Here is a 67,054-nt window from a genome sequence, read left to right as displayed (position 1 = left end):
CGCAGTGCATAATGGTCAGACGCCTGTCGCAACATGACATGACATTTCGACGCTCCACCTCCACTTCATGCCACACCACGTCCCTGGATTCTGGCCATCGTGGGTCTCACTTCGCGAAGGGCATAATTACTTTGTAATGACACCCGTATTACTTTCAACCTGCGAAAAATACAAAATAAATGGTCGCATCAGTCCTGCTTACCTCGCCCATTCCATCGAAAAGGCTGCGCTCGCATTTCGAAACCTATCAAGAGTTCAGGGATCGTAAAGTGATGCACATTATATAAACACCTCAATGCACACGTGTTTTCTTGGAGTGACTCGACCAAAATCCTTTTATTCTTTAAGTTTTCGACTTAACACTTACGTTAGAAAAACTTCCGAATAATCACTTTACTTTTTAAGATTATTAATTACTAGTAAAATTAATCATCGGTGGCTGCTACAGAGCTTACAAGAACTCGAGGTAAAATGAGAAGTACGAAAGCTCTTCAAAATGTACCGAATCTTACCTGAAATGGTGGACAACTTGCTGCAAATTTTAGCGTAGTATAATTGTTATTAGCGGCGGGACAAAAAAAGGCAATGAGTTGAGCTAAATATCTAGCCTTGTTAAGAGCTTTTTGGATGCAAAAAGTCTTCCTGCCTAATATATCATATAACATCCATAGGAACAATCGGGGAAAAGGGGAAATAAAATTAAGACTTCGTTGTTCCTTAACAGATGTCCTTGTACTATGAAATAAAGTCATTGTGAACGATTTCGAAATTAATGTTTTACTTTTATAAAAATTGGACGACTATATCATATAGCAGCCAAAAGGAACGATCGAAAATTGAGCTGCATTGCTTTCAAGCATCCAAATTGAAAATAGAGTATTACATTTTTGTAACAGCTTCAAGGGTATATAAGTTTCGGCTTGCGTAAGTCTGCTACCTTTCCTGTTTTTATATTAATATTCAAGTATACATAAAAAGGATTTCAATTTTATTTATTGTTTTTATACCCTTGCAGAGGATATTATAATTTTGGTCAAAAGTGTGCAACGCAGTGAAGGAGACATCTCCGACCCTATAAAGTATATATATTCTTGATCAGGATCGCGTCCTGAGTCGATATAAGCATGTCCGTCTGTCTGTCTGTCCGTCTGTCTGTTTCTACGCAAACTAGTCTCTCAGTTTTAAAGATATCGAATTGAAACTTTGCACACACCCTTCGTTCCTTTGCACGCAGTATATAAGTCGGAATGGCCGGGATCGGCCAACTATATCCTATAGCTGCCATATAACTGTACGATTGGAAATGCCATAACTTTGGTGTTTTTAAAGTTAGGAAGATGGGATATTTTATGAGTATTAAGAATGCATCATATGATCAATTTTGGAGAATATAATTTACAGAATATTCTGCAAGGGTATATCAACTTCGGCTCGGCCCGAAGTTAGCTTCCCTTTCTTGTTAATTATTTAATTCGTTTACTTGATTGCCAATTGGTTGTTTCGCCAAAAAAAAGCGGAACCTAACGAATTCACAATTATGACCACAATTCGATGACGTGATTTTGCTGATGGATGGACCGATGGACCGCGATTTAAAATCTCGCGATTATAGACTAAATTTCCAAAAATTGTAAGGCAACAAAAGAATAAGTGCTAATAATAATTTAATTGTATTTTTGAGATTTCCTATAAAAGATATTTATATATTCTTGATAACCATCACTTGACGAGTTATTATGGCCATGTGCTTTTATTTCTATACTGTTTGGGAGTTCAGTTTTAAAGCTAGGCCCTTAAACTCGCAATCGGACGAAATCTAATAATCTATCAAAATTGTATGACTATATCCTACAGCCTTCAAATATCTACCATATAAGCCGTAAGGTTTTATGTAGTTTATTCACGCACTCTAAAAGCTTTTAACATAAAACTGTGAAATTTGGCCGATAGGACATCTACATCCTATAGCTGTCATATTGCTACAGTTTGTAGTTTTCAAGCAACTGGGCGAAAGTATCGTTGTAATGATGGTGTTTTGCCATTTCGGATCTATCCTGATTATATCCTCTAGCTGTCATAAAACTGTCAAATGTACAGTTATACATTTATCATACAATTTTCAGTATGTTTTCAAGAGTATTACAACTTTGGCTTGTCCAAATTTGCTTGCGTTTGTGGTTTGGTTTAATGAAGTGAAATGATCCCTTTTCCTCACCACCATTTTTAAGTAAAAACACCCAACACTTTTGAACAATACTGAATATTCTCGCGCAACAGGACAAATCGCGAAATAAGTCTTATAGCAATTTAAAACAAGAAAGGAAAGCTAACTTCGGACGGAGCCGAAGTTGATATACCCTTGCAGAATATTCTGTAAATTATATTCTTCAAAATTATTCATATATTCATATATTCTTAATACTCATAAAAAGTCCTAACTTCCTAACTTTAAAAACACCAAAGTTATGGCATTTCCAATCGTTCAGTTATATGGCAGCTATAGGATATAGTCGGCCGATCCTTATGAAATTTGGTAGGTCGGATTGATTGGCCAAAAATAAAACCCATAGAAAATCCCAACTTGATAACTTTACAAATACCAAAGTTATGGCATTTCCGATCAATCAATTATATGGCGGCTATAGGATATAGTCGTCCGATCCTTATGAAATTCGGTAGGTCGGATTAATTGGCCAAAAATAAAACTCATAGGAAATCCCAACTTCCTAACTTTAAAAACACCAAAGTTATGGCATTTCCGATCGTTCAGTTATATGGCAGCTATATGATATAGTGGCCCGATCCGGCTCGTTCCGACTTATATACTACCTGCAATAGAAAGACAACTTTTGGGAAAGTTTCAAGCAGATAGCTTTAAAACTGAGGGACTAGTTTGCGTAGAAACGGACGGACGGACAGACGGACAGACGGACAGACGGACAGACGGACGGACAGACGGACATGGCTAGATCGACTCTCCTGGTGATGCTGATCAAGAATATATATACTTTATAGGGTCGGAAATGTCTCCTTCACTGCGTTGCAAACTTTTGACTGAAATTATAATACCCTCTGCAAGGGTATAAAAAATACGCAGTTTCGCTAACTCTATACACGGATATTTGCATGATTAAAATATAATTGCTGCAATTGCTATAAGGACTTAAGGCATCAAGTCTATCAACATCAGCGACAGGCAATGTTTAATTTTTGATTTAATTAACTAGTGCAGCTGGAGGCAAAAAGCTGAAAAAGTGGAAAAGCTGACCTTGTCTACATAATTAATTGTTGACTAAATGTTTAATAACAAGAAAGGAAAGCTAACTTCGGGCGGAGCCGAAGTTGATATACCCTTGCAGAATACTCTGTAAATTATATTCTCCAAAATTATTCATATGATGCATTCTTAATACTCATAAAAATCCCAACATCCTAACTTTAAAAACACCAAAGTTATAGCATTTCCAATCGTTCAGTTATATGGCAGCTATAAGATATAGTCGGCCGATCCTTATGAACTTTGGTAGGTCGGATTGATTGGCTAAAAATAAAACCCATAGAAAATCCCAACTTCCTAACTTTACAAACACCAAAGTTATGGCATTTCCGATCGTTCAGTTATATGGCAGCTATAAGATATAGTCGGCCGATTCTCATGAAATTCGGTAGGTCAGATTGATTGGCCAAAAATAAAACCTATAGAAAATCTCAACTTCCTAACTTTACAAACACCAAAGTTATGGCATTTCCGATCGTTCAGTTATATGACAGCTATAGGATATAGTCGTCCGATCCCGGCCGTTCCGACTTATATACTGCGTGCAAAGGAAAGAAGGGTGTGTGCAAAGTTTCAATTCGATATCTTTAAAACTGAGAGACTAGTTCGCGTAGAAACAGACAGACGGACAGACGGACAGACAGACGGACAGACGGACAGACGGACAGACGGACATGGCTATATCAACTCAGGAGGTGATCCTGATCAAGAATATATATACTTTATAGGGTCGGAGATGTCTCCTTCACTGCGTTGCACACTTTTGACCAAAATTATAATACCCTCTGCAAGGGTATAAAAATCAAAGTAAATACAATTTATTTGTGGACTGCATAACGAGAGGAAATGCAACAATTTGAGAGACTTCTTCCAGAGATCGTTAGTTATTTCAGACGCGATGATATCATCGGTTAACATAACGATGCGTGTCCAAGTATAACACAATTTAAATGAATTTTAGATGAAAATTCAGATTGGGTCGTCACAATGTTAAGGTGTTTTTCACATTATGTATGTGTTTAAGTGCAACAGGATGCCTAGGGGTAGTAATTCTGTTCATAATATGACGATATCTCAATGGTGGAGCGATGCCCAGACACGAATTTAAGCTCACGGACACAAGTGCATGCACAATTGAGCCAACTGACACACACGCAAACAAACAGGCGAAAAGCGAACACCGAAAATCTCAAAATGTAATGACAGGCTAATTATGCGTGCAAATGGTTTATAAATATTTTATAATGCCCGTGTGACCCTGACTTCAAGTTGGGCGGTGGGTCGCGGGGTGGGCCGCTGCACAGGAATTCAAACGCGTTCCCGAACTCCAATCCCAATACCAATCCCCTTTGGCGGCTCGTGCATTGTGTGCGATTCGGCCTTTCGACTGTTTGTTTGGACGGGTGTGTGCAGCTGTGTGTTTTGCGCATCGCTGATTGCATTGCGGTTTTACGACTTCATTATTGTTAATTATACGCCGCGATGCCAGCCTCCTCCACAACTCTGCACCACATCGAATTTTCTGTGAGCTGGCCCATTCCTCTTCAGGCAACTGTCAAAAAAGGTAAGCGAGCAAATTCAAAAATATGACAATGCGGAAACCACAAACTTAATTGGGCTTATGGCAACGGGTCGACACTGAGCCAACTAATTTCTCACTGTAGTGTGCAGATTATGGATTGAGTGTGGCAACTAAAATAAATATGTGCGAGGGTTTTAAATTGGTCACCAAACGAGAAATGACGTACATACGAGCAGTATATATTAATGTTGTAGTATTTCTGAGCAAAAATTTCTCTATTAACATTATTTTAATTGAAAAATTCGTATTTAAACAATAGACAAATGCAAAAAAAAATCGTTAAAAACCAGAATGTTACAATATTTCATTTAATGTTTTTCTGGCTCAAGGTTAAGGGTTAGGTTTTTATTTCCAATATTTTTCTACACCACAAATAAAAACAAATTTTTTTGAAAAATATACTTTTTTTTATTAAATATTAAATTGTATGTATCAATAAAAATTAAACCGAGGCTGGAAGGAGTGACCTTTTAAATTGCGGTGTAAGCAGGGACGCAGTTGACAGGACCAGAACTAAAGTTCTATAGAACCACGTCCCAACCAAATAACATTTTTGGATGACTCCTTATAATGTATACCCTTAAATGATACATTGACAACTACGCATTCCTCTTTTAAGTCAACGATATCCTTTGTAGTATAGCTAAGGAAATAGATTTCTTAATTTGAGCAAATACTTGTTTCTGAGTGAATGTTGTGCCTTTCAAAACTGACTGAATGATATGAATTGAAAATATGAAAATCCGACAGCCGATAGCCCTAAAACATTCCTCACACACTTCGCCTTATCTATTGTCTTAGCTATCATTAAGTGTCGTAAGCCGAAATGATAATGCATAAATGTTAACAAATTTCACAGCATGCCGAGCACACTTAACAGAGTGCCACCCCGCCCCCCGACCGCCCATGCCTTCAGCTTCGAATTCATTTCACATGCATGGCAATAGACAGACAGGGGCACGCCCCTTTATCCTTCGTCTGCCAAGGTTTGATTTGAAAATTGTGAATGCGGTCACGTATGTTATTATATCAAATATCTTTCATGGTTATGTTTATATGCTTACATTTCTAGCAGCCATCTCGCTCACGCTTTCCCTCTGTTTTCAGCCTTCAATAAATTGACTTTTGTATTCTCATTTTGAAATTGTCGCACATGGAGCACTTATATAATAAATACATATTTTGCATCTTGTGTGCGTGGAATGGGGGAACTGTAAAATTTGAATTTATATTGAGCTTTTCGTGTTTCTCGGGCTCACTGTATAATTAAATCATTTGACGACATGCTAAATCCTTTACGGATTATCATAACCGGAAAGCTTTTTAAGGTTTTGACCCACAGGTAAATTTTATTTCTATTGCAATCGTATTTACCTGACAATGGGAACCTTTAATCTGGGTCACTTATACAGACATTATCTTCAAAGCGGTCTACATAAAACAGTAACATTCCCCTCTTCTACATATTTAACTTTGGTTAAATAGTGTCAGTCAAAAGGCCAGAATTACCGATAATTACGGTTAGTAGAGATCGTAAAATGCTAGCAGGAAATGCAATAATCGGGACAGAAGTAAGATTCCCGAAATAGTTGTTTTTACTTTTGTTAGATACTTGGAAAGGGATTACGAAAAATACTTATTTCTAATACTTAGATCCGAACTTAAGTGCACCCTCTAAAGGGGAATCACTCGACTATGTGATTATTAGCAACAAGAAAAAAAGCAAACTGAAACTAAGCAGAAGTTCATAAGCTCTTGCAGCTCTTACCAAAATTAGATATTCCATAAAACGACTATATTTCTACATGTACGTTTGAAAACAATGAAATCATGCCAATTTTCCGATAATGTTTTCGATCTTTCCTTTTGAAGCTTTATGATATAGTCGTCCGGTGCATCCCGTTCCAAATGATATACCTCCTGCAATAAAAACAAGAAGTTGGTAAAGTTTCAGACAAATATCCTTAAAACTGACAGACGAACAAGTTGACATGGTTAGATTAAGAATTTGTACAAAAAACTTTCTTCTTTTTGCTTTACGGCGCCTAAACTGGGATGCAAATCTTAACTTACCTTCTTATTCTAGTAGACTTCTGTTGATTAATTTACCATCCCTAGCCAACCGTAGAACGATGCTTGGTACTGTCTTCATTTATAACCTTATACATGGTGATATTGACTCCCCCGACTTGGTAAGTCGGCTATACTTTTCTGTGCCAAGTAGATTAACTAGAAATTATATTCCCCTAATATTAAATCATTGTAGATCTTACTATGCCTTGCATGAGCCTTTCAGACTATTGTGTTCTGACTATAATAGATTTGTTCCTATAATCTCAAGTCTTGACTCTCTGCCGCTCTTAAAATGATTAATACTAGCTTCATTGGCACAAAATTGATCTTAATATTACTTTTTTCCCCGGACTTTTACCTATATTTCCTTATCTCGCGTCTATCTTCTCGCGAATCGTGCCGTACGATACACGGCTGCGCCCCTCGGTAAAAAATATATATCACAGTGGACGGCCCTACACGTGGTAACAACTCGCACTTAATAATTATTTAGCACTTTATAGGGTCGGAAAAGTCTTCTTCTCTGCGTTGCAAACTTTTGACTGAAATTATAATACCCTTTGCAGGGTATAAAAAGGAAGTTTAGGACTCAGCTAACTAATAATTAAATAAATTTATGAATCAAGCAACTTACTCTTTTTAGAAACTAAACAAGAGTTTAATGATGTCTAAGGTTAATTCCCAAATAACACTAGCATACAAATGTAAATCAACAATTTACTTCAGAGATGAAAGTTTATTTTTTCGGTGCAGTTTGACTTCCAGATAAAGAAAATGACACTCAACATTTTTATACCCTTGCAGAGGGTATTATAATTTTGGTCAAAAGTGTGCAACGCAGTGAAGGAGACATCTCCGACCCTATAAAGTATATATATTCTTGATCAGGATCACCTCCTGAGTTGATATAGCCATGTCCGTCTGTCCGTCTGTCTGTCCGTCTGTCTGTCCGTCTGTCTGTCCGTCTGTCTGTCCGTCTGTCTGTTTCTACGCGAACTAGTCTCTCAGTTTTATAGATATCGAATTGAAACTTTGCACACACCCTTCTTTCCTTTGCACGCAGTATATAAGTCGGAACGGCCGGGATCGGCCGACTATATCCTATAGCTGCCATATAACTGATTGATCGGAAATGCCATAACTCTGCTGTTTGTTAAGTTAGGAAGTTGGGATTTTCTATGGGTTTTATTTTTGGCCAATCAATCCGACCTACCAAAGTTCATAAGGATCGGCCGACTATATCTTATAGCTGCCATATAACTGAACGATTGGAAATGCTATAACTTTGGTGTTTTTAAAGTTAGGAAGTTGGGATTTTTTATGAGTATTAAGAATGCATCATATCAATAATTTTTGGAGAATATAATTTACAGAGTATTCTGCAAGGGTATATCAACTTCGGCTCCGCCCGAAGTTAGCTTTCCTTTCTTGTTTAAGGTCTAATTTGTATGCTTAAATTTAAGGTACGATTTTGGCTTGTTTTTATTTCTATTTTATTTTTCTCGAATTCTGGTATTTAACCTTATTCAACCTTCCCATAATAGCTATAAAGAATGGTTCGTTATTAGAGATGCAGGAGCTTGACAAAATTTGAAAAACTTGGAGCTGGTCCCATAAATTTCCCTTAAAAAAATACACTCATAAAAACAAAATTTAATTGTATCTCATACTCAAAGATGAAACTTTTAAAAGTTTACAGGCTATTAAATCAAAAATCAGTAAATCGATTTTATAAGCGTGTAAAAACTGTGAATTTAACGGAGATAACGGTGGAAAAATACCCTTTTTTACTCAGCTTTTGGTTTAATTAATTGCTTGTTTTTTCAGGTTCCATCTTAAAGTATATATATATCATATATATAATATGATAAAATTAAACTCGGATTTTATCCGTGTTTCATCCGTTTTTAAAAGGGCCATTAATGGGGAATTTTAATATTAACCACCTTTTCTTAATTTCAAGCTTAAGCATCAATAAGAAACCATTCTCTATAGATTCAGAAAAAGGTGGAAGAAGGTGAATTATTTATAGTTAACTTAACTTACTTAGTTAAAGAAAATAACTTCTTTTAATAGTAAAAAATCTTTTCCCAGTCAGCGAAATATTCACTCAGATATAGGCAGGTTATTTTAAAGTTAAATAAGACCAGTCAGAAGCTCGCGTTCTCGCCTTGAGGAATCTCCAGAGAGTCTAGGAAAATGTGCCTATCATTGCGGCATGTCAATTCTGGCGAAATGTATCTTTCACGCTCAATTTATTTGTAATGATGTCGACAGCAGAGCCTCTGTGGGAAAAGCCAACGGTGGCATGAAATTCTGTGGAAGTAGGCGGGTAAAAAAAGCAAAAAAATAAGAGAAAAAACGTGAGGCAGGAATGGCACATTAGTGGCGCCACGAAAAATTCCCCAATCATAAAGTGAGCGGACTCTTGGCAACTTTTCGCGAACGCATTTTTCATGTCGGAATCGTTGGGTCTAGGGGCAAATGATATCCCTAGGGGCGTGGCAGGGGCAGGGGTCGGATGAAATAGCCGCATGTGTAGCTCTAATGAAATAAACATGTTTATTAGATACAAATGCGAGTCGGAGGGCCATGCTTTTTTACGGTTGCGGTCCTTATAGCCTTTTTTTCCGGGATTCACGGTGCGTATGATTAATATTAAGTGTAGCTGCCTTGCACCTGTCCGCTTTGTAATTAATTGAATTATTTTTCTCAGGACGTGCCCAGTGAAAGAAGCGAAAGGCGGAGAAGCAGAAGGCACAGCCAGTCCGATGGAATTATAAATTCAAGAGGCATCAAAAATAGCGGAAATGCAATTAAAATTGTGCAAGGTTCACGTCACCCCGGCGAAGTGTCGGTCTGTGAGTGTGGCTTAGAAAAAATTACCAACAGCTACTTAGGCAGCAGCATAAAAAACTGCAGAACTTGTCGGAATGCTCTAGGCGAGAAAAGAGCCATATTATGCTTAATTAAGCTGCTTTTTTCCTCCCTGCTGCAACTTCGACGCAGAAAGGAAAGTTGCCAGGTACAGCCAACACCAGGTAAGGATTAGTCGAGGGCCATTGCTTAAAGTGTGCTGAAGTAAGGAGTCACTGGGGTGCAAGTGGAGCTTTTGATAGTTTAACATTCTGAGTGCTGCCTCAATTGAGATATCGTAATTTCAGAGTTTCGAAGGTCTTGTTTTAACCAAGGAACTTAATCCCAAATCTTCTTTACCCTTTAAATTATTACAGTCGATTATTTGTTTTGCTAAATCAGTTATGGCATATTGTGACTAATTTTTTTAATATTCTGATTACCTTAGCTTACTTGAAATTGATTCCCAGCCGCTGATAGTAATTTGTGCAGCAAAACTGCTACTATGGGTTACTAAATATTATCTCGAGGAATGTCCACCCAACTGAGCAATTTTTGAATTCCTGTGCTTTGGCTTAAGGTTTAGCAAAGAGTTTATAAAAATAATAAAAATACCGTTTGTTAGCACTAATGGTAAATCTAATTCTAACCATTTCTTACTATAGTTTTAAAATATGACGGCAACCACAGATCAGGCAATAGCCTATTTATTCAACTTCAATTAATTTAACGCAGTCTTGTTCGAATATCGTTATATTTGAAAGGAATCATTTGGGATTTCTCTTTACAAGGAAAGTAACAAGATAAATGACAGTAATAATAGCGTTATATCTAAGCTTTTTAAAAATATTATTGCTTCTCTTTTGCAGCACTCTGTAAACTCTGTAAATCACTTACTTCGAAAACTAGACTAGATCCTAAGTTATCTGAGTGGTAATTCTCCGTGTTAAAGTAAGAGGAGTGCTTGGTTTTATTAAAAGGTAACTGTCCGGTTATTGAGTATGGGCTCTCTGTCAGGAGTCCACAATATGGAAGACATATTGACCTTATTGAATAGTAAAAAAAAGTTTTACAAGCCCGAACTGGGATGCAATTCTTATCTTATCTTTTTATTCTAGTAGACTACTGTTAATAAACTTACGCTTTCTAGCCAACTGTATAACGATTATTGGTACTGTCTTCTTTCTTAACCTTTTTCGTGGATTAGATAGATTAGATTAACTATTTCTAGTTTCACAAACATTAAAATTTTTGTAGATCTAATTATGACTAGCATGAAGCTTTCACAGTTTTATTTTCTAACTATAATACAATTTTTCCTAAAATCTCTCTAACGTTCTTAAAACGTCTAATACATACATCTATATTCTTTTTAATTGTAATTGTATTTTACCACCTCATATGATTAAGTCTACCGTCGAGCCCTTTATTTAATTAGTAAAAACTGTTAAAGCGATTGCCACAAATGGCACTTACTGGTCAATTGAAAACAAACAAATCGGATTGAACTATTAAAATTAATCCATTAAAAATAAAAAGGAGCAATGTAAGTGAGCCCGAAGAGAAGAAGGGAAGCGACCATCCATCGTATCCATTCACGGTGGAATGCTAATGAGGTTAATGTTTGCATTGAACCCAAAAAACGGCGAATGCAAAGCGGTGCTGGCCAAAAGCCCAGCCTCAACATCAGGTCCTGCCACTCCGTCCTTATCCTGCGCTGAATGCCATCATAAGCGAATCGTGGCATTTCAAAATGTGTGTGCGGAAAAAGTCGGGCAAACAAACGGACAAATAGCAGGGAAAGACTTGAAGAGACCAACTAATCAAGGTAATGAAATCAGTTTTATTTCAGCTTATTTTTCTCTTTCCTGGCTAACAAAAAAAAAAGGAGAGGGAATGCAGTTAAAAGTGTTCACCAGGGGGTTAAGGCCTTTAACCCATTCCGTTGTCGTCTGGCCCGAGACACTCTACTCACCTCACTTTGTCTGCTTGGGGCTGTTTATATTAGAATTACACATATAGCAAATTATAAGGGAAATAAGAAAAAGCTGATGGGTAGGCCATTTAAATGATTAAACCTAATCCAATATTACTAAATCCATCAAATAAACTTAATCTTTACATCAACAGGGCAATCGATTTGTATGTAAGGTCTAGGCTAGATAGCTCTTCAATATTCCTCTTTATTTGGTATACAACACATATCTGTGAAAATTTCTATTTATTTGTTGCAATTAAATCTAATACTATTGAATCAAAAATTAAATATCAAATTTCAATACTAAATACAATTCATATTAATTCTATGTTTTCTTTTTATATATACACTATGCATTAATCTTAAATTAATATGGCATAAATTTAGATTAAATATTTGATATATTCAAATCTATTCCGAATATTCAAATAAAATATTTTAAAAAATGTAATATTTCCATATTTGAAATATCTAAACACGGCAAAAGATGAAAATCGAAGCGAAATAATTTGATTTGAGTATGAAATACATAGACTTATTCTTTTTATAATAGTGTAGCGATTGGTTGTAATACTAATTTGCCTGGTTAAGAAACAAACAATGCCTCCCAATTTTGGTGTCAAAAATGTTTGACCCAAGGAAAAGAAAACAAAATAATTTTAGGATTACAATTAAATAAAATATATGTATTATTTTTTAGCCCTTAATTAATAAAAATCTTTACAAAGAGTCTTGCTTTAAATCAAAAAGTATAGAACTAACTTGCAAAGATTCTCTTTTTTTATGCCTTTGTAGAGGGTATTGTAAATTCATTCAAAAGTTTGCAACGTATATTATATGTATTTATTTATATATATCTATGCAAACTAACCCACTTATTAAAGCATTTTGAATAAAACTTAGAAAAAAGTCTTTTTTTTATTTCATAAGTTGGACCGGGATGAATTGACCTACTATATCAACCTTTAGTAACAATCTGGAAAAAGGGAAATAAAATTATAAAATGATATAGTTATTTTTAACGACTACGGTTTAAATTTAACTAAAATCGGACGACTATATCAAATATCTCCATTAGGAACGATGAAAAAATGTGTCGAAAAATCAGCTTGTTTTGAAGCTTGAAATCTATGGATGATATGGAATGGATATCTTTTGTAATAGCTATAAGGATGTATAAACTTCGGGTTGCGGACGTTTAAATGTTTAAGTTATTAAAAATAAAATTTTTGTTTTATTATATCTTAATACCTTTTCCCAATAGCCGTCTCCCAAACCATGTTTATAAATGGGTTTCTTTAATAATTAAGATTTCCAAGTTTATTTCAAGGCCATAAAGTCTTGGCTTCCCCATACTGACTTCTTCTTTTTAAGAGAACGGATAGTTTAAAGCATCCCGTCATCTCTGCTGAGTCTATTGCCAAAACTGCACTTGTCACACACGTGTTTTATTCACTCCCACTTTTTCGCTCATGAACTGCTTATGGCTAAACAAACTTGCAACCACTAGAAACTTTAAGCCACTGACACACAGTCTGAACTCAATTTCGCCCGACAACAATCAGATAGAGCCTGTTGAGCAAACTTGCTCCTGTTGCGATGCCAGCTGCTCCTGCTGATCCTGATACGGTCTTCATGCTTGTTTCACATTTCCGCTTACGTGAAATTATTAATTACCGAAATTCCGAGAGACGACAACAATCTGGACGGGTTTGCCAGGTTGTGGGTGGGTGCTGGGGAATCTTGTCAGCAATTCAATTAGTGGTCGCCTGCATTTATCTTATTTAAATACTGCATACTTTCCAACTGGCGCATGCAGTGTGGGTGTCTGTGATTGCGACTGTGTGGGCTCGGAGGACTCGGAGGACTCGAAGGACTCGAAGACTAGAGGCGAACTCGTGACTTATGCAGTGACGCAACCAATTACGGCTTAGGGGCAACTGTAACTGCAACGTCTCGCCAGTATCTCCTCACACCATCTCGTCCTTTATTCCATCCTTCGATGTGGATTTGTGCATGTGTGTGTGCTGCGGTTGACTGTGTCTGCTCGGAGTCTGCCTTCCAAGCCGACATTCTCTCAAAAACTATGTCAAACGAGATTTCAAGCGACACTCAAATTTACGCTGCTGAGTTTGCGAGCAGGAGGATACGATTTTTTGGCTCTACTACCGCCGATAAGTCGTCGGCAATATTTCAACGGCGATTGTTTAAAAGTTTCTTAATTAAATATGAAAAGTTACCTGCCAGCCAATCAGCTCGCCGTGCCCAGAGATAATTGAAGTCGAGAACTGGCGCTGCCGCTGTTGTTGACATCGAGAGCGCAAAGTGTCAGCGGGGTAAAAATTTGATAGTAATAAATCAAGAAACAAGAAAATCCCTTGCTTGAAAACTGATTTAGAAATCGCACATTCAAAATTGTAAGTTTAAAAGTGATGAGGATAAAGAACAAGAAGAAACACCGCAGTCCAAAGCCACGACTACCAAATAGCCGTTATTTTCTTAACCAATTTTAAAAGAACATGCCTCTAACATAAGGCACCACATACAATTATGTCCGATGTCTCTGACTTTGTAAAACTCAATTTTTGATAACTTCTAAAATAATGGTTCGAATTTTATAATGCTGTAGGTGTTAAAAGATGTTGCCCTGTGTTCTGCAACGCACTTGTGAAATAAACATGGTTATGGCAAAGTAAGCTCAAATTCCATATTAAAACATATAAATATTTTTTTTAACTTTTTTAAATATATCCCCGAATATATTTTTTCCCCAAATTCGGATTTGCATTTCCGAATAAAATACCTCAACTCCTTTTCGTGCGTGGTCGAATGGTTACAATGGTTAATCCCTACTTGACATTTTTACAAATTATGGGTATGTAATAATGAAAGTATGTAAGTTTAAAAAAAGTTATCTGCATGAAAATTTTCAAAATATATTTTATTTATAAAAATTTTCATTCGCTACGCAGCAGTAAAACTTTTTTGCTTCTTGCCTTTACAGATGTTTTACCTTACAGCTAAAAAATGAAAAATTTGTATACCATTTTGGTTTAATTTGTACCATTATGTTTTGTCACAAAAGTTGATATTAAACACTTTTCAAAGATGCTATCGTTACGATTTTCTAAACTCGTTAAGAGGTGCGTTTGTTTATTGTTAAAAAATAATAGAAAAACTGGCTTTGTCTTCGGTTTGCCGTTGGTTGCTTTTCTACGTTTTCTTAAATTAGGTTACAAATTTTCTAGTAAAGAAAATTTTCAAGGCTTGCGTGAGATTTTTCTGCAATTAGGCTGACTAAAGTATTTACTGTCGAAACTTGTTCGCTGGGCATAAGTCACTTAAGTAAATTGGCCCGGTAGCTTCGTTTTCCAAAGGTTGTCTGGTTTTGTTTTCCCACCTCACGGATTCTCTTTTCGTTTCATGGAGTTACTTATCTGATTTGTTTGCGGTTTGAAAGACAGTTTAGCCTTCATATCGTGTTGTGCGTGAGCTGCCAAAGAATTGAAGACGTCGATGAACAGACTGAGATTGGGGTGGAAAGATTGTCAATGACTTTTTAGTTCTGTCTGGCAGCTACACTCATTTTAATTAGGTTAAATCATCACAGATCGCAGAGGGCATTTGCTTTTTGGAGCTGTCGGATTTAACACATATTTACTCTTACATTTTCAAAAACAGCAAGAAATAATTATATTTTCTTTTCACTTTAATACGCACAGCCTCGAGTGAGAAACTGGATATACAAACAACTCTCCTCGTGGCGCTCTTTACAAACCATCTGTATTTTTGGTAAGTCGCATTGAGATGTCACAATCGGCTAAGTGTCGTTAAGTCGATTATATTTAAACATGTAGAAGTCGTAAATCCGTGCATTTCAAAACCTTTTTGTGTACTCATGGACAAAGTGTAAAAAAAGTTTCATTTGACAAGCAGACCAAATTAATCAGTTCAATTTGACGCTTCATTGATTAAAAAACAATCCCCTGTGGCCTCGTTCTCCACCGCCGTCATATTCATACACTTAATTAAATTTGTGGCTGGCGAAAGTGAAATGTAACGACATTCGACGGCGAAACGCGAAATGTTTGTTATGAATGTAAACAACATTTTATATATTTTCAAATGGAAGTAGTCTCGCTTGGCTCCAACAGCGGCAGTCGGGGAGTCGGTCGGTGGTCACACATGGCGTATGAAATATGCGCCGCATTGGCCACAGGTAAAATTGTCACGTTTTTAATTAAACGAGCGCCCGAAGACCAACAACCTGCGAACAATCGCCCAATATTCAATGGATTTGTCCGTGACAAAAACACGGTTAAAAACTATAATTATAATTAAAAATAAAAGTTTTATTGGTTGCGTGCCCGAAATATGTAACTGAAGCATTTGATAATGACTTGACCACTTGTTGAAATTTCTTTAGTCAATCCAACAGTTTATTTATTTAAATGTATGCTATAACATTTTAGGACATTTACTATTGGTGGTAGTATTTAATTTAAGGAAATATTTTCATCCAACGTTATTAAATACAATGAATTACAATAATAATAATTGGAGCCGATGCAGCCAAATTGTCGTAGTTTCTTAAACGTAAGCATCTAATGACATCTCATTTGTTAGAATTCGTTAGTCTTTTGCCCCGAAGTATATTTTTCGGTGTGTTTTATTCAAATCGGTGTTTAATACAATAGATATGAATTTAGCACAGTATTAAACCACATCTATTGTATTAAACAGCTCGAAGTAAAAAATGTTTGTTTTGTCACTTACGGATAAAATAATAAAAAATAATAAATTAACAAAAACAAAGGAACTATGAAAAATATTACACCAAACATTAGCCTAGTCCATATTTGACCTATGCTTATTACACTCTTTTAGTGAAAGGTTTGCAATGCACTGAAGGACACGTTACCCTTTAAAGTATACAGATACTTAATAATTATCGCTAGACCAGTTGATATAACCTTGTCCGTCTCAGTCTCTTAGTTTTAAAGTTCTCTGGTTGAAAGTTCGACTGTATCTGCTATACGAACGATAGAAAAATTGATTGGCAAGTCGACATAGTTTCATTGTTTTTAAACATATACACATAAAATCATATTTGTGAAGTCGCTTTAAGGTATATTACATTTTTGTTAAAGCTTTATATAAACCTCGGATATGCATCGGATTGTATTCGTTGAGAAGTATGTATCCCTATTAAGTATATATATTCTTGATCAGGATCCATAGCTAACTTCATTAGGCCTTGAAGTTTGTCTACGTTTGTCCGTCCGTATGAACGTCGAGATCTCGGTAAATACACGAGCTAAGGCTTTGAGACTTGCGCTATACTAGTTTAAAAATGTTGCCACGCCCATTCTAACGCCCACTCTGAGACCACAAAAGCTCTGTAGAAACATGGTATAAATCAAAACCGCACTAAAAAAACTTATTACACCGCACCATTAAGAAAACTGTTATCGGGGGTTACGGTGCTGATTGCTCTTAGCTTGCGGTGTTGGCACTGCAGTTCGGGAGATGGCGCCACCTAAAATTTTCGAAGTGCGCCATTAGCTGGGAGCGGACTTATTTAGAGCTTGGTTAGCTAAGTAACGGGTATTTTCTAGTCGCATTCAACTAAAGCGTTGAAAGAGAATCATAATTTCAATTCCGGAGCAAATTGGCGATGTTATTTTGTAAGCTTATGACATGTTCGAAAGTAATGACATAATTGATACACAACAATTTCCAAACAAAAGCTTTTCAGTGATATTTTATATTGTACGATTGTCTAATGGCTTTCAAACATACTGTCATTTGACCTTATTCCCGAAATAGAACATTGAGCCTATAATAGAAGGCACACGCAAACCACATACCCAGCCACGCCCACTTTTTGACAAGTCATTTGGCAGCTCGTTGAAAAAAGGTCCAACTTAATTGTGTCACCCACCATCCCGTTTTAATTTGAGGGCCAAGACGAAGCTAAACGACGATACAACAATTAACGACCCACAAAATCATTTCCTTTGTGTTTGTCAAACGCTGCGACCGAAAGCGCCTAACAGCCAGCTGCGATAAGTTTTTTATTACACCTGAGTGCCGCATGTGCCCTGTATCTCCGTGTGTGCCGGGGCTCATTAAAAGCGAAAGAGCCGCTCATTACCTGGCCAAGAGCAGAAAAAGGAATAACCAACACGCCGGGCCACAGGATAATAAACGATTTTTGAGCCGGCGACTTTGCGCTCAAACACCCGCACATGTGTGTGGATATGTGTGTGGTCTAGGGTTTTAATTACCTGTGTGAAACCACAACCATCTCGTTGTCGTTCGACTCGTTGTTTTAGTGATTGTTTGTCATTAGTTAAAATGTTTTCATTTTGTTTCGGACTCGAGCTCGGTCTGGACGTGCGAGTAGTCTGGCGCAGTCACAAAAATATCAAATTCGCAAAATGTCAGCCCAGAAATTTGATAACAATTTGTTTGTTTATGGTTTCGAAATGATATTCATAAATTCAGAGCGAGTTGCATGAGTTAAAAGCCTCCGTTCTTTTTTTTGAGGAAGCAAAATTTTAAAAATGACATTTTGGATTTTCCCCAAATGTCTGAATTAGACATTTGTTTCATAAAAATTTAACTATCAGAAAATTCAGCAATTCAAAAACCTACACTAAGCCATGGCAACTCTTTTGTATACAGTATTGAAATTAAATCAAATTAGAGGGCAACCTTACTTTTGAAGGTTACAAATAACTTTAAACAGTAATTGGCAAAGAAAAATACATTTAAAAATTTTTTAAGGTCAAAGAATTTTTAATGTGATCAATTTGAGAACATTTTACCAAATACTACAAATGTTCATTGCATTTTCATAGATTTGATTCAGTAGTTAATTTATTCTTTAATTGTGTGTAAATATTTTGATTTTGAAGTTTAAAGTAATCTGGAAATATTCTTACTTCTTTTATTGATCAGAAAAATTGTTTCTTTAAAATTAGATTTCGACTTAAAGCTCAAAAAAAGGATTTTTTTTGATACGCTCATTTTGAGAACGCGAATACTGAAATTTAGAACGTAGGAATTAGTAACAAGAAAGGAAAGCTAACTTCGGGCGGAGCCGAAGTTGATATACCCTTGCAGAATACTCTGTAAATTATATTCTCCAAAATTATTCATATAATGCATTCTTAATACTCATAAAAAATCCCAACTTCCTAACTTTACAAACACGAAAGTTATGGCATTTCCGATCAATCAGTTATATGGCAGCTATAGAATATAGTCGGCCGATCCTTATGAAATTTGGTAGGTCGGACTGATTGGCCAAATATAAAACCCATAGAAAATCCCAACTTCCTAACTTTACAAACACGAAAGTTATGGCATTTCCGATCAATCAGTTATATGGCAGCTATAGAATATAGTCGGCCGATCCTTATGAAATTTGGTAGGTCGGACTGATTGGCCAAATATAAAACCCATAGAAAATCCCAACTTCCTAACTTTACAAACACGAAAGTTATGGCATTTCCGATCAATCAGTTATATGGCAGCTATAGGATATAGTCGGCCGATCCTTATGAAATTTGGTGAGTCGGATTGATTGGCCAAATATAAAACCCATAGAAAATCTCAACCTCCTAACTTTACAAACACAAAAGTTATAGCATTTCCGATCAATCAGTTATATGGCAGCTATAGGATATAGTCGGCCGATCCTTATGAAATTCGGCATGTCGGATTGATTAGCCAAATACAAAACCCATAGAAAATCCCAACTTCCTAACTTTACAAACACGAAAGTTATGGCATTTCCGATCAATCAGTTATATGGCAGCTATAGGATATAGTCGGCCGATCCCGGCCGTTCCGACTTATATACTGCGTGCAAAGGAAAGAAGGGTGTGTGCAAAGTTTCAATTCGATAGCTTTAAAACTGAGAGACTAGTTTGCGTAGAAACAGACAGACGGACAGACAGACGGACAGACGGACAGACGGACAGACGGACATGGCTATATCAACTCAGGAGGTGATCCTGATCAAGAATATATATACTTTATAGGGTCGGAGACGTCTCCTTCACTGCGTTGCACACTTTTGACCAAAATTATAATACCCTCTGCAAGGGTATAAAAATATCCTCAATATGAGCTTAAATGATGCTTAAATTGATCATAAGAATCTCAAAATGAGGAAATTGTTCTCAAATTGAGATATATGTACAATCAATGTAAGTGGTCCAGCGGTCTGTGAAGTCCGGACCTGTGAACCGGCTTCCAAGTTAATTCAAGTCGTTTTTTTTCGTGCTTTCGTTTGTTGCCAATATATTTGTATTATAAACAATTCAGATCTTTACGTTCACCATTTCTAAACATTATCTAAAATATTTTGATCCAACTTGAACTTGTATTACCCATGAAGAAATATGTTGCGTGGATAAGTAGTGAAGGCGTCAGTAAATATCAAAAATTCTTAAGTTCTACGTATAAAGTAAAGTTATTAGGGACTATTTTTATAAACGAACAATCCTTTTAGCACTATGTTGAATAAAAAATCAGGGGAATATGTGTATCTCAGCTGAAAAGAGTTTTAAAATTATATATAAATATTAATATTGAACTTATAAAAATGAAATACAATTTAATACGATTGTACTCAATTTCTCTAGTTTTCATTTTGAGTAGAAGGGATATTTATTCACGACAAATACGTTGAAATTGATCTTGAATTGAGAGCAGTTGGTTCTCATTCTGGTTTACTTGATTATTTCTCTCTGTGTAGACCCAATTTTAAGTCTAATGTTTTCTTATAATTAGTTCAGAAAATAATTTTCATAACATAGATTTTGTTTCCTACTTTAAAGGTTATCTGTAGATTACGTTCTAAGAAATTGAAATTAGAATTAAACTTTTAGGTTAGGTGTATAAAAATGTATACTTTCTTTATCAGAATTTAAAATAAATCACGCAGATTTATCATCATACATTCTCCAAATTATACAATTTTAGAAATATTTTGTAATTTTTATACGATTTTTTACCCTTACATGCTGATTTCAAAACGATTTAACTGATTTTAATGGGAGGGTATTATAATATCAGTGAAAATGCAGTGAAAGAGATATTTCCGACCCCATAAAATCGATATATACCTGATCAGCATCGCCAGGAGAAATGATATATCCAAGTCCGTCCCTCAGTATCAATTTTAAAAGCCCATGGGCATTGTTCTCCAATCCATAAAATAGCTAATTTAATAAAAAGAATAAAATTGAAACATTGAATATTTATTTTGTAACGAAATTTATATAATTAGTGATAAAATGGTGTTCATGTATTAGGAAAACACTTTAAAGAATCTGATGAATCGCATGTAGATCCCCAATCGTGGATGTTACCCAGTCTGTGTTCCCAGAGTTACCAGTTTCCTCTGCTCTAGCTTAAACCAGTCAGCCTAAGCAATCCGAGCTGGAACCCTCAGCTGGGCTGCTTTCAGATTTCATCTATAGACACTCAGTCAACACAACAAGGCAGTTCATCTCGACAACTCGAGAGAAATCCTTCCTGAATTCACTCACTCTCGTCGATCTTCGCAGACTGCCCGGAATGGCCTTCGTAGCGCGTCGGAGCAGCGATGGCACGGTGGTGGATCGCCAGCAGGTGTCTGGGCGGCACACCCTCCGCCCACTCTCCTCGTCCGACATCAGTGACGAGGACTCGGAGTCGGTGCTGGGCTACACGAACCGCACCTACGGAGCTCCCACCGTGAGGTTCGTGGGTCAGACAGACGGGGAAACCGATGGCCTTGGCGGGGAGACCGAGCGCGGGGACAAGGGAGAGGCGGGGGACCACTGTGAGGAGGCGGACACGGATGCGGGCATCACATTCAACGACTCTTTAGAGGATCGCGCCGACGACTCGGGCAGCGAATCGGACTCGATCCTGAGCTTCTGCAATCAACTGGACGAGGAGGAGGCCAACGACGCCTTGCACAGCGGCATGCTGAACTTCACAGACGAGGACTCGGAGGACCCGGGTGAAGTGGATGGAGAGGAGGAGGTGGAGCGCAAGAGCCAGATGGCCAGAGCGGACGACGCAACTGCCACGGACACGGAGACCGTGATGAACTTCGACCAGGACGTGCAGAGCCTCAGCTCCTTCGACAGCTGCACGCCCACGGTGACGCAGCGCGCCGAGGAGCTGGACAACTTGGACAGCCTCAGCGGCAGGACCTTCTTCAAGCAGGACTCTCTGGACAACATCAGCAGCAGGACCTTCTTCAAGCAGGACAAGGCGGATGGCCTCAGCGGCAGGACCTTCCTCAAGCAGGCGGCCTCCAAGGACCAGAGGCGGGGCTTCCCGTCGGACCTTGGCAGGGAATTGGACCATGGCCAGTTGTCCAGTCGCACCTACGACCTGGGCAGCCGAAGCAGCACCAGGGGCAGCACTCGGGGTAGCAACCGGGTCGGCAGCCGACTCCACGACGGCTCCTCGGTGTCCACCTGCAGCTGGACGGAGATGTACGGCGGAGCACTGCAGCCCGCGGACGGGCGCAGCAACGTGGTGCCCTCGCTGAGCCTGGCCAGCGTCACCTCGGACACGTCCACCTTCTACAAGAACCTGGAGGAGAGCAAGGAGCGGCAGGGGCAGGCGGCCTACGAGGACTGGAAGGCGCGCAAGGCGGCCCAGAAGCAGAAGAACCTGCTGGCCGCCAAGCAGGAGCGCGAGAAGCGGGAGGCGGAGGCGGCCCTGCGTCAACAGCTCTCGCAGGAGCGCTTCCAGGAGTGGTGTCGCCGCAAGGAGCAGCAGCAGCAGCTCCTCCGCAAGAAGCCCTCATCCTGCAGCCAGTCAAGCTCGGGCAATTCCTCGGCCTCCAGCTCGATTTCCGGTTCGGGATCGGGATCGGGATCCGCATCCGGTTCCAGCTCCTGCTCGAGCAGCGGTCCCATGAGGAAGGTGGCGCCCGAGCTGACCAAGACGCGGATCAAGGAGTGGGAGCGCAACAAGAAGGAGCAGCAGCAGGGCGAGCGGGAGCGCCTGCGCAGGCTGCAGGATAACAAGGCGAAGCTGGAGGAGGACCGCAAGCAGCGCTCGCAGGGCGCCTGGAAGAACTGGATGAAGCAGGTGGACAAGCGGGCCAAGCCGGTGCCCCTCAACCAGGGATTCGACACCCTGCGCGGCACCATTTCCAACATCTACGTCAACCCCGTGCAGTGGGTGTCCAACATCGATCCGCAGGAGTCTGGCCGCAGTCGTTAGACCAATGTTCAATGGGTCGGAAGGAAAGCGAATGAGTTGCTGGGCCAGCAAAAAATGTAAAATTAGTTAAGGACCTATATTTGTTTTTTGGATAGTGGCGGTCGATCCCATACTATTTTAGCTTCGCAAGTTGTCCAATAAACCACAGTTCAGATCAGCACTTTTAATTTGGCTGTATAGTTGTGTCATGTGTGCGGTTTTTCAGGTTTCCGAAGCGAAAGGAAGTGTGGAATTATAATATTTATTTTTTGTTCGAAAACAACAATTATTATATATATAATAATAAACGTTTCGTACTTAACTAAAGAATAATGGTAGAAGAAATCTTATGACCATAGCAAGTAAAAAGTTACAATAAATTAAACAATTATTTTCGGAAATTCAACTACAAAAATTATAAAGTCGAGTTTAGTTGTATTTAATTTGTACCGAGTTTAGGTATTTTTAATTAATTTAAGTTACATTTTTTTGTGAATAAAACTACCAAATTGAAAAACATACTTATTTAAGAAACTAGAAAGGTCGTATGTATAGAAGAATGTATATTTTATTATATTTCTTATCTGTCGATGCATTGTGCTGAAAAATACAGTTGCTGTCATTATCCGCAGTTATTGTCCGTTTCAAAACCTACTTTTTCAATTTCCGTAAAATATTAAATTAAAACGAAATACTATAAAATCACAATTACGAAAATTCAAAATCAATGAACTTGTCTTCTGTTAAAACAAGAATTTTATAAATTACAAATTAAAATAAATCTTGAGTTCTGGTCATTGAGTGCTCACTGGACAAGCAAATATAACATTCTTTTACCATCCCATAAAGGCTATTAAGATTGGGTTGTTAATTTAGATGGTAACGAAATTTGAATAAATTGGTAAATTTCAATAGCGGCACCCATAAGTTTCACTAAATACACTCGTAAAATTTCTGCAAGCTTACAAGCCATCTACCTTAACCATTTGCCGGTAAATCGATTTTAAAAGAAATTTATAATCCTTGGAAGAACGATGATTTTTAGGCTACAGCGGAGATAGCACAGTCGAAATATCCCTTTTTTCTCAGATTGTGGAGTTTAATAGCTTGAAAAAACAGGAAATAACTTAATAATCGGCACCATAGACTTTATATAGCTTGGCCTTTCCAAATCCAAAAAATGATTACAGCATGTATAAAAGCATTTAAATCTGTTGTAGGTCCCACAACTTTAATATTTTTGAAAGGAGTTATTGCAAAAGAACGCAATATCCTTAAAACTATTATTCCGACTCCACCTTTAAAATAATCTACAAAATAGTTTTTAAAAGACATGTAAACTCTAATTTTCAAAATCTTCAAAATTACTCGTGCACCGCCCAATATGCCAATATTTCTTTTTGATTCCCATGTCCCAAGTTAGTTCCCGTAACAAGTGTTATTGGTTTTAGAAACCCCATTTTGTGGATACAAGTTTTATTAAATGCATTGCTTCTCTTTCTTAATTATGTTTCAAGCACAAAGCTGTCTCATAATTTTGTATTTCTCGATCAGCGCGAGTAAAATCCCACATACCCGAAAATGGCAATTAAAATCTCTTAAGTGGCAAACCACGGACCACTCACATAAATGGATAGTGCCGCATGGCCCCACTAAACGAACCCAGTGCGAGAAGGTTAATAAAAGCCCGGCTCATGAAAGGACCTTAAAACGATAACCTTTGGCTGGGTCTGTTATGGCCATATCCTTCGCTCTCCCCTCGCCCAGAATCTGTGTAAGGACACTGCACTTCCTGGTTGCCTATTCCGTCCTTGTATTTCGTGAGCCATTCCTTGTTTGCTTCATCACCATCACCACCAATCCCCCATTATTGTGTGCGTTTGTGTCAATTTGTGTTTTTATTATTTATTTGCCAGTCCACGGGGAGTCGGCAGGTGGTGGAGCAGGCTTAATTAAGCTTTTTTCCACCCACCACGGCCGTCAGAGTTTTATTTATGCAATTAACCAAAGCCTCGTGTAATATAGTCCCGTTAGGTAAAAATCTTTGATTAATTGTAGTTTTGTTTACAGGATGGGAGCGAGTCAGACATGATTATGTGGGATATCTGACAGGGTCCAAGGGACCTTTTGGGCCCTTTGCGGGGTGTGTGGGAAAGGGTCTTTCGGGCGATTAGTCCTTTAGTTAGCTGGCAATTTGTTTACACGTTTTGTGAGCCCGCCTAATCGCTTTCGGGCCTCTCGTCATTAGCACTATCATTATATTGTGGGCCACTGATAATGGCTTCAACTAAAAATGCCTTGGGCTGGAATATGTTCCTCAAATGGGACTTATTTGGCTAATTGTATGGAAATTGATAAATAAATTGCTGTCTTCAATTGAAACAACTATTTCTATTAACTAAAATGGTTTACCCATTTGTTTTAGCCCGTGATTTCAAGGTTTTTCTGTTATAACCATGGCTAAATCAATTTGTTTATAGTTGCTTTAGGGGTAACATTAACGGATAACTTTTGGTTTTTTAATGGTCGTGTTGCTTATATGTTTGCAACTTTGTGCAGGTCTTAAATGGTTGCCCTTTTTCACAAAAGTTTTTGTTTTGGTTTTCTGTCTTTGCAAAGCCATAAACTTCAATGCGAAATCGTAAACTTAAGGACAATTGCTAAATTGAGTCCTTCTCATGTGAGGATGGCGTAATCACTGGTAGTATGATGACAAAATTTGTATGCCCGCAGAGACTTTTACGACAACCTATAAATTAGCAAACCATTTTTACCAAAAGCTTTCAGAAAACGATTATTTTTTATTTGCCTGCAAATATTTAAAATTATTTGCAAAGCATTTAAATAACAATTAAGGGCACTCTCGCAGTCGCAAACAAAATAAAACAATTATTGTGAAACAAAATCCAGAATGTGGATTAGCGCATTTTTCCGCGCTCGGAGCGTTTTAAATGCAAATTAAAGGCTACAGAAAAAACTAGGACGAAAGCGAAAGCTTGCCAATAATTATAATAAATAACCACAGAACATTTTTCGGAATGATTTTGCACCACAATTCAGGGAGAACAAAAGAAAATTAATAATAAATCTCAAAATGCTCATTAACTTAATTACTGTGTTTATTTTCATTGCCCTTCCTGTTCACCATTGAGTCCCCTTGTGCCTTAGTTCGCGTTTTTCCTCTTCCTTCGCTTTGTACCCCAAAATGCTTTCCTTTTGTGCGTCACGCAATTTTTAGGACCCCCTCAGTTGATAAACAACTCAGCGCTGAAAAAATAGCCGCAAAACATGAAGAAATTGCGCGTCTTTAACCTTAATGTGTATTTAAGTAATGTTAATTGTACCCAGATGCCATTTGCCGCCGACAGCTGGCGCCACTGAATTGAATTTCTTACGAGTTCTGCGACAACTGCTTGTAATTATGCTAATATATGAGATTGCTTCGGGTAGCGTATCTAAACCTATGTAATTGCTTACTGGTAATTGAATTTCGGAAAATTGAGGTGAGCGAGCCAAAAATTAAGTAAGGTGTTGCGAAACTGATAAGACGGAAAGAAAATAACAGAATAATTGTAAATTTAAATCTATCCGGTCGAAACATTGACAATAGACCTTCTTTCAGAACTGGTATTTAAGACAGAACGACCGGTATGTGACTATTAAACGTTTAAACTTAGCAAACTGGAGAATATGCGTTTGTCTGTAGCAGAAAAGACGTTTATTGTTTTGATTAGTAACCAAGTTAGGGTAACAACTGTAAAGCTTGCAAAATAATAATTAAAGGCATGGACAACCTTGACAACGATGAATGGAACAATCTATAACGTGTATTTAGCCGAAATGTACACAACACCCTACCCTTTACATTTTAAGTGGTTAATAATTATACCCGTTACTCGTAGAGTAAAAGGGTATATTGTATTCGTGCAAAAGTATGTAACAGCTAGAAGGAAGCGTTTCCGACCCTATAAAGTATATATATTCTTGATCAGGGTCACTAGCCGAGTCGATATAGCCATGTCCGTCTGTCCGTCTGTCCGTCTGTCCGTCTGTCTGTCTGTCCGTATGAACGCTGAGATCTCGGAAACTATAAAAGCTAGAAGATTGGCATTTTGCATGCAGATTCTAGGAGTTCCTACGCAGCGCAAGTTTGTTTCAAAAAGGTGTCACGCCCCCTTTAACGCCCACAATCGCTTATATACGATTTTAAAAATTTAAATATTTCGGAAAAGTAAAAATTTTTCAAATCGGACCATTCGTTAAAAAGTTATGCGGGATCAAAGTTTCTATCTCCATCTCCCTCGCACTCCCTTTACCTGAGTAACGGGTATCTGATAGTCGGGGCACCCGACTGTAGCGTTCTCTCTTGTTTTATTTTTATACCCTTGCAGAGGGTATTATAATTTCAGTCAAAAGTTTGCAACGCAGTGAAGGAGACATTTCCGACCCTATAAAGTATATATATTCTTGATCAGCATCACCAGGAGAGTCGATCTAGCCATGTCCGTCTGTCCGTCCGTCTGTCCGTCTGTCCGTCCGTTTCTACGCAAACTAGTCCCTCAGTTTTAAAGCTATCTGCTTGAAACTTTCCCAAAAGTTGTCTTTCTATTGCAGGTAGTATATAAGTCGGAACGAGCCGGATCGGGCCACTATATCATATAGCTGCCATATAACTGAACGATCGGAAATGCCATAACTTTGGTGTTTTTAAAGTTAGGAAGTTGGGATTTTCTACGGGTTTTATTTTTGGCTAATCAATCCGACCTACCAAATTTCATAAGGATCGGACGACTATATCCTATAGCCGCCATATAACTGATTGATCGGAAATGCAATAGCTTTGGTGTTTGTAAAGTTAGGAAGTTGGGATTTTCTATGGGTTTTATTTTTGGCCAATCAATCCGACCTACTAAATTTAATAAGGATCGGCCGACTATATCTTATAGCTGCCATATAACTGAACGATTGGAAATGACATAACTTTGGTGTTTTTAAAGTTAGGAAGTTGGGACTTTTTATGAGTATTAAGAATGCATCATATGAATAATTTAGGAGATTATAATTTAAAGAATATTCTGCAAGGGTATATCAACTTCGGCTCCGCCCGAAGTTAGCTTTCCTTTCTTGTTAATCATATTTCAGCAATCACGAAGGTCAAATAACAATTTCATGTAAAATTCGGATGTGTAGTTATTACCTGACCTATTTTTTTATGACTAAGAGAAAATGTTTGGTAAGGAAAAGCATTTAATTTCACTGTAATTGCTATATTTGTTTTAATTGAAGATATTGATTAAACTCGACGTCATACGTGGGTTATATTTTAATTTATTCTATAACACAACGTTCATTTACACTTAACTTTGTTTTATAAATCGTAATTGTAGCTTCAGTTTTTTAAAAGCTTTCGAATCCTAATTGACGCTTGTAAATTGTTACACGGGACCAACCTTCGCTCTAAATACTAAGGCAGAAACAAATTCCAAGCGGCAGTCGAGACTCCTTGTGTAGAACAACTTTTTTTATTGGTGAAAAATAAAGTTAAAATTTATTTAATACAACAATTATAATTTAGACTTTCAATACACACCACACGAGTTCAAATCCAAACTTAACATTTTTATACCCTTGGAGAGGGTATTATAATTCCGTCAAGAGTTTGCAACGCAGGGTTGAGCACATTTCCCATAGCGAGTTGATCTAGCCTCTGATCTGTTTCATCGCAAACTAGACCCTCAGTATTAAAGCTATTTGGATGAAACTTTGCAAAAGTCTCCATTCTGTAAACCGGAACGTGCCGGATCGGCTTACAATATCATACAGCTCCCATAGAGACAATCCAAGATAAAATGGAAATAAAAATATTACTTTGTTGTTTCCTAACAATTTTAGAAATACCGTTTTAGTTTTACAGTAACTGCCATTTAAAAATGTTGTGCTCCTTACTTAAAGAATTCCAAAAGGGGAAGGCGAACTCGGAGTACGAAGATTTACGTCGTAAAGTTTTCCAAGCTCTTCGTGAGGACATTTTCGGCAACATTATAATTATAATACTAAATTACTAATTTCTACACGAAATGGAACTGAAACATTTTTGATCTTTCAAAACGTACCGATAAAAGTTATATGAATTAGTCGTTCCTAAAACATTCCATTTTTTGAATAAATCGTCATTGCTTTAAGAAACGGTCTTCAATTAAGTATATGTAGCTGTACGATTTTTTTATTGCAAAGTAAAATAATATGGTTCTTAACCTATTCGAGTTTATTTAATACAAGAAATAATTGTTTATTTGTTTAATTAAAATAAATTGTTTTTATCGGCTATTCTATTCTAACTTATGTATATATTTTCTAAATTTAACAACCAGTAGCCTTTTAAACACTTCTCAACTCTTCATATTTTGAGCATTCCGTAAGCTTTAAACGGCTGTCATGCAAAAGAACTACGTTTAATCACATTTTTTAACAACCAACGTGCAACGCCATCAGGATGCAAACATATTGACATTATTAAAATCGAAAATATTTAGGTCATTTGGGCAATGGCTTTGGTGAACGTTACCCAATCTTCGGTGATGTAAATGCATATTTACAACTCTTTAACCTTGAGATTTATATGGATAATATGCAAAATGTCTGTCAGATATACCCATGGGTCATGGCACTCCGCCACTCGGGCAGGAAAAACCATGCGAGAGAAAAATCCATGAAAATGCACTAAAAAAGGAGCAAACAAGCAGCTCACGTAAGCCGAACTGTGCTGCGGTTGCACCTGTTTTGGCATGTCTGAAAATTCCTGGAAACAAATGTAATAAAAACTAGCCGTAATACACACGCACACACACCGACAGGGTCCCACACACACGCTCACACCGACTGGAAAGGGCTTTTATTAGCCTGAGGAGCCTTTTTGAAGAGTTTTCCGAGTTGTATTTTCTAATTTTGGCTTTGCTATGATGGTTTGGTTTTGCGTGTTGGCCAGCACTTAAAGATTTCTTAATGAGAGCGATTTTTTGTTTTATTTCAAATTTGTAGCCGCTTTTAATTTGGTTTTTTAGAGCCCAGTTAAATGTATATTTGAAATGTATGCCTTTCTAGGTCTTGTTGATAACTTAAATTACTTCAAAATCAAATAGTTCAGCATTTCAACAAGTTGAGCAATCCACATCACTTTAAAACAATCAAAGTTCAACTAGTCGATCTCAGCCTGACACAAACTGTTGATCGCGAAAATAAAAGGCAAAAGACTTTTAAGAAGAAGAAGTACATTATGTAAAGATATATTTAAAAGACATATAGATATTTATATATATCTTTTTTAAAATGTTGTTTTACATTTACATAAGTCATCCAAGAACCAAAAAACAATTCCTATATTTAAATAAAATTATATTAAATTGTTTTAAAAGCTACTTTTTAAAAATGCTCAGTCTTTCTTAAAATAGCCTGAAATCTGACTATATTCAAAAATATTTTTACATAAAAAAAAACTTATTTTAACACATAACACGCTAAATCTAAGCTAATAAATAGTTTTAAAAATTTAAGGGGTTTTGAGTTGTGGTTTCTTATATATATTTTTCAATGCACGAAAAAGTCAAGCCCACAATTTTTACAATTCAAAAAATTAATGGACAATATAATAGGTGTGAACTAATTTTCAAATATCGATTTTAATTGATCTAAGCATTTAAAAAGGAGGCTCTACTTTTTTAATATCTTCTCACTGTTCCGGCGCGAAAAGTGTGAAATTAAATAGCTTTCTAAGAAAAATTGTGATTTGAATTATTGCTTTGCAAATTAAGCAAAACATTAACCTGTGGCTTATAAATACAATTATTTGGTTGCAGAAGGTAAAATATTATGAAAATATACTTAAGAACTAGGTAGGATTGTTCGCAGTGTTCCTTTGGTCGGCAAATTTACAGATGAGGAACATACTTGCATTAGTTCTAAAACCTGGAGCGGACCGCAGGGTGAGAACCAAATGGCGTAATATCCTCTGGAGTGACGAAACCAAAATAAGTTTATTTGGAAATTTTGGGAAAAGGAATGTTTGTCGTGCAAAAACCAAAGAATTTCATCCTACGTACACATATAAAACTGGGAATCATGGAGGTGGTAGACTAATGGTATTTGGCTGCTTTTCATGGAACGGTGTAGGTCCGTTTCATCGTATTGACGGAATAATAGACAGATTCCTATACAAAGATCTATTGGAGACGGTGATGGTACCGAGGATAATATGCCACGTTTATGGAAGTTTCAGCAAGATAATGACCAACGCCTCTCAAATAGTAAAGGATTGGTTCCGAGAGCCAAATTTGGATATTCTTGAGTTGCCAAGTCAAACCCCGGACCATCGAAAATTTTTAGGGGTGATTGCAAAAGAGGTTTGAAAGACTTTGCACCTGTTTTGCCAGATACTTAGTTTAATAAAAAACAAGACAAATCATAGTGAAATATTGATTTAATTTAAACATTTATCTTCGTACACCTATTATGTGTCCAGCCAAAGTGTATTTAAGGGTTTGTGAAACTGTTTTTACTTTTTGTTTATTTTGGAAATATTTTGATTTTTTGAGATTAGAGAAGATTTAAATTAGAAATAAGAAGAAAATAAAAAAAAAAATCTATTATTTTCTAGCCATATGTTTTTCGATTTACAAAATAACCATTATTTCAAATCGTTAATATTTTCGCTTATAAAATTAAATTAACCTTACCAACAAAATAAAATCGACATTTTACTGCTGAGATAAAAGTTGGGTTTACCGGTACAGGCGGACTCCTTGATCCTGAAAATGGCAATTCAAATTGTTTTTAAATTCGTTTTTCGCATGTTTTCTGAGTCAGTAAAAACACATTTTACTTGAAATGGATACTCTTTAACTTTTCATTACAACTGAACTCGTTCGTTATGATCTGTAGATGATAGAGAACGACCATATTTAAAAAGTTAATAAAATTCAAAATTGGGAATCAAACCCCTTAAAAATCTGTTCACTACACGTATACTTACCAACCAGAAACTTCGCCCAATCCACATTGAATTCACTTGCTCATGTCCCACATTTATAAAGATATGTTTTTCTTAACACATTAATGTTAAACTTTTATTTATTTTATAAATATTCCTGTCGATTCGGCAATTTGCTTACACTGTCATGTACATGTGATGCTTAAAATTATTAATTAATATTGATATTTGATAAACGTATGTATGTGTATATAATAGCGATATAAACATAACTGATATAATTAGCTTTTTTAACAATTTATTTTCGTCTGGAAATATACATTTTGCTAAATATATATTAAATGGAGCCCCCATCCGCACTTAATCGTGAGATTAATTTGCCCATTTAAATTTACTGCATGTCTAGTATTTTTTATATTTTGTTTGAATAACCGTTTTCTTTATTAATGTTGATTGTTTGTCGAAATAAAATAAACAAAAATGTATAGAATTTGTTCTAAGTTTAGAATGTTGAATAAATGATATGTATTTTGTTCGAAGTGGTACATATGTTTAAACGTTTTATATGGTTTTAATATATTTCAGGAGCAATGAGGCAAGGTAAAGAAAAATAAATGAAGCTTTTTTGTTGGTTTAAGTTTTTGGGAACACAGCCAGCTGCTGAGCTAATTAATAAATATTTTTTTTGTTTTTACATTAAAGCTGTTAAGCTTTTGGCGGATATTTATTTCTCTTTGCAGTTTGTGATATAGCTATGTATATCGAATATGATGGTAGTTTTTCATATATTTTTGAAACTCCGCGAATTTTTATCTTTACCTTTCATATTTTCTTTACCGAAGACTTATTTAAACAGCTTTAAAACTAAACTTTTTAATTTGTTGTCAAACGGTAAGTACATGTCGCCCACTTAGACTCTTGCCACATCCGGTTTATACAATACTTATAATACATAGCCCCTTGCCAACTCCAGTCTTTTTACCTGCTAGAGTTATTCGAAAACCTTGCAATACGTCTATGTACAAGTGCCGTAATTGATTTGGTTGCACTGAAGGCTGAACTCGAACCCTAACTAAAATTCCACGGCTTAACAATGGCGCGATTTGGAATTAGGAAGCCTAGTTTACTTACTGGCTACAGATGCGGACCACCCGCCGGGTGGCGCACTTGAAATATGTAATTCGGCGTTGACAAACTTTAACTGAAAGCAGCCGCAACGAGCCATAAATCAGCGCCAAGCAGCGTTTGGCATTGACAAACTCAATCATCATTGCACTGCCACTGCCACTGCCGCAGACTGCAGACTTTGCTCCGGCTCCAAGTCCGGATTTAGCGCTGACTCCATATCCATGTCCATGTCCTTGTCAGTGCGGCGTCTGTGTCAAACATGCGTCAGTGTTTGTGGCGGCTGTGTCATCTGGGCTTGCCGCATCACTCCCGCCGTCGTCAGAGCCAGGACCAATGCCACGGCGAGGAGCGGCAGTCCGCCGAGGTCCTGCCGCCGAGTCCGAGCTGCCGAGGATCCGTAAATGCTGTCGATGCTCTCCGCACTCAGGCTCAAATCGGCTGCGGGGAAGGGGGGACACACGTATGTTAATGGGGCGACTGGGCAGCAGCGGAAATTGGATAAGGCTTTTGAGCGAAGTGATTAGCTAGCCTGGTCGGAGGTTCTGGTTTAGTCAGAGTGGAAATATTGCCCTTGCGGTGGATTGGTAGGCCTTCAAAACAAGCCAAGGACTTTGACTTTTATACGGTCTACTAAATGGTGAAGTCGCCATAACGAAACGATAATAAACCTATCATCGAGGGCAATGCTTGCAAATAAACTTTGATCCTGGCAGAAGTCATTCAAGTATTTATTTTACAGCTATGATGAAAATGTAATGTATCCTGCACTCAGATTAATATCGTTTGAAAATGCTAAAATGCTCTCTTGGCTGAAAACCAATAAAACAAACAGTCCAGTTCTTTTCTACAAAATGGATTTATTTACCAAAATTTGATATACTGATAAATATTTAATAAAAATCTTTAAAGCATCAGGAAAATAATGCTGACCTCGAAAGGTTGTTGGGCTCAATTTATACAGCTCGAGAAAATAACTTCTCCTACAATTCATTTAATCAATAAAAAACGGAAGGCATCAGGATTTCAATTTTTGGTCACCGACGACCAGGAAAGAATTTATTTGATTGTGGCCAAGTATTTACAAATCATTAAATTGCCATAATGCCAAGCCGAGCGTGTTTATTGATATACAATTATTCCCTTGGAAACTTCCACCTGCCCAAAAAGTGTGGCCCAAAAAAGTGTGCTACGATTTCGCTCTTTGCTCAGCCCTCCTTCGTTTTCCTTTATTCCCCGCTTTTTGTGGGTCTTTCTGTTTTGCAAATTAGTGTGAAAATCTGTTAAACACCGACGGGAGTCGGGGATGGGTCCATTTTTTATGGCCGTCGCCTGTCTCAAGTGGCCTGTTAAGCTGGACCCAAACCGCAGGGCAAATGCCTGAAATATGGCCCATAACCCTAATCGGCATGCCGCACTCGCCGCACTCCACCCCCCCACCTCCTTCCTTCCACTTACCTTTTCTTTTTCCCGGATTTTCCATATCCTCGCCACTGTGCTCCTGGGCCCTGGCCGGATGGTGCGACTCCGAGCCTTTCGTTCGCTTCTTGCCTGTGCAGGGAAAGAAATTATTGAATGGTGGTTATGGAGGTATTATTAGGGCGTCGCCACAAAAGCTGAGTATCTTTAATTTACTGCCGAAAAGGATTCGTATTTAGAATGCATATTCATAATGGACTTGTCGCTGTTTGTTGTCTTTCAGCTACCCCTCCCCTCCCCTCTCCACCCCCGAGTTTCCAGTCTGACCTCAACCACAGATTCAGATTCAGCTTCAGCTTCAGCTTCAGCTTCAGCTTCAGCTTCAGTGTCAGTGCCCACTTGCAACCCAATCCCCTTCCACCCGTCTGCCAGCTTCCACCTGATCCGTGGCGTTGACGATTTGAAACGGATTTGCATGGCATATGAATTATTTATGCGTTTTTTTCTCGCTTCCACCTTTTCGCGCAGCCTTGTATTTCCCATGATTCCTGCCACGCCAGGCCAAGATGAATATTTCCAGCTCATCTTAAATTTATGCCAAGTGGCTATTAAATTTTGCTTTTCCGGCGCTCTGCCCCGTTTACTCTACCTCTTGGGTGCCGGGTAGCCCAGTTTGCATTCGCAGTTCGAGGGAAGGGTATTCTTCTGCGGCATATTGTTGACAATTTTCTCATAACAACGAATGCATTTGCAGTCACTCACCTTTGTGCCGCGCCTCAAAGTTCTCCACATAGTTGACGGCATTCGGGGGTATTCCTGTCGGCGACAAAACTCCGTTCCTTACCGCGACCAAACTTAAATGCGATCTCACAACTACTTACTGTACAGCTTAATTGTGCCATCCGTGTCGCCCAGGGAATTCTTCGCCACGCAGCGATAAGCCCCGAATTCGGCCTGCGTAAGGGGATTTATGTGGAGCCGCATCGAATTGCGATAGCCGCCGATTTCCGTGACATTCGCCGAGTATTTGCCGCCTGCAATGTGCGAGGGGTTTGATTTCAGAGTTAATATTTCATTAAAATAATAAACTAATTAATATTTAATTGAAATTTTGCGTTATTTAATAATTAAATGCATGTCACGCGCACATCGACCGTAAGTACGGGCGGGCCAAAGTTTCAACAATGTTGCTGACAGGCATAAATTTATGCACGAACTCATGTCACACCGGAGTCCTGAACATGGGGCTGCGGGGTGGAGTGGCGGGGGGTTCGGGGCTGATTCGGTTTTTCTGGTGTCAATTAAAATCTGCCAGAAACAAAATTGTAAATTAATTTAATTTCCAGTTATGACAACGGCTGCGAAACCAGCAATCCCAGCCAACCCAGCCACTTCTTCAAGCCATCGCACTGCCATCGCAGCATTTCACCGACAATCGCGGAAACCGCAGGACTGTGGTCCTGTCTGCCGAGCATGTCCGTGCTAGTGCCGCGACTAAATCAGCTAATTAACAACTTTTTCGGGTGGAGTTTGCACTCAGCGGTCATCAGTTTGTTAGCTGGTAGTGTGTTCCCCCGGGAAAGCGGCGAACTTTCCTCCAAGGGTCTGGTCGGCAGTCTGATTTGGCTTCGGGCTTAGTGCTAATGTGCTAATGTGCTCGCCACGGTTTATGACCTTTTAAATGTCCCTTAGCATTCGCCGAATGTCTGGTAATAAAATGGCGGAACTCAATGCCAAAAATCAACTTTACGTAACGATAATAATTGTACTAATTGTACTGGCAATATGCAGTAGGTTGGACCCACTGATTTCCGATGAGGCTTACACATGTTTGGTGTCCATGTCGTTTTTAGTAAGTCATATAGGATAGTGATATGGCTCTCACCTGGTGGCACAATCTCGCCACGTTCCCTGGTCCAGTAATTGATCGATTTGGGGTAGGCCTCCGACTCGCATTCCAAAGTTACTCCTTTTCCCTCGACAGCTCCGATTAGTTGGTTTTGCACGGTAATCATCGGTGGGACTGAGAAGGGATTATATATGTTTAAAAAGCTTAAATACCTTAAATCTGGTAAGTAAGTTCATGTGATGACTTCCACTTACAGTGCACAACAAGCGTGATCCGTTTGCTCACCGAGGGCGGAACTCCGTTGGAGGCTATGCACAGGTAGGCGCCCATGTGCTGACGTCTCACGTTCGGTATTATCAGGTCAGTGCCTTCAATACTCACGACTGCAAGTATTATTTAATAGGCAATTACAAAATTATTCCCTGCTAATGTGTTTTTAAGGAAGTCAAATGTGATTAATAGAAGGTATAATGGAGGAGTACATTCAACTAGTCCAATCAATAGAAAATAGATTAACACCGAATGGCTTTCAATATGATACTTTCTGCCCTGACTAGCCCTAAGAATCATAAGTTCATGGAATCATGGGCTCCAGAAGCTTAATCTTTCGATATGAGCAGTGAAGAGCCATGTTGGTAAAGCAATCTGGCCAAAGGAATTCGGGGTATATTTTCATTATTATTATATTTAATAAATATAGACATTATCTTCATTAAAATATTTTAAAATTGTATCGCAATCTATTCACATCATTAATAATACTTTTAGTATTAGATTATGTATGTCGGTAAAAACTTCAGCTTAAGGATGTCCAATATGAGCCGCGATTTCTTAGAATTTTGTAATAATAATTTGTTCGCCGAAAAATAGTAGTCTTAGTCGAAGAAATGGCAATATATATTTTTATTATTCGAAATAAATAATAAAATTAAACGAGAATTTGTCTGACTAGAAATATTTGACATTGGCTGTTTATGTTGGGGTGATGTAAGCCTTATTGAATTGTTTGTTTGAAGTTGTCAGCCACTTAAGCTAAGACGTTTTGAACGAGTTATTGGAATCAAACCTGTTACCCGATGATCCCCAGATTCCATGACCTATGACTCCAAAGTCAAACTTAACTCGGCAAATTAGGTAGTGAAGGTGTGACAGTGAAATTAATCGAACGAAATGTTATAAAATGGCTTTGTCTTGTTTTATGTAAATGGTCATAAACTATCCAAAATAATATTTGTTCAAATAATTTTACCTCTGGCCTGAGCTTTACTAAAATGTAATTGTTTTACATATATACTTTAAATTGCTTAATACTAGTATACAATTTTAAATATAATTTGACTCAGAATGCTCACTGCTGAGTGAGTGAGTATATTCTTGCATGCATGTTCGTCTGTATGTCTGTTTCTTGCGAACTAGATGCTATATTGATGAATCTTTCCAAATAGCTTCTTTTTTTTCCATGTGGTATATAAGCTGCAGGCAGGCACATGTATTATAACATGTATTTGTAATCGGAACTGTTTGCTATTTTGATGGTTATAGGTTTTTTTTAACCTCAAGACTTAATTTCAATCGAATTAAATTGCATTTCCTTCATTGGCGGTTTTTCCCTTTCAAAACATTTGAAGTGGGATAAACGGAATAAAAGGATATAATTATATGGTAACAACAAAAGTATGAACAAAACTTTGCCATTATTACAGTGGTAATACCATTTCTCTAAGCTAGGGTCTAAATGTGCGCAATTCCAGTGCTGTGCATTCAACAATAGCTGAGTGCCACACATAAAATGTATTTGTACCAGATACTGGTCACTTTGCATGGCACCACTCGACGTTTTGGCGTTCCAAACAAACTTCCTGTTATCATAGTCGAACTGGAGCCTGCATTATATGAGCATTGAGGCTGGTTTAAGCCGGCAACACCACAGACGGCGATACGGATACGGATGATGGTGGTTATGTTTGGGTGCACCGGAACCGGAAGTTCTGGCTAGTTTGCGCTTGATATTGTTAGGTAAAGTTGGGGGACATAATAATACGCCGATTTTTCGTTTATTGATTTGCCTTTTGAGCCAGGGTCCATTTTAGCCCCAGCCAGTCGCTTATTAGCCGAGCTCTCCCACCTGTTTTTTCTGTGCGGTTCCGACGTTTCACAGTGCGGCCATTAAACGTAATAGCCACGAAAAACGTGTAATTTTGTTGGTGGCCCGCCATGGCATAAAACTTTACTTCTGTTCAGCCGGTTTCATTTCATTTCATTTCATTTCATTTCAGAGCGGCAACGAACACGGAACGAAATAATCAAATTTCAAACGAAACAAACTTTGGTTGGAAACACAAAAGGGTGCTTAAATTAATAGAGAAAGTGTAAATGAAATGGGAAATACTCTTTTGGACTTCAAATGTCACATTTTTACATTTTAAAATTATCTTAAGACAAACATTAAAAATATTATATTATATGAAACACACAACACAATAAAATTGTGTTAAAACACAAAAGTAGGTGTTATTTTCTTACTGGCAAATTTAACTGTTTCTACTGGCTTTTTATTGTGGTGATTAAAACTTTAAGCTGGAATATACAACAGCTGTATATTAAATGTACTTATGTGTATAAGTATAATTGCTTATTGAAAAATTATCTAGCTGCATGACTCACTTATTTGGCAACACTGAGAAAATCCTAATTTTCCAATTAAAAATGTATCATATACATCGCTAGTTAGTTATTAGATTTTTATTGAAAATAGTAGGCGTATATTAATTATTAACATATTAATATTGCAGACTTGAAAATAAAATGAATATTTAAAGCGGGCAGGGATTTAATGGCGAAGCTTCATATTATACACTCTCCATCACGGACCAACTTTGCAACGCCCCCTGACTTCCAATCTAGTCTAGCCCTCCGACTTGAAAACACAGGCAAAAACACGAATGAAATCGGGAAAATGGAAAAGGGCCTTGCATTCGCCGGACAGGAAGCGGACTCGTTTGGCCGAGGGTGGGCGGGATTGGGTGGCAGCCATTTAAGCCCCGGCGAAAAGGTCATTTGGCCAGCTTTTTGTTCTCTTTATGCTGATTTTTTGCATCCTCTCATTTAGCCGTACGAGTTTTTTGCTGTTTCACGTTTGTTGTTTTGGGGGTTTTAAGGGGATCTTTTCTGCATCACCTTTGATTTGAGTTCAGTTATTATTTTGCTCTTTGTGCTGCATGGTGGGTATGGGGTACGTTTTGTATTCCGTTTCCAACGTCAATGCATTATAGCCCACTGTGTTCAGCATATTACGGACAATTATGTTTATAAATAGCAGTGGGCAACAAAATCCTGCATCCGATTCTATTCGAAGTTATTTAAATTCCACTCTGAACTGTTTTTAAAGTTACAAGATCTGCAGTCAAAAGTCTTACATTTACCTTGCAGTTAATTACTTTTTAATGCTTTATTTTAAACTGAGTCTGAGATGCCATAATACATGTGTCTAGCAGTGCACACCCATTTCATTAAAAACAAAAAATGTCCTATTTATAATGGAACTTGTTTTCGGCTAGCTAACTTTCCAAATTAAGAACTCGAAATAGCAACTCCTCTCAACTGACGAACACTTCAAGGCCAATTAGCAAATCTGGCCTGCACCAACCGCCACATCGCCGCCACCAACGATCGGCCCCTAACCATTTGCTAATTCTGTCAGTCAAACGTCATCATCATCAACGGCCAAACAGGAATGGGCGGAGCTCTCGCATGCTGGCCACACTGCAGTCTGCAGGTTCAGGTGCCATGGCCACGAATTGGGACTGCCACCCAGCCAAACCACCACCCACAGACCACCACCCACCACCCACCACCCTACCACTCGATAGCCTTGGGCAGGACTCGGCCCAGAGCCTGCCTGCGGCTATAACGGCTGATGGCCAACTCGGTTGCCGCTGCCTTTTTGTGTAAAAGTACTCCAAAATGTTGGATGGCAAGCCTCATACAGGCGGCGGAGTCGGCAACAACGGCAAAGGTACTTACAAATCAGCAGGGTGGGCGCTCGAGGGGGGCCTCACTGTACTGGGAGAAAATGAAAATAAGCTATCAACCATTTTAGCCAGCATGAAAAACCCGCCACAGAAGGTCGACCTTTTTAAGCTTAAGCTTTGAAGCTGGACTCAGAAACACAAAATATTTAGTGCAATATTTTTGGGAAAAATCTAAAAGTCCCTTTTAACAAAATTCCAACTAAAAGTCCATGGAATTGGAGTTTCGCTGTTAGATTAATGGAAAACTTTGGTAGTTATATTTGCCTTTTTTTTTTTTTAATCAACAAAATTTTTTAGATCCTAAAGACCGATAGCATATCATTGCCTAAGATCCTGACCATGACTTTAGAGGGTAGGAGTGTGACTACTATTTGATTTACGTGAGATTAAAGAAGTAACTCATAATTGTATAAATAGACAATAAAACTGGCGGATTCGCAAACTGACACAGCTGGATACTGCCGCTGCTCAAGAATATATACTTTAAATGGTTGTTAATGTTTATTTCAAGGGAAAATGGTATATTAAATCTGGTCACACAAACTTACATTATATTAGGAATATTTTTCTAATAGATTTTGTAGTGCCTAATTTGATTCAGCCCACGAAAAAATTCCGTCAGCGTTTTACGAAAAATATCAAGGTGGTAAAAATTGCGATTTTCATTATTTTTAAACCTTGCCAGTAGACCAAAACGGTTTCAAAAACTATTATCAGAACGAATTTCAATCATCTGCCGCTCATTTCGTGGTAGGTAAAATTTCCTTTCTATTTAACGAGGACATAATAAATGCTTTTCCAGACTTTGGTCATATATCTTAATAGTTAAGGTCATAGCCCGTGTTCGACAAAAAAAAATTTTAAGTATTTTTCGCTTTTAATGGGTTTTTTTAGCAGTCAGATTCACAAAATTCTTTTAATATATAACTACTTTAAAATGTTGTGAAATAAACATAAATAAATTTAAATTCTTTTCCCTGTTAATGAGTTTCAAAAGCGATCAAAACCTCCTTTTTTTAGAGTCGGAGAATCTCGCACCGAAATCGATTAAAAGTTTGGATTCATTAATGTATAAAAATAAAGGTCACATTCTATAACACAGTGTTATCAAACGAACACACAGGATCTATGCTTAATATTAAAAATTATATATCATAACTTGTGTTGTAAAATGCTATCATACGAGTGCATTTGAATAGTTTGCAGTGCGCGAACTCGTGGTACCAAAATGTGAGCCCCGACTTACCCTCTTCTCCGCTGGCCAGCTCGATAGGCACTCCACTTTCACGTCGCCATGTAATTGTCGGCTCTGGCGAACCGGTAGCGGCGCATTTGAGCGTCACGTTACTGCCCTCGCGAACGACCATGTCCGTGCTCGTAGGATAATCTAGGATATCCGGCGGTACTGCAGCCAGCAACGGCAACAGCAGTCAGCAGTCAGCCATCGGGTTGCCATCGAGGTCGCCAGACGTTTGTCGTGGTTAGATAATATTTATAACAAACATTACAAAAATAATGCATTGCACATGTGAAGAGACAGAGGGAAAAGAGAAAGAGAGAGCGGGAATGAGAATGAGCTGCAATCGTTTTAAATAATTTAAATTTGTAATTCTTCATTTAAATAATTAGCTCGGATTGTTCAGTTGGCGCCCTCGGGTGGGCCGAGGCAGATACAGAGGCAGGGCGGTGATTCATTCTCGTCCGCCACCACCAAAAGATATTCCCGCCTGCATTCGACCCTCTGGCGAAATGGGGAGTCCTCGCATTTGCCTTTGTTTTAAGGACAAACTTTTCACATGTCCTGAAACACACAAATTATTACAACCGTCGCTGCGGTAAGGACAGCGGACAGAGGAGCGGACAGAAGAGCGGACAGAGGAGCGGACGGACACCCACAGCGGAAAACCTATGAACCGTGAAAACGTAATAATACCAGGTCGAGGCGAATGGGGCGCGCAGAGGGCTGGTCCCTGGACTGTATGCATATAATATCCCGCAATTATGTGGTCGGTAAATGACCAAAAAATGTGCTGGTGTTGACAAACAGCTTGTTAAGCCCGGGAGCGGGTGAGTCAGTCTGTGTGCTGGCCACCGACCACTGGATGGTCATTAAGTGGCCAAGGTTAGCTAGGGAGCGGGAAAATTGCAGCCCTGAAAGTTGGTTGGATTGGTGGTGGGTCCCGGATCACAAAATCCATTCTAAACTGCTGGAAGGCAAGGTGGGGCAAGGTAAGTGAAGCCGGCCATGATGGCTTAGACTAAGATTGTCTAGTCGATTGTCATTTGCCTCCACTATTACCACAAGACCAAACATCCAATCCTTATAAGATATCAGTCCAACAACACCGAATTTTGCGCGAAAAGCTACATATTTGGACATTTAAAATGAATATTTCATTCGCTTAATGTCACAAATGCCGTCCAGCCATAAGAGTATAAGCTAGTCCATCGTGCACATCCTGCATGCGTGTACGAGTATGTATGAATTGAAAAGCAGACAAGAGGAGAAGCAATGGAAATCCAAAAGGTGAGAGCTGTGCCGCTTCCGCTACGGTTTGTCGTCGACTATTTAACTGCACTCGGTCACGAAAATCATCAGGAGCGACCACCGTTCACAGTCCACCCTCCACTTGTTCCCAACTCGAACGTTTCCCGTGGCCGATTTTCCGCCTCCCTCGATTTTCCCGCGAAACCATTTTGAGTGGGCCACAGTGGTCTTCGGCGCGAGTGTCCTCACTTGTTCACGTTGATAATTTTTACAGGTTAAACCAATAAATCGGGGCTTCTAAAGTAAGAAACTAAATGAATACAAGTTACAAAAAAGTTTGCTGCTTAAAACGATAACATTTTTGATCGTTCCTATGTCAGCTATTTGATTTAGTCTATTATTTTAAAATAAAATAAGTAAAGAAACAACGAAGCTAACATTTTTTTTTTCATTTTTCCCGATTGCTAAAATGAAAGTTATATAATATAGTAGGCCCGACTGATATACTACCAGCAACAAAATTAATTATTTTTCAAGGAACAGAGAGACATGGCTAAATCGACTTGCACTGAAATTATCATACCCTCTGCAAGGGTATAAAAACAATTACAAAGAATTATTTCGACAAAGATTTTAGATTAAGACAATACTAAACGAATTTAGATTTCTTCGTTATCTTGCACATAGCTTTTTAAGCTTCACTAGTAAAAACGGAATATTTGTATAATGCTATGAAAAATTTACCAAATAAATCTTAGACCACAACTGATTCGAAAAAAAAGACAGGCTGTACATAGGTGTATTTTGATTTTCTGAACTTTCATCTGAAATGTCCATTACAACAAAATATAAAATTGAATAAATGACAGTTTAGATATTATCTCAAAAATTACTGAAAAATTAATATAATGCTACTAATAATTTATAACTTTCGTTAATTCTCAAAGGACAAGCCGTACTTTTCATATGTACCAATCAACCAATTGATCTCGTGACACTGTGCACTGCCCGCTGATTATCCAGTGCAAATACACACAGTTGATTATACTTTTTCGTGTTTGCCGGTGAATGCCGCGCCGACTGCAATGGTGGCTAAAATATTTAGCGCTTTGATTTAGATTTGCCAGCAAGAGGTATTTAGGCACTGTGGGTACCAGGGGAGGGGCAGAGGGGCAGTGGGGCACAGGGGGAAATGGGGGCAGACGCGGGCAGAGCGCACCGCAAATGGACAGCCCAAATGTGCCCGGCGAACACTCCATAGGCCGGGAGTACTTCTTACGATGCCTCTCTGTGTTCCGTTGCCGTTTTAATTCAAAATCAACAATTTCTGCGGTTCAGTGGACGGTTAAACATGTTTAAGCACTCGCAACGGAAAGTCGCCCCCGGCCAGCTCCGTTTGCAGAGTTGCGCCCTGAGAACTCGTCGCGTATTAGCTGGTGGAATTTAATAAGCCACGAACTCCCATGGACGGCGGGAACGTTTCGCTCAACTCATTTCCTTTTTTCCATTTAATTTTTTAATATTTTTGTTTCGTGGAATACGGTTCGAACAATGGGAGAGCCAGTCCTGGCAACGAGGCGTATGATTGTTTGACAACCGAAACGTAATGAGCAAAAATAAACCCCTCGCCATCATCCACCATCCACCATCCACTTACCCACAACATCAAGGTACCCCATTTGGCTTTTCATCGGATCCGTGTTGATTTGGCACATGTACCTGAAATATTACCAATTATTATGACGAATCGGGGAATTCACTTAATGTGCATACCAGCCTTTGTCCGACTCTTTAATGTCCCTAATGCGCATTGTCCAGGTTTTGTGCTCGGAGTTGGCAATGCCAATGCGTTGGTTCTTTGTTATAACATGATTTTGTATGGTTAGAATGGTTTGTGTGTCGACTCGAAGCCACGCTACCTGTAATGAAGGGGATTAAATAATTATTATAAAATTAAACCTCTTTTTATACCCGTCCAACTTCAAGGGTATTTAAACATCGGCTTGCCGAAGTTTGCTTTCTTTCTTTTTGAATATGTATCCCTGTGAACTTAAATAAATAAGTACACAAAATTTGGGTACTTCAGAAAGGCTTACAAAAGTCAATAAAATTCTAAACTGAAGAATATTTTCCTGATATAGGGCGCCAAAACCACAAGAAAAAACTAGGAAAAAATTTCTTAAATGAAAACAAACTGAAAGTCTTAGTATCATGTGAAATTTGTTTCGTCTGAATCGTATCTATCGTCGTTCTCGTGTGAAAGTATTATATTTAATTGTGAAAATAACAATTTTCCTTCGAGTTCAACGTTTGAGATAAGAAGTTAATATGGCCCGTACCAAGCAGACCGCCCGTAAGTCAACCGGAGGAAAGGCTCCCCGTAAGCAGTTGGCCACGAAGGCCGCCCACAAGTCGGCGCCATCCACCGGTGGAGAGAAGAAGCCCCATCGTTATCGTCCCGGAACCGTGGCCCTTCGTGAGATCCGTCGTTTCCAGAAGTCGACTGAGCTACTCATCCGCAAGTTCCCCTTCCAGCTCCTGGTGCGTGATATCGCCCAGGATTTGCCCGATTTGCGTTTCCAGTCGGCGGCCATCGGAGTCCTGCAGGAAGCTTCTGAGGCGTATTTGGTGGGTCTCTTCGAAGATACCTAAAGACAATTATGCAATTATGGCGCGCCGCATCCATGGCGAGCGTGCTTAAGCAGGATCACTAGGAGCAGAAGGATCACTGTCGTCCATCCCCAAACAGACCATCCTGATTTACGTTTTTATGAGGGAAAGGACCACCAGCGACACTTTGATCCAATCTTTCATTAAAAATTTCGTTTATCATCCTTTGTTTGATGTTAAAAACAACACCACATTGCCATTTTAACATATGAAAATGATATCCAACAAGAAAGGAAAGCTAACTTCGGGCGGAGCCGAAGTTGATATACCCTTGCAGAATACTCTGTAAATTATATTCTCCAAAATTATTCATATGATGCATTCTTAATACTCATAAAAAATCCCAACTTCCTAACTTTAAAAACACCAAAGTTATGGCATTTCCAATAGTTCAGTTATATGGCAGCTATAGGATATAGTCGGCCGATCCTTATGAAATTTGGTAGGTCGGATTGATTGGCCAAATATAAAACCCATAGGAAATCCCAGCTTCCTAACTTTACAAACACCAAAGTTATGGCATTTTCGATCAATCAGTTATATGGCAGCTATAGGATATAGTCGGCCGATCCTTATGAAAATCCCAACTTCCTAACTTAACAAACACCAAAGTTATGGCATTTCCGATCAATCAGTTATATGGGGGCTATAGGATATAGTCTGCCGATCCCGGCCGTTCCGACATATATACTGCGTGCAAAGGTAAGAAGGGTGTGTGCAAAGTTTCAATTTGATAGCTTTAAAACTGAGAGACTAGTTTGCGTAGAAACAGACGGACAGACGGACAGACGGACATGGCTATATCAACTCAGGAGGTGATCCTGATCAAGAATATATATACTTTATAGGGTCGGAGATGTCTCCTTCACTGCGTTGCACACTTTTGACCAAAATTATAATACCCTCTGCAAGGGTATAATTATAACCGAAGACCGAAAGAGTACACTTAAAATTAAACTTACATATATAAGTATAGACAAAAAATATATATCTATATAGAAATCGAAAATATAAAAGAAAATTAAAAAAAAGTTTAGTTAACATTTTTGTAGTTTCTTATAAATAAATGGCGGCGGTATGTGCTGAAGGAGAATACTGTGTAAAGCTACAAAATTAACCCTCTAACACGTAAGAGTGTCGTGCGACACTTATTATATTATTCACATTATCTTAAAAACTAAGAGCATTGAATATGATTTTTCTGTTAACAAAAAACACTAATTTACGAGAAGATTTAAAGCTCTCTATAGCTTTTAGCTATAATTTTATTGTTCATGTGCTATATATATAAATGTGTTATTTGTGGGGTATATATTGACCAGCTACATTTTATGTTTACTTGTAGTGATAAAAGTATAAATATAAAACCAATTGAGCTCATTATTCTTTTTCGTGAAAGGTATGTTTATTAACTATTAAAATCAAGTTACAGGCCCGCAAATATAATAAAGATGTGTGTTGAAGCTGAGAAATAGTGATAAGTGTCTGGAGGCCTTTTTTGCCAGCAGCTGTTTCACAGCTATGTGGAATTTTTGTGTTGGTTTTGGTTTATTGTATGATTATTCTTAATATAAAGGTTAAATATTATAACAAATGCAAAGTGGATTCTTTGCAAGTTGTCCGACATGACTCGTTATCCAAATCTGAAATGCTACAGGGCAAAAAGAACTACTAGCAGAAAGGGTGAGCTAGGATACGATACACTGTGGGTGTTCAGCCATTTGAAAGGGCTAAAATGCTTGAAGGAATAGCAGAGACTGCTCGTTACGACTCAAATCTAAGCGAAACATCGAAGATTTCCGAATATAACGCTCACATGGGCGGCGTAGTCCTAATGGATGGACTTCAGCTCGCGGATTTTCCCGAATCGATTGCTGAAGGTCTTGTGATATTTCAAGCCAAAAACTTTCCAGGTCGATTAATCGATCTTCACCTGGACGTACAACCCAGTCTCCATCCTCATGCTCTCATACAGAGTGGACAATGCAGACCAAACTCTCTCAAGGACTTTCGCAGCTAATCCTCATACTAGGTGCAAAAGTGACTCATGCAACATCGGACTTGCGGTTTGACCAGCTAAACCATTTTCCGGATAGGTTGAATCGGGATAATGGAAGAAAATGGCACAAGTACTGACATATCACTCAACCGCAGTGCATTTGCACAAAATGCAAACTGCATTTGCGCTGCACATAAAAAAAATGTTTTTTAGAGTATCATACAAATACTGTGAGAGGACCGGTATATTTAATACTTTAGGCACTTTTTATTATAACACGTCCGCTTTATTCAATGCATATACCAAGAATGATTAACATTGGGCTTCCTTAAAGATTATGTTATACTTAATGTTAGCTTAACATTAACAATCGATAGTTTATCGGGCGTAAGGTTGCCTACTACAATTCGGCCGTCCTGCGACTTGGATCCCCTGATCCTGAGATTCTTAAAACTAAAGTTAAAGCTAATTACAATACTCTTATCTTAATACAAAGTGGTTATGTAATCTTAAGTTTTACAATGTTTTCCTTTTTCCTATCCATGGTCTTATATTTTGAGCACTCCAGACACCCTTGTACGGATTTCGCGATACTTGAAAGCCTTCAACGTCTTGCAACAAGAACCTGTCGTTCCGAAGCACTTTGGCTATAACATATGGTCCTTTATTCTTGGGGATCAACTTTCTCGCAACTCCTGCTGTGCTATCAAAGTTTTTTACCATGACGTAATCCCGCTTTCCGTAGTCCTTGGCCTTTTTCTTTTTCTTGTCAAAATAAGTTTTATTGTATGCCTGTGCTTGATTTTGATTATCTATTGCTTTTAGTCGAATTTCCTCTAAACTTTCAGTAACAATCGTATCTTTTATTTCTTCTAATTTTTCTCTAAGCTCATCTACGATCTCTCCTTTCTGTTGAACACCAAAAAGCATCTTGCTCGGGATCTGTTTAATGCTTCTATGTATAGTGTTATTAAGGGTATATTCTACTTGCTCAATTACTGTGTCCCAATGTGCACCGTTTTCTGGTTCTGTAAGTTTTGCAATCATAGGGCCAATGCTCCTGTTTATACGCTCCACCTGTCCGTTGGCTTGTGGAGACCCTGTTGCAATTTTCAAGTGCTTTACGTTCCTCTGAGACAAGAATTGTTCGAAATCATTAGAGGTAAAACAACTACCTCTGTCTGATACAATCGTCTTTGGTGTGCTATAAGCCCTGAAGTAGTCGCTTAATGCTTTTAAAACTTCTTTTGTATTTGTTGTCTTAGTTGTGTACAGTCTTACGAACTTAGTAAAACCGTCTACAATCAGAAATATGTGTTTATTTGCTCTTCCTTTATCTACTGGTCCGTAGTGATCGATATGCAGCAACTCGAATGGCTTGTCCCCTTTCGGAATACTATGCAGAAAACCTTCTGATTTCCCCGTTTTTGGTGCAAATGCAACACATTTTAGGCAATTTTCAATGTGACTACTGCACTTCTCTTTCATTTTATCAAACCAATATGTTTTTAAAATAGCGTCTAACATTTTATCTCTACCAATGTGTCCAAGTTCATTGTGATATTTATGTAAAATATGACTCTCCATTTCTTCAGGGACATAAAATAACAATCTGTCGTCGTTCCATTTTCTGTACACGACCCCGTTTCTCATTTCAAACATTTTAAGTTGATTTTTCTCTAGCTGGTTTCGAACTTGTAAAATTTTTGAATCTTTTGATTGACAGATTAACAGATTATCTTCAAAACTATTGGCCTCAATCGTCAATATATGACACCTACTTAGAGCATCTACGTGCTGCATTTTATTTCCCGATCGATGAACTACTTCGTAATCAAAATTTTGAAGTTCGAGTGCCCACCGGGCAATTCTAGGGTTTAGGTCGACCCTATTTAAAGTAAGGGTTAAAGAATTACAATCGGTTATTATCTTAAAATGCCTTCCGTGAAGGTAAATTCGAAATCTGCGAAGGGCGTATATGATAGCCAATGTTTCTAGCTCAAAGCTGTGGTACTTGGACTCAGTTTCTGTTGTTCGCTTTGAGAAATAGAACACGGGATGAAATTTTCCATCCCCTTTCTTTTGCATTAAAACTGCACCGAATCCTAAAGAGCTTGCATCGCAATGTAACTCGACATCGTCTTTGTGATCATAAATAGCCAAGACAGGGGACTCGATTAGTTTTTTCTTAAGATTTAAAAAACAATTAAACTCTTTCTCTGTAAACGTAAAGTCCTTATCTTTTCTTAACATATCGTAAAGTGGCTTGGCTAAAATAGAAAAATCTTTTATAAAGCGTCTGAAATATGAGCATAAACCCAAAAAGCTTTGAACATTGTGTAATTTTTCTGGGATCGGAAAGTTTTCAATAGCGTCAAGACCTCTATCATCTGCTCTAATTCCTTCTTTAGTTATGAAGAATCCTAAATATTTTATGCTTGACTGCATAAACTCACACTTATCCAGCCGCAGCTCTAACCTATTATTAACTAAACGTATAAATACTTCCTTTAATGTACTTAAATGTTCCTCTATATCTGTGCTGGCTACCATTATGTCATCCATATATACAATAACTTTATTTTCTCTGATCAAATCAGAAAAAATCTTGTTTACGAAGCGTTGAAAAACGGCTGAAGCATTTTTTATTCCCATGGGCATCCTCAAAAATTCAAACTGTCCTAAAGGAGTCACAAAAGACGTATACTTTATCGAATCATTGCTCACGAATACGTGGAAATATCCATTTTTCAGATCGAGCTTTGAAAATACACTTTTATTGACTAGCTTATCCAAGAGGTCATCTATTAAAGGCAGAGGATAGTTGTCTTTTATTAGAACTTTATTAAGCTTGCGATAGTCTATGCACAATCTAAGATCACCAGTTTTCTTCTTTACCAACACGATTGGGGAAGCATATTCCGAGTCGCTATTTCTTATAATGCCTTTATCTAGGTATTCGTCTAACATTTTCTGAAGCTGATCCTTTTCATTATATGATAGTCTCCTAGGTGAACAACTAAACGGCTTCGATTTTTCTATGTTAATTTTCATTTCACATCTGATAAAAGGTATTTCTGGTCTTTTTGCAGTACCGTATAACGTTTTAAACATTTTGACAAACCTGCACTTGGTTTCGTAGTCGATTTCATTACCAATGCTATAATCCGGGAATTGATCATCAACTATGTTGATGCCTAACATATCCTCATCAAACGTTTCTGCTAAAATGCTCTTTGTCAGTTTTTCGGTTTGTATTCCTAACAGTTCCTCCTTAAAAGTTTTATTTTCTAATAGTTGGTTCTTAACAGTCTCTTCTCCTACGAGTTGCTTCTCAACAGTATCTCCTTCCATTAATTGTTCCCTAATAGTCTTATTTCCTAACAGTTGCTCTTTAACAGTTTCATTTCCTAACAGTTGCTCCTTAACAGTTTCATTTGCTAACAGTTGCTCCTTAACAGTTTCATTTCCAGTTAAATGTCCTAGACAATCCGTACAAACATCTTCAGATAAATCAGCCATTCTATGTCGTTGATCCTTCGTTCCACAATAAAGGTTCAAGTTGCAAGTGTGAGACAGTGAGTTATTTTTGTTAATATTACAACTACTATCCTTAATAGTGTCAAGGGTGTCTAGATTAATGCTTAAACCAAAGATATCCATGAAATCCCTTCCCAGAATTGCATCATGGCTCATGGACTCATCAGCGACAATTATTAAATCAAAACAAATTTTTATTCCTTTCTTCATGATAAAACACAAAGTTTTTCCTTTTACATTAAGTTGGCTCTTATTTATACCAAAATATGAAGTCTTAACTTTAGTAATGTGTATTCCATATGGGACTTTGGAAAGTTTTATAAATGAAATCGCGCTGCCTGAGTCTATGAGACATTCTGCAATAATTGGTACATTAGAAAACGAAACGAAATAAATTTGCATAGATCTTACATAATTGTTGTTGTCGCTGGCGCTCTTCCTCTTAGGGCATTGCCCTACGAAGTGCCCCATTTCTCCACATGCGAAACAAGATCCGGGAGCCCTTTTTGGCTTGCGGCAATCCTTTGCGAAATGGCCCTTGGAGTTACAGTTTCTGCAGCGCAATTCGTTGTTTCCAGAGGCCTCCCTAGATGTCTTCTTCGCTGCGTTGGTCTCGATTATCTGCGGGAGGCAGATATTTGCGAAGGCTTGCTGCATCTGCTCCGGGTTGGCGAATCGTTGAATGCGTGCTTGATCCCTTAAATTGGCTGATGGCACTCCTTCGATGATTTGTTCCAAAAGCTCATCTGTCTCCAGGTTGATGGGTTGAGCCAACATCATCTTGTCTTCGAAGTACATGGCAAAACGCTCGGTTTGTTGCCATTTCCGTTGCTCGAACTTGCGACGCTGCTCGGATTTTGAAGACATTTGCCCGAAGGCCATAATCAGCTGCTCGCATAGCCTCTCGAAAGGTTCCAGCATTCTAGTGGGGTTGGCGTGTAACCAACGCTGTGCCTTTCCCTTCAGCTTGGTGATGAACAGCATCCTTAGACAGTCGTCGGCCAAAACATATACTTGACCAATGTTCTTAAGGTGTTCCACCCAGATGCGAGCACACATGTTTTCGTCAAAGTCTATGGCTGCTTCTTTGGCGAAAGATAACGATGTTGCTGATGTAGCTCGGCTGGCAGCTCCGTCGGCGTTGAAAACGGCGGTGTTGTTGTTCGTTGAGCCGAATACTGCCAAACCACTGCTGTTGACACTCGATGCAAGGCCTTGCAGGGCTGGCAAAACGTTTGAGCTTGTAATGCCGCCACCAGATGCATTGTCGTCTGAGGTCGGTAGCACGATCAGACTGGTAGGGTTGCCAGACGATGCATGCATTTGCGACCGCGGTAGAATGTTCGAGTCTCCGAGGTTGCCACTATTGTCAACTGCTTGTTGTTGTGCGGCGCCACGTGTCTGCGCTTGTTGCAACAAATTGCGATGCGCACTTACTTCTGCCTGCAGCTGCCTTATGATGGCAAGAAGTTCATGTTGCTCAAGGGCATCTCGGGAGAACACCCTCTGAGAAGCCGCTGGTGCGATGTTCACGTTGCCCTCGGCGCCCTGAAGTTGATGGGCGGAGGCGTCGCCTTGAACTTCTTCTTCTTCGTTAGCGGGTTGATCTTCTTCAGAATCCTCGTTAACGGGTCGATCTTCTCCAGAATTTGGGTTGGCGTCTTCGCGTGGTGCCTGGCCGCGCTCCTCGGGAGGAACACGCCCAAGACGAGCCATCAATTCGGCCTTAAGGCCTTGAGTTGGCATTCCCAACGCGGAAAGCCATCTTTTTAGTTGAACAACCGAGAAATTGTTGAAGTTTATATCGTCCATTGCGTAGATTAATCCCACTTCTGAATTTGTGAGAGGACCGGTATATTTAATACTTTAGGCACTTTTTATTATAACACGTCCGCTTTATTCAATGCATATACCAAGAATGATTAACATTGGGCTTCCTTAAAGATTATGTTATACTTAATGTTAGCTTAACATTAACAATCGATAGTTTATCGGGCGTAAGGTTGCCTACTACAATACATAAGACTCAACTTCATAATTTCACTTTTTCTCACCTAACAGGTAACCGAAAGCTTTTGTCCTTTTTTATTATTCTGGAATGTATGGTTAGAGGGTTAATAATCTAAAATGATTGTCAGAACCAATTATATATTGATAAAAATGTATGGTTATTTTGAAATTTGAATTTTGGATGTAATGTCTTGAATTTAAAATGTTTACATTTAGAAAAGTATGGATATGGATACCAGAGTAGCATGTTCCTTACGGTCCCAATCTGATAATCCATGCCAATACTGTACAATTTTAAATATATTTTAATTCCTCAACATTCCAATCTTATTCTTCAAACATAAAAACAGCAGCTCGATTCCGTTGAGAACCCTTTTAGTTTGGATTATTTGAGACCACTGGAAACTATGCAAAACCAATTTGGCGAGAAAACATATGTACAATTTCTCCAACTACAGGATACATAAATAGTTCTGCTGTTCATTAAATGAAAAATTATAAGTTCCTTCTTTTTATATAATATAATCTGATATAGAATATTTAATGAAAGGATTTATTTCCAAGAACAGCGAAGCTATGTACAATTGTATAGATCTTTTCCATTTGCGAACTTTTTAGTAATAATTGATAAACAAAACCAAAAAGCATTTCCAAAATTAAAACTTCCTAAATTTCTGGTATCAATATCTGCTACGAAAAATTATTATATTTTCTGGTAAATTAAAATAAAATCAAGTAAATTTTATACAATTTTCTGATTCGGCACGCTAAAGGAAAAACATACAGAAATGGAAAAATATCCCATTACAGAGAGACGAATGAGAAGTTTTTATAAAATGTTGTAATGGTCTCTATCTGTTTTTCTTTTTTTTTTTATGGTAGCAAAAGTTTCTTATTACATATAAGTTTAAAAAATTTAGTTTAGGATCTCATTTTTTAGACCAACTTATGTATAGATTCCATAAAACCTAAAATCGAGTATTTATTTTATATATACCTTTGGGGTGTGTGCTAAGTTTATAATTAGTTGGCTGAAAAGTTTTAAAATGCCGATCGTTACATGAAATTTTTGACACAAAATTCTTGAAACATAATGCTACGATATGAAACAAATAATCTTATTTGTACCTAACCTTTCCTATTATTCACTAAGTATTCTTTTTTCTTCTTTAAATTCGAATATAAATAAGAAAATTCACTGACTTAAATCACATGCCGGGCATATCCTTGCATTTAGCATACAGTAGCTATCGCAGCCTGTCAGTCATGAATCACACTGCCAAACTAAGCATAACTAGCATGCAACGCTGTTCAATTATACACAAAAAATCTATTCCCAGAACTATTCAAGAAATTTTAATCCACACGCACACACTGCCACACAGTCGCATGGAGAAGCTCGTAATTGTACAATTACCCTGGTAAATTATTATGCGATAGAGCACGCAGCTTGTAAGCTAAAAAGCTGAAATATTTTGTACATGGGGAGTACATGGGGGAGGGTCATACCCTTTACTTCGACCTTTGCATGGGAAAACGAGGCTTGGGAGCTTCTGGGCCCATTTCCATTCGGCCGACATGTCAACACGTGAAGCTATTTGACTTATTTGTGAAACCGCATATCTTAGTATGCACATAAATAAATTAAGTACTGGCTAATTTCCAGTCGGTTCCATCGATGGCTAATGAATTATTTTCGATTAAATTGAATTTGGGTTTGTTTTGGGTCCCAGAACGCTGTCAGCATAAAGTAAGTAATTACACCCAAGTGCCTGCTCAATTATCTTTGAGCGGAACATTGCTTAATTGTGCACGGCACAGGCTGAGGGTGGCCCTCCCTGGCGTCCTTGCGCCCTGCTCCCCTGCTCCCCTGCTCCTTTTCCCCCTATTCTCCCCATCATGCCACACAGGACGACCCGGTTACCAACCCCAGCGAAGTGAGGGCACAAAGCTTTTCGCTTCAATGGAGATCTACACCCGCTGTTACCTGGTGGCTGCTTCGGATTCAGATACGGATACGGATACACTTGCTCCCCCAGCGGGACAAACGAATGCAAATGCAAACACAAATAAAACACAGACGCAGACACAGACACCGAGGGGGGGAAAAGGACGCCACTCCGGACTCGCTTAACACGTCCTCATTCATATTTCAATTACTTTTTATGTGATTTTCGCTTTTGTCATCCAGTAAGCCCGGCATATCCCTATTTATGTTTTTATTTTCACTTTCATTCCGACTGCCATTCAACTCTTGTTGCCCGCTTTTGGGTGTCGAGATTTGGTCTTTGAGATTACACGCCGTGTCCGGGATGGTGAAATGTTAATGAATATTAATGCGGCCGGTTTCGGTTTTGTGGCTGCTTATTGAGTGTGTAATTGAGCCCCAGCTCGCAGCGCAGAGAATGCTTCCCACTGATTTGCTAATTTAAGTTCGGTTATTAACGGATTGGCTGCCCCCCGAACTCACCTTGTAAGGACCCAGGTCCTGGACGACGCACGTTAGGAAGGCATCACGTCCCACGGGCGCTGTCATATTCACAATTGGGGAACTAAATTTGGGATCAACTGTAATAAAGTCAAGGGATATTTGTGTTGTGAGCGTAGTCAGCTTGATTGGAAAATAATTGGAATATTAAGATAAATGTGATAGCTTAAATATTGATTATTCTTATAGTCTTGAAAGAGGTTAGATACTATCAGGTATTCTCTTTTATCTATTGTATGTTATAAAATGTTGACTATAAATATTTTTACGATATTGCTATTCCTTTTGTAAAAATAAAATTTGACGATTATGTAAGAGTACGCTATCTTAATACATAAGATATTAGACATCAAAATCCTCATAACAAATTTCACTTTTTCTTTTACTGACGAGCTCTAGCACACGAATTAGTTATCCAGTAAAATCAGTCTGTATAGATAAAATAAACTGCATTATATTTGCGGTATACCCAGAAATGGCCCATTTTAGTTTATTTAGTCGGTTTTATTATACTTTTTATACCCTTGCAGAGGGTATTATAATTTCAGTCAAAAGTTTGCAACGCAGTGAAGGAGACATTTCCGACCCTATAAAGTATATATATTCTTGATCAGCATCACCAGGAGAGTCGATCTAGCCATGTCCGTCTGTCCGTCTGTCCGTCTGTCCGTCCGTCTGTCCGTCCGTCCGTCCGTTTCTACGCAAACTAGTCCCTCAGTTTCAAAGCTTTCTGCTTGAAACTTTCCCAAAAGTTGTCTTTCTATTGCAGGTAGTATATAAGTCGGAACGAGCCGGATCGGGCGACTATATCATATAGCTGCCATATAACTGAACGATCGGAAAAGCCATAACTTTGGTGTTTTTAAAGTTAGGAAGTTGAGATTTTCTATGGGTTTTATTTTTGGCTAATCATTCTGACCTACCGAATTTCATAAGGATCGGACGACTATATCCTATAGCCACCATATAACTGATTGATCGGAAATGCCATAACTTTGGTGTTTGTAAAGTTAGGAAGTTGGGATTTTCTATGGGTTTTATTTTTGGCCAATCAATCCGACCCACCAAATTTCATAAGGATGGGCCGACTATATCTTATAGCTGCCATATAACTGAACGATTGGAAATGTCATAACTTTGGTGTTTATACCCGTTACTCGTAGAGTAAAAGGGTGTATTGTATTCGTGCAAAAGTATGTAACAGCTAGAAGGAAGCGTTTCCGACCCTATAAAGTATATATATTCTTGATCAGGGTCACTAGCCGAGTCGATATAGCCATGTCCGTCTGTCCGTCTGTCCGTCTGTCCGTCTGTCTGTCCGTCTGTCTGTCCGTATGAACGCTGAGATCTCGGAAACTATAAAAGCTAGAAGATTGGCATTTTGCAAGCAGATTCTAGGAGTTCCTACGCAGCGCAAGTTTGTTTCAAAATGGTGCCACGCCCCCTTTAACGCCCACAATCGCTTATATACGATTTTAAAAATTTAAATATTTCGGAAAAGTAAAAATGCAGTTTTATTGTGTTTATCAATACCTATCGAAATGTAGAAGAAATTTTTCAAATCGGACCATTCGTTAAAAAGTTATGCGTGATCAAAATTTCTATCTCCATCTCCCTCGCACTCCCTTTACCTGAGTAACGGGTATCTGATAGTCGGGGCACCCGACTATAGCGTTCTCTCTTGTTTTAAAGTTAGGAAGTTGGGACTTTTTATAAGTATTAAGAATGCATCATATGAATAATTTTGGAGAATATAATTTATGGAATATTCTGCAAGGGTATATCAACTTCGGCTCCGCCCGAAGTTAGCTTTCCTTTCTTGTTAAATATGCACCTACTGGAATTCTTTAGACACATGCTGGTTTTCGTACAATCATAAAAAAATTAAATTTCGACTTAAAAACTGTAAAAAAATAAGAATTCATTTTTTGCCATTACATTTGGTAATATACCAACCGCGCATAAGAATTTCAAAAATAAATAAATCATTAACGCTGTTTTTAATCCACCTTAAAACAAGTATTTTTATACCATTGCAAATCGGACGGCTCTTTTAAACAAAACATCTACAATCTTAAAGTAGACAATAAATAAAATAAAATGGTCTCACAAACTTTTGGACTTAATCCTAAATAACAGAAATAAATGACAGCAAAATTTAAAAACAATGTCTGAAAAATAAGATAAAATTATCTTCCGTGCCTGAATACGAATTAATCATTCTTGTCTTAGGTATTTAATTGTATTTCAGACTATTTAAATGGAAAAGCGATTTCAAGTACTTTCAGAAAAAAAATGGTTCATGCCTTAAAAAAAGGGCTTTGGCCGACTACAACAACTCAATTATGACGAAAGCAGCCTGTGATTTAATATGGATTGTGGTTTATATCGCTGCCGAGAGTGTTTATATTTCCGACCTAGTCTCTCCGATTACCTCTACGCAAACTAATCTCTTATTTTAAAGGAATTAATCTTTTTTAAGACTCTTTTTTTATTGCACATAGTAATTAAGTCCGGATCGAACGACGTTAAAAATAAAACGACTATGTCATATAGCTGCCATAGGAACCAACAAAAAATGAATCGATAAACCAAGAAAGTTTTAAAACATTTACGAACTACAATCTATACTTAGTCGTTTTAAAAAATGACTCTTTTGTTAAAGCTGCCAGGGTATATAACCTTCGAATAGCCGAATAGTTTGTACAATTTTCTTATTTGTTATTCCTGTAATATTTAAAGAAAATAAAAGAATAAGTCTTTCAGAACAAAAAAAAACACAAAATATTCGCGTCACATTCGAACACGATTAACAAATAAGTACTGCTGAAATTGTTATGTGAACGGTGGAGAAATAGCATTTAAAAATGATGGAGATACTGGCAACTAGTCATATCTTAAATCCATTTGAGAATTATGTTATATGTTACCAAAAACAAAAAAGCAATCAAACCTCGGCAAGCCGATGCTTAAAATCAAAGAAGTTAGGTGTTCTTATGGAAGCAGTAAAACCGTTAAAAATTAATATATCTCAGAGTAATGGAAACATCAGAGCGCCTGGTGATACTGATCAAAAATATATGTACGTTATAGGGTCAAAGCTGTGCCCTTAATATTATAAGCGTTTAAAATTGGATTTCTAGGGTTTTCCTTTACACATGAATTATAAATTAACACAAGACTGCAAAATATAACTCCGTAAAGTTGCACGCATACATAAATTTTAAAATAGACAAATCAAGGTTGCACAATTTTTGTTTTTTTAACACTTAACACTTAACCAGAAACCATCAAAAATTAAGTTAAATGATTTTTTTAAATAATAATAACACATGAACTTATTTAGCCACGTTATCTTCAATCGAGAACATGGGTTCCTTTTTTAAATATTAAAGAACTCTTAAGCCAAATTATATACAAGAGTGCTTTCAAACTTACATCTAATCTTATCCTAACACAAAAAATCGAGAAGAGCTCTAATTGTTTGTTTAAAAATGGAATAAAAACAGTTTACCTGCGAAAATACAGTTTTAATAATAAAGTTTTTTAAGATTATTTTCTAATAACTTGTTGTATTCCAGAAGAAACTGACTTACCGATAACTTCAGCTGGCACCTCCACTCTCTGAAGTTTGCATTGCTGACTCATCAGGATAAGGAGCAGGATAATATTTATCGCACGGATTTGGGTATAGGTGGTTTGCATTTTGGATATATGTACTTAGATTTGTTTGATTAAGTTTGTCAGTGACTGGAAACCATCGAGTTGTTTTGTCGAGTATTCACTTGTAAATTCTTAAAATATGTTTAAAAAATCATGATAAAAAAAGACAAAGACACGTTTGTAGATTTAATATTATAACTATTTAATGCCAAAATTTTTAACGAGGTGTAAAGGTTCGATATCGTTTATATGTGTGGCTTTTTGAAAATGTATCGATAGTAATAGATTTGCATTTTTATTTAGTTATTGAGTTCGTCAAGAATATTAAAACCTTATTACCCAGTAGAAAGTCGCATAATGACACCGCTCGAATAACAAGCATGTATTTTGACATGTGTAAATACACATCAGAGTTCTCTAATCCGATCCTAGATGAAACTAAGCCGTTCAAATAGAGTGTAAAAGACAAACAAGATTTTCAAACTTGCCCTCCCAGAAACCGCTCGAGAATATGGTGTGGGATTGAGTGGGCAATATCCGCGCGCCTCGTAATTGGCAGTCATTAGCGCGCCTCTAATGGCAGCAACTTCTGGATATTGCTGTTGCTGTTGCTATTTATGCGTGTAAACAGGCAACAGGGCAAAGTTCAACAAAAAGTACTTGAAAACAGAATCAAAACTACGAAACAATGGCAAACAATAATCGCGATGCCGGTCGAAAATACGCCAAATTAAAAAGTTTCAAGTTTAAACCAGAGCCGGTGGCGGGACCACGAGTTGAGGCCCAAAGCCCAAAACACAAAGCACGAGGGCCAACGGCCTTCCTCTCCGGACGTATCCTGTGCTATCGAGGCGGGCTCAGCATATTTCTTTCTCCAGGTGAAGCCCGCTCTTGGCTTATTTTGCGTGTTCTGGCTGTGTAAATTCTGCAGGCGAACAGCTGCCAGAAATTAACTACCAGCCTGCAACTATCTTCTTGAAAAGGTGTTGCATGCTCTTCCTCTCTGCTCATTTCATTTTGGCTCGCCTCGTTTTGTTTCACGGCTTTTAAACGTGTCCGGAGGGCAAAACTGTTTACGGAGCGGAAATGAAATGTTTCGTTGGCTGCCGCACCGCTGTGAACTCGTAAATAAAGCATCAAACCGTGCATCCTGACGGACCTCTGATAGGTCTGAAATAGTTGTGCCTCATGCGGAAACTAAGATAAGTTCACCTCCGCTTTTTTAAGACCCAGCCCGAGTGTCACGAACTTATGTGGACGACTTTTGGGCACTGCAGTTGTAATCAAACTTTTCCGTTGCTCCTGAATCCGGACATCCAGTGTTCCTAATTACTTTATATGCAAAGTGGGTGATCAAAACCGTTTCACTACTTAAAAAACACATTGCTTACTTGCTTATAATTTGCAGGTGACTTAACTTGAACTCTTTACTTGTTTGCCAATTCAAGTGAACTCATGTTTGCAATCCACCTGCTACACATCAAAATACAATTCTTTTGCCCATATGAACAGACTGGCTTTTGACGCCTTTCATAAAATATATATAAATTTGATTGAAAACGCTTTCTTTTAAATAAGTGAATAATATATAAATAGTTTGTGTTTGCGGTGGAATATTTATTAAGAAATATAAAAGTTGTTGAACATAAACTGAACCTGTTTTACGTCGAATAAGAACAAAATAATTGTCAATTGAAATAATTTGTTCAGTTGCGATTTGTTTTAAAATTGTTTATTAATAATGTAGTGTTTAGTAATTAAAAGTTATAAAAATCAGTGTTCTATACTGTAAAGGGCAAAGGAAGATCACTTTTTAAACATTGATTATTAGATTCTTGAAATTTTATTTTATATCTCAGAATAAAGAAATCGAATTTATTTTATTTATGAAATAAAGTGAATACTAGACCAACAAAAAAGTAATAGTCTGTCCGACACAAATATCAATATATAAATCCTTTTATATGATTTGGGAACCTTGATTAACTTTCCAGCTGACTCGGCCATGAGTCTCAACATGCAAACGATTTTTGGTTTGAAAAAATAAAAGCCTACTTTCTGGCGCCCGCAAACTGACAGGAACCATTTTAAACTGACATTTCATTAAAATTCCTTTTCCCTTCCCCTGGAGTTCATATTGATTTTTTCATAATTTAGCGGAATTGAAAGCAAAGTTGCCGGCATGTGTGGTATGTGTCCTTTGTCATACACATAACACACACACTTAAGTCCGCATTGCATGCCCAGGAAAGTAGACTACAAAAGACAACCGGCAAGCGACAGCACTGCAAATGGTTGAGGGAGGGGGTGAGGCAAGACTGGCGGTAGGCACTAAAAATGTCTAGCAAATGGGCATGGCAATATTATTAATAATTTAGAGCATGCGGGCCACGTCAGGAGCTGGAGTCGGGGCAGGTGGTGGCTTGGCTTTAGGCCCATAGCCTGACCACAATCCGAAGCCATATCGAAGTGGATGTGTCGAAAGTCCCTCTTTGCATATTTAGTCATGGCGGTTTTTTTTGGAAATTTGGTGAGCGAGGGGATTAATAACTATCGAGAAATTAGGATCTATATTTGGTAATCATTAACAACTATCAATAACGATAAGTTTAAGGCAATCATCCTACTAGCTGAATTTCGAGAAATGGATGGCTGAATCTTTGAAATTTATACTTATTATTGTTTATACTTATTATTGAGTGATCATGTTATTTTAAATTTACTTTCCGAAATTTTATGTCGATTGGAGAAAAATTTCTATAATTTATGAATCACTGTTAATTTGAATTAATCCAAATTAGAATTCTTATTTGGGAAAAGACTTAAGAAATTTTATTTTTTTCAGTCTTTTATTTATTATATTGGGAATCTCATTGGATATTGAATGTTTTTCAAATGTATTATTATAATTTTATATTATTTTCTGTTAATCCTTTAATCTCACCAAACGAATTTGAAAGTACCAACGTCAATTGGAGATAATAAAATAAATACAATATCTCTGTTATTTCTTATTATTAAGTGAAAAGTTAGAAAAGGCAAGACAATATTTCGGATAGATCGTTTTATTGAATCTGGTTTTATATCAGAAATTCTAATGTTTTTGGGCTGTAACTGCTTCGAATAATAAAAGTCTTCTTAGCTCATTTTTTTAAAGCAGCCTGAAGCAAATATTTATGACAAATAATAAAAGGTACCCATGGCCACTTTGTGGCGTCCAAGTCATATATAACTTTTATGGTTTCGGACATGCACAGTACTTTTTCTCCCATGCCCCAATGTATATAATCAGCTGCTAAATTATAGCAAAATCTCCGCACCCTAAGCTCCCCTTGCGACTTAAATTGTGTGCCATAAGGGATTCCTTCTTTAAAAATAATATTTATGCTGAAAAGGGAAGCCCAATAAAGAAGCGATATACGTTGACCAAACATCTAGAGCTATACAATGAGTCAAAATTCAATTTCCAACGCAAACATTAATTAACACGTGATAAAGCTAGCTCTTTATCGCGATGTTACTTCGGCATTTTTCAAAAATATTTGCCTCCTGCTTTTTATTTTTCAATCCAGCCTAGAATAGGTGAAACCCAGTTAACGGACCCTGCATAAAATTTGCATAACTCAAACTGCTCAGCTGACGGCGCCTCTAAGCAAAGTTTCACTCGGATTTTCAGAATTTTCTTCACCGCTCACTTTCCAGCACGGAAGTTGATTATTATCGCTTGTTATTAACAACAGCAACAACAATGGTAGGAAGGCCCAGACCAGACCAGTCCCCCACATGCTGGCCATTATGTCAAACTGACGAGCGGGTTCACAAGCCAGTTCGATATCGCTTGAGGGCAAATGGAATTTTTGTATGCCTCACAGAAGTAGACGCCGGGCAATTTGCAATTGATAGTGTGGGCGTGTTTTTGTGTTTGAACGGATTTAAGGACTTAGCCCCAGGAGCGTACTGCAGCAGAACAGAGATCCCAAATTTGAGTCAACATGTTTTAATTTCCATAACAAGTTTTCAGGCGCCACGTGCACCAGCTATAAACTGCACATTCGGCTTTGGTTTAGGACCAGCTGAAATCACAATCAAGCGATAACAACTGATCAGGAATTATATGTAAAATGCAAATGATAGAGAAATGCCATAAATCGAAAACAGGTCCAGTCCACTCGTCCCCCAGGAAATCAGTGGGTGTGGGGTGGGGGAACGTATTATATCCGGGGCACCCCGAAAGCGCTGCAACATATTCGCAACAAATGGGCAACAGACAGCGGATTTGCATGGGCCCTGCGCTTTATGGATATCAATGAACTTTAAATTACAGTCGGCAGCCGTGAAACATAAAATATGCAATTGTTGGCCGTGTTGGCCGGCCTAAAACCGTGCACTCGTAATAAACAGCGTCGAGTGGCGGCCCAGACACATTTGTAGGCAAATTTCAGGATACCCATCAGGAGCACGCATTGCAGCTGGGAAAGCAAATCATGTGACGACCATTGACCGCCGAGGGTGGCTCGATTGTTGTTGCTTCATAAATAACTCGCCTTTTGTTTTATTTTAAACATAATTACAGTGAGCACGCAGCTGACGGCAAATGTCGCCAAAGTCGCGGCTAAATTGCCAACAAGCGGCTAAAAACGCGCGCGACTTGGCACGCGAGCGAGTTCTACTTGTTGTTGGTGTATCCGCAAAATCTGGCAAACGACTATTGAATGCTTTCAGTGGCCGAAATCAAAGCAAGCGATTAGAAAGCGATTGTTCTTTCAGTTTACAGTTGTGATTGCGACCATACTCGAAAGCTTTACAGAAAACAGATTAATTAGTTGGTTTTTGGAAACCATTTTAACACGATTAACTAGACTTGATAGCTAAAAGGTATTAAAGTTATTCCTATAAAGTTTATAAGGAGTTTCAGACCCAAAGTATTCGAACACTTTAACCCACTTTTCTATGGTAATTTTATTAGTTTATCTCCTTTGAGTTGATGAAACTCACTATATAAATATTGCACAATTGAATGCTGTCTTCATTCTATGAGAATTGGGCCTGCAGTAACCAACTCTTATCGATAAATTCGCTCAGCACAGGTCACTCCTGGCCTTTGAGCATCATTTTAATTCACTTGCAACACGAATGCAGCAACACTTGGCGGCAAAACACTCGCGATTCCGTTCAGGATTCAGTTCAGATTTCCGTTTTTCCGGCAGGATCAGAGTAGTCAACCGCACGAGCCGAACGCTGTCGTAGCACTGAAGGCACCGATTCGATTCCGATGGCGCCAAAGTCGCGTGAAGCGACTGCCGAGCGATCCCGAAGATGCTCCTTGGGCGAATCGTCGTCGTTTTTGGGGCGGGGGTGGGTGTGTGTGTGGGAGGGTGGTCTTTTTTAGTGGGTGACGGGAGGGTGGGCAGCGGCGCCGCGAACGAATCAGACAACTGTGATTTTTGTTGTTGCCGGGCCACATTTTATTTTGCTTTTTGTTGGCGGGCGCTTTTCACTTCGTTGTGCTTCTTTTTTTCTAACTTGCGCTGTGCGTGTGTGTGTGTGTGCTGCCCAATGGGGGGTGTGCTTGGGAAACTCACCACGACTGAAGCGCTCTCAGCTCGGTTGAAAGCCGATTGAATCGGATTGAAGCCCTGGGAAATTCTCTCTGCATACTTTTGGGCGCGCAAAACTGGTTCCAAACATTTGTGAATGAATTCTATTGCGAAGCGAAGGGTTAGCAAAGGGAAGGGGATGTGGGTGTTGATAGTAAGCAAGTGCGTGCGGCGGAATATGAATTGTCATTGGTCGTGGCGATTTATTGTGGGATGAGGGAAATCCCTCTTTTAGACGACTTCGATGAGGATGTTAACCAGTTTGGGTTCAATTTATGCTTCGAAGCATACATTTCTTATTATTCAATATAGGTAGCGGAGGGTGTTATCTATAGATAAGAATATACTCTTGTATGTATGTAAACACTTGTTGGCTTAAAAGAGTGGATTTATTTTTGCCAAATCGTTGCCCGATAAGGAGCCGATTCCCGATATTCCCACTCCTTGCTGATTTCATATAGAAGATTTTTTCTTGGTAAGTCTGGTTTTTGTGGGCCGGTTAACGCGTTGCATAAAGTTAATGTGATTGTATACTGCCATACTCAAACATTCGGATTACGTTTTTTAAAAAATAAAGTAAACTTAAGTTGAAGAAAGTAAATATTTTCAAACAAAAAATAATTCCGTAAGTCAATATGTTAGATCGAAAGATATTATACCTTAAAACCATTTTTTATATTTGATGGTAATTAGACCCGTTACTCGTAGAGTAAAAGGGTATATTGTATTCGTGCAAAAGTATGTAACAGGTAGAAGGAAGCGTTTCCGACCCTATAAAGTATATATATTCTTGATCAGGATCTCTAGCGGAGTCGATCTAGCCATGTCCGTCTGTCCGTTTGTCTGTCCGTATGAACGCTGAGATCTCGGAAACTATAAAAGCTAGATTAGCATTTTGCATGTAGATTTTAGGAGTTCCTACGCAGCGCAAGTTTGTTTCAAAATGGTGCCACGCCCCCTCTGACGCCCACAAGCCACAAGCTGTGGCCACAGTTTTGATGCTATTATGAAAATTTAATTGATATGTATTTGTTTCGTCAATACCTATCGATTGGCCTAATAAAAGTTTGCCACGCCCACTCTAACGCCCAAAAACCCATTAAACGCTTAAGCCTGGCTAGCGCCTACATTTCCGCCTTTCATGGCGCCATCTAACGGATGACTTTGAAACAGCTGGCCAAGGTGCTCAACAGAGTCAACGTTAATTCTCGATAAGGATTTCTGTTAAAGGCAATTGCGATGGTTCAGCTGAGTAACGGTATCTAATAGTCGAGGTAGTCGACTATAGCGTTCTCTCTTGTTTTTATCTCGAGTTTCGGGAAACCGATTTCGGTCATGAAGTGCTAATTCAACTTATTGAGTAATCTCTTCGAAATTAAAGATGCTAGAGCTTGGCAAATTTGAATAGCTGTCCTATAAATTAATCCTAAAAGTTGAAATTAATTGTAACGCACATACCCAAGGATGAAACCGTAACAATGGTATTAAACTCAATAATCTGCTGGTAAATCGTTTTTTTTACCTATTTTATAAGTGAGGGAAAACGATTATTTGGCTGTAAGCATTTTTTAAGTGGATAAAAACGGAAATGAAACCTGACCATAATCTTAGTTAAAAGAAAGTTGTACTCTTGATTTATTTAAAAATCTTGCCACGGGAAATCGGGAAAACTTAGTCATGCCACTGAAAAATAATTAGTTATTGGAATTATGGGTTGCTGAGTACGGGTATATAATAGTCGTAAAACTGGACTTTAGCGTTCCTTCTTGGACACCATCCTTGCAGATAGTATGATAATTGTATCAACAGTTTGCAACGCAATGAAGGAGGCGCCTCGCACCCTATATAAATATATATTCTTGCACAGAATCGACAAAAGAGTAAATCTAGACATGTCCGCCCGTCGGTCTTTTTCTACCCAAACTAGTCTTTCAGACTTACAACTTTTGAAAAAAAAGGCGTTTTATAGAATATTTACTTTTGTAACAGCTGCAAGAGCTTGTACATTTCAGCTTGTCACAGTAATAAATATTTAAATAACTAATAAATAAAATTTAACAGACATGGGCGTTCCAGAAATCTTTTCCAGCCGTATTCAGCCAGAATTTATATGGAATTTATTTAAAAGAATCGTCGCCAATGGCCGTCTTTTTTAACCATTTACCATTATGAAATAAAACGTTTTTAAATTGTTATA

The 67,054-nt window shown here is 38.1% G+C and overlaps 4 protein-coding genes across 6 annotated transcripts; 2 read left to right on the top strand and 2 right to left on the bottom strand.

Moving 5' to 3' along the window:
- Positions 1-15,404: 15,404 nt before the first annotated feature.
- Positions 15,405-23,183, top strand: LOC108044939. Its single transcript, XM_017124104.2, has 2 exons — positions 15,405-15,558; positions 21,354-23,183. The coding sequence occupies exon 2, from the start codon at positions 21,364-21,366 to the stop codon at positions 23,014-23,016; it is 1,653 nt and encodes a 550-aa protein (XP_016979593.2). The 5' UTR covers positions 15,405-15,558; positions 21,354-21,363; the 3' UTR covers positions 23,017-23,183.
- An 8,960-nt stretch (positions 23,184-32,143) lies between these two features.
- Positions 32,144-64,489, bottom strand: LOC108044938 (limbic system-associated membrane protein). 3 transcript variants are annotated; one of them, XM_044460282.1, is made up of 12 exons: positions 64,205-64,489; positions 59,194-59,391; positions 55,580-55,677; positions 44,664-44,809; positions 44,548-44,609; positions 41,649-41,807; positions 36,626-36,754; positions 36,408-36,545; positions 35,404-35,556; positions 35,285-35,338; positions 34,562-34,654; positions 32,144-33,544 (listed from the first exon to the last, which is right to left on the bottom strand). In XM_044460282.1, the coding sequence occupies exons 2-12, from the start codon at positions 59,300-59,302 to the stop codon at positions 33,360-33,362; spliced, it is 1,326 nt and encodes a 441-aa protein (XP_044316217.1). In that variant the 5' UTR covers positions 59,303-59,391; positions 64,205-64,489; the 3' UTR covers positions 32,144-33,359. The 3 variants fall into 3 exon arrangements, with proteins under 3 accessions (XP_044316217.1, XP_044316218.1, XP_044316219.1); XM_044460283.1 differs by having other exon boundaries at positions 64,256-64,489; XM_044460284.1 differs by having other exon boundaries at positions 64,383-64,488.
- LOC108037704 (histone H3.3A-like) lies at positions 45,165-45,686 on the top strand. The gene has a single exon (XM_017114330.2). The coding sequence runs from the start codon at positions 45,219-45,221 to the stop codon at positions 45,540-45,542; it is 324 nt and encodes a 107-aa protein (XP_016969819.1). The 5' UTR covers positions 45,165-45,218; the 3' UTR covers positions 45,543-45,686.
- Positions 51,362-52,890, bottom strand: LOC123037802. The gene is made up of 2 exons (XM_044460281.1): positions 51,511-52,890; positions 51,362-51,455 (listed from the first exon to the last, which is right to left on the bottom strand). The coding sequence occupies exons 1-2, from the start codon at positions 52,843-52,845 to the stop codon at positions 51,444-51,446; spliced, it is 1,347 nt and encodes a 448-aa protein (XP_044316216.1). The 5' UTR covers positions 52,846-52,890; the 3' UTR covers positions 51,362-51,443.
- Positions 64,490-67,054: the final 2,565 nt, after the last annotated feature.

The sequence above is a fragment of the Drosophila rhopaloa genome, unplaced genomic scaffold (assembly GCF_018152115.1).
Source record: "Drosophila rhopaloa isolate 14029-0021.01 unplaced genomic scaffold, ASM1815211v1 contig_2, whole genome shotgun sequence".
In the NCBI taxonomy this organism is placed as follows: domain Eukaryota; kingdom Metazoa; phylum Arthropoda; class Insecta; order Diptera; family Drosophilidae; genus Drosophila; species Drosophila rhopaloa.
This window is presented reverse-complemented; position numbering and strand designations above follow the sequence as displayed.

Excerpts from the sequence above, each read along its gene's own strand:
- LOC108037704 (XM_017114330.2), top strand. The coding sequence starts at position 45,219 with ATGGCCCGTACCAAGCAGACCGCCCGTAAGTCAACCGGAGGAAAGGCT.
- LOC108044939 (XM_017124104.2), top strand. The coding sequence starts at position 21,364 with ATGGCCTTCGTAGCGCGTCGGAGCAGCGATGGCACGGTGGTGGATCGC.
- LOC108044938 (XM_044460282.1), bottom strand. The coding sequence starts at position 59,302 with ATGCAAACCACCTATACCCAAATCCGTGCGATAAATATTATCCTGCTC. Across the intron at positions 44,610-44,663 it reads AAAGAGTCGGACAAAGGCTG|GTACATGTGCCAAATCAACA; the intron begins GTATGCACATTA and ends GTAATATTTCAG. Across the intron at positions 35,557-36,407 it reads TGGCGAGATTGTGCCACCAG|GCGGCAAATACTCGGCGAAT; the intron begins GTGAGAGCCATA and ends CGCACATTGCAG.
- LOC123037802 (XM_044460281.1), bottom strand. The coding sequence starts at position 52,845 with ATGCCAACTCAAGGCCTTAAGGCCGAATTGATGGCTCGTCTTGGGCGT.